Source organism: Jaculus jaculus, chromosome 16 (genome assembly GCF_020740685.1).
Source record: "Jaculus jaculus isolate mJacJac1 chromosome 16, mJacJac1.mat.Y.cur, whole genome shotgun sequence".
Taxonomy (NCBI): Eukaryota; Metazoa; Chordata; class Mammalia; order Rodentia; family Dipodidae; genus Jaculus; species Jaculus jaculus.
Window position 1 is genome coordinate 23,954,835 of NC_059117.1, and position 72,089 is coordinate 24,026,923.

The window sequence follows — 72,089 nt, forward strand, 5'->3', positions numbered from 1 at the left end:
AATATACTAATATATTTGGCAGTATAGCTGCCAAACATAAGACTCCCCCCCCCTTGGTAATAGTAGTTACATACTAGTGTTGCTTACATAAAATTATTATACCCAAATTTTAGAGAAAACTTTTATGCTTACCTCTAGTCCTCTAACTCATCATTAAAAACAACTTGGCAGTGAGTTAGGATTCAGGAAAAACTATTGTGATATTTACACACAGAAACTTAAGACCTCCAGATTGGATCTATTAATGAAAATATAATATGTTTGCCAATAACTGTAAAAGTCAGAGAAATAGTCTGTGAAATTTGAATCATCACTGTTTCTTAAAACTATTATTTTATGTCAGTGGCAAAAATCTCTACTTTCTCATTACTTGGTTACTGTACCTGACCAGCTAAACCTGTTCCTATCTCATTTTGCATCCCCTTGAACTATTCCAAGGAAACAGGCATAATGAGCCTGAGGAAATGGGATTTCCTGTAAAAAGTAAGAGGCAAGCATTCTAGAATTACTGGCCGAGAAGAAAGTCAACCTTTAATCATATAACCTCTGTGTTTAAAATGTGCACAGGACAGCTCCATGTTCCTTCAATTCATATGGGTTGTCGAAATCAGTGGTCCTAACAATAAATATTTGGGAACATATTACCTGTACTTTTGCATTTCCAAATGTATTTATGGTCAAATAAATTCATATACTACAAATACAAATTACACCATCTCTCCCATTCTTTGTTTAGCATTAATAGAGGAACTGAGAAAATGAACTTTTTTCAACATTCACACTGATTTGATGAAATTTTTTTCTGTGTGTATACAAATGCATGCATATATATGTGTGTGTGTATATATATATATGTATCATGCATATATATAGTATGTGCATATATATATTCTATTAAAGGCATTAAGTTCATACCATTTATGCTACAGAGCACTACAGAGTATATGACTTAATCATTTCAAGTTGTGAGGGCAGACTGTGAATGAAGTAAAAGTTGAGTCTGGATTCAGTCCTACATGAATCAGAACTGTTTTCCACTGGGATAAATGATGGCCAGTTTGCATTCTAGACTGATTACTGCACATAGGTAGGCCATCTGTCACTATGGAATCTATTTTAAAAAACGCAGCTTACCTCTATTATAAGGACAAGTGAGGTTGAACATAACAACCAGAACAGGAAGTACTGCTCAGATCGTTGAGCGCTTAGGAAACAGCTCGTGTCACACAGCTCATGAGCATTTTGCTTGCATGTTTGATGGCTGATCTGCAGCCTCCAGCAAGGTACAGGAAGTGCATGGCTCAATGAGGCGCGGGAAAGAGCAGTGTCTCCCTTGTCCTTGTGCATCCTTTCTTCCCTTGGGTTTTGTTCCTCTTTACTTAGTATTCACCTCCAAATCCCTAGCATCAGCCTTCCTGACTGATTCAGCCACTGACTCCTAGCTCCGATTAAAACCCTTCCTGGGCCGTCTTGTTTATCTCTGGAACAAGAAAAGAAGCGCTTGCAGCTTTTGCTTCAACAGCCTCATAGTCACAACCGACCACCACACCCTCTTCATAGTTGAAGATGGCTCCCTGTGCTGAAATAAAAATAGAACTCAAAGAAGGAGCCCCTAGAGACAATTTGGCCGGCAGAATTAAAGCCAGCTATACTGTGTGATTGATTGCAAAGGCTATATCTGACCCATGGAGAGTGAATAAAGGCCAGATCATTGGATTTCCAAAGTCTCTTGTGGATGAGAATTTTACTCAATGATATCAGTGCGACTGGGAATTAAGAAACTCTGTGCAATCATTAAAACCAGGAAGAGTGAAGATTGGAAGAGGCCCTGGTCCACCCACTAGGGACACAGAGAATAAGAAACTGAAGATTGTGCCAGATAGAGCAAAGAGGGGTATTTCTGAAATGCATGCACACCTACACACAAAGAATCTTAGAATGATGGATCTATTTGGAGTATTCAAAAACTTTATTTACACTGGTAATAGTCAGGCAATCATAACACACACTTTTATTGTAGGTCATCACAACAACAGAGCATAATTAAGGAATTCAGGATGTCCTATCTAAAGCAAATACAAATTAACTGGCTATGGCACTCTGATTTTGCAGTCAGCTCTATACTAAGCACATTTTGTGGGTAGCTAACTGTTCCTAGCTTCTCTTTGCTTTACAACCACACATAAGAGGTACAATATGCATATAAATGTTCTCTTAAAGTATAAAATCTAAATTTTGCTGACACATTTCTCCAAATTTAAATTGTGCATTAAAAAGGCCTGCTTAAAAAAAAATCATTGCTCCATAGGCCAGCTATGATGATTGCATAAAGAGAATGAGGGCTTAATTCAGATCAGCCTTGGATTTACTGAATTCATTTAAATATATAATCTATGAGAGAAGTAAACAAGAAATCATGTGAAAATGTAAAAATTGCTATAGGCTCAGTAGAAAAATCTTCCAAAGCCTAAATAGTTATCTGAAGACTAAGTAAAAATATAATAAGACAAAATAAAAAAAAAGATGTGATCAGTCACAAGAATTCACTACAACACTAAAGTATAAGATCGTCACAAAGAACTGTATGATTCTACATGCTCAGAAATCATTACGTTGCATTAAAACACAGCACATTTGAACTTTGTGGGTGTTTTGGTTTGCTTGTGTTTTTGCATTGACAATGTTAAGAACATTCTCCAAGTTTATATGAATGTGTACATCCTATTTTATATAAACTACAAAATAGTGTACAAAACCAAATATGTGATGATTTTCTTTCCTCTTCCAAACAAAATAATATGTTGTTAGAAGAAATTACAATGAGGAAATCAGTTTTTCCCTAGCGAGAATGCATACAGAGATATATACAAAGTTATACTTAATGTTTTTCTTCCGTGAACATAAAAATTCACCTCATCAGTAAGTTCTAGCTTGAAAATGTTCCCCAAATCAAGCACTCTCAGGAGGTCCATCATGTTCACACTGGACTCACGCACTAACATTTCCCATGTAGACTCCTGCTGGCATGTCCTAATGGTTCTTGTTTCCTTCTGTAGCTAGCACCCCATAGAGAGAGCAGAGTAATTTTGATGAAATAACCCTATGATCACAGGAGGCCTCTCTCCAGAGTGCTCCAAAGACATCCACAAGGAAAACCTAAATTCAATTTTATTGGCTACTGTAAGACCCTCTCTCTGTACCCTGGACACTGTCTACTTCTCTGACCACACCCCCATAATGACACTGTCATCACTCCACTACCAAAGCCAGACAGAGCTGCTTTTTTTTTTTTTTTTTTTCCCCTTGGTTTTTCGAGGTAGGGTCTCACTCTAGCCCAGGCTGACCTGGAATTCACTATGGATTCTCAGGGTGGCCTCAAAATCATGGCAATTCTCCTACCTCTGCCTCCCGAGTGCTGGGATTAAAGGCATGTGCCACCACGCCTGGCCAGACAGTTTTTTATTGCTTCTCAGTCATACCAAGCTTGTTCCTATCTCAACTGCTTTGTGTTGATTATCCTTTCTACACAAAGTTCTCTTCTAAAGATCTTTACTGACATATAATTCCTCTTTAAACATTTTGATTTATTTAATTGTGCATGTGCATATTGCCCCAGAACCTCTTGTCCTGCAAATGAATACCAGATGCCTGCACCACATTTATTTTTTTTAATGTGTGGCTTACATGAGGGGCTTGGGAAGCGACCCAGGTCAAAAAGTTTTGAAAACGAGCACCCTTAACCACTTAGCCATTTTCCCAATCCCCAAGATACTATTCTTATATCATATGATTTATCCACATACACTGTATAACTTCATGTTTTATAGTAAATAACAGAATGGTGAAATTGTCACCACTAACAATTTAGAATATTTTTTTCCTCTACAAAGTAGCTGTTAGTCACTACCCATTTTACCTTCTCCTCTCCCTAAGACCTAGACTACCATAAATCTACTTGCTATCTTTATAAACTTCCCATGGACATTTTATATAAAATAATCACATAATACACAGTTGTAGTTACTGGCTTCTATTACTTAACATAATTTTGCAGTCAGACCTATGTTGCCAGGACGAACATCCACCCAGACATGGTTTATGGGGGGAAGGGATTTATTCCATATTTAACAAGTGTAGGGGAACATCATCAATGGCAGAAGAAGTGAGCTCCCTTCACAGATCCAAGCAGAGAGATTTCACCAACAGTCAGCATTCAAAGTTCTCTCTTTACACTTTGAACAACAATTCAGATCTGCTCTCAAGTATGTCTTAGGTCTAGGCTCTAAGATCTGTCTCCCCAGTGAAACCTCCTCCAACCAGAAGGCTGGAGACCCAAATTATGAGCTTTATTTTAAGAAAACACATGAGTCTATGGGGCCTTGCATTTATATTATATTATTCAAACTACCACACATAATTTTGCCAAGATTTAACCATATTGCAAAATATAATATTTCAGTTTTTTTTCTTTGTAAAAAAATATTCTGTCATAAGGATGTATTATAATTTATTAATTTACTGGTTAGTTGATGAGTATTTAGACTGTTTTCACTTTAGAGTAATTATAAATAATGCTGGTAAGAACATACTTGCATAAGTCTTTATATAGAAAAAAAATAGGCTTATACTGAGGAGTAGAATCATTAAATTATCTGGAAACTATGTTCAACATTTTGAGGTACCAGTGGGCTGTTATACAGAAAGGTTTGTTGTTGTTGTTTTTAGATTTAGGGTCTTGCTCTATCCAGGCTGACCTGGGATTCACTATGTACTTTCAGGGTGGCCTTCAACTCACAGCAATCCTCCCACCTCTATTTCCCAAGTGCTGGCATTAAAAGAGTGCACTACCAATTTTGGCCCAGAAAGCTTTGCTACTTAACATTTACAGCATAATAAAATTTTAAAATATTGGCAATACCAAATGTGGACACATGTTTGGAGGAATTAGAACTCTTTTGAATTGTTAATCAGACAATAACATTATACACTTTGTGAAGCAGCCTGATACTATCACATAAAGTCAAATATTTACTTACCTTTAGAACTCAGTAATTCTACTTATAGATATTTAACTAACATAAATGAACACATGTGCTCACACACAAGTATTTTGTACAGAAATGTACAAAATACCTTAATTCATTCTCATCAAAATCAGAAACAATAGCTATGACCATGAACAGGAAAATAGATTAAAAAATTCTTTTATATAGCATATATTATTAATATCAAAGAAAGATATACATCAGGTTACACACTATAAGAATATCAAGATGAACCTTAAAAACTGATAGCAGTTGTACAATACTAAAGTGCAGATTATATGAATTATTTACTGTGTAAAAATTTCTAACATAAAGTTAATCTATGCTAGAAAGTACATAATAGTGGTTTGATTATGAGGACACTTTCTGGGATAATGAAAATGTTCTTCATTTGCTAGAGAATAGCTACACACACATACACATTTAGGAAAAATCACCAAGCTATATATTTTAATGATATCTAATACATGTATGTATGTATGTGTATATATATATATATATAACATATATATAACATATATATATATATGTTAGAATAGAGAACACCAAAGCATATTAGTGATGGTGAGCTAATGTACACAGCATTCAACATCTTGAGGGACTGGGATCATGAGAAAACATGTAAAAATCACTAACTCAAACCTCCATGGAGAATATGAGTAAATGACATGGTTTTGGTCCTCTCAGAACTGACAAGCCTTGACTTTCATCTATCACTCTGCAACATCCTTAAAAGTAAGTAAAAATATGACTAAAGGTGACCCAAAAAGAAAGATGAAGAGGGCTGGAGAGATGAGAGATGGCTTAGCGGTTAAGCGCTTGCCTGTGAAGCCTAAGGACCCCAGTTTGAGGCTCGGTTCCCCAGGTCCCACGTTAGCCAGATGCACAAGGGGGCGCACACATCTGGAGTTCATTTGCAGAGGCTGGAAGCCCTGGCGCGACCATTCTCTCTCTCTCCCTCTATCTGTCTTTCTCTCTATGTCTGTCGCTCTCAAATAAAAAAAAAAAAAGAAAGATGAAGAAAATAGATGGTTCTTCTGAACACTTACCTATCAGTTTATAAATAAACATTTCCTATAAATATTTTGTGATGAGCTATCAATGGAAAAAAAATATTTAAGTAAAAGAATCAATGTATGAACCTGTAAATCCAAAACTTATTAGGGGAATGATCAGGATGAGTATAGTCCTATAAAGTTATGCCCATTTACTTTTTTAGCAGCACACCAAGATATAAAATGTTCGATCCATAAAATACTTTATTTCAAATATATATGTAAGCAATGTTCACTAAGAATACAGCTATGGAGGATTTCTCTTAAATATATACCTCAAACACTGACAATGAGTGAGCATTTGTGTAAGAGGAGTAAGTCCTGATCAAGTGCTACAAAGTGGTATGAAGTCCAGTGCTTTGTGATAGCCATTAAGGAAATGCATGAAGGGACAATCAGAATGTTTATTAAATTCACTGCTAATACTAAAGTTGGAAATGTTGAAAACATTCATAGAGACAGACTATTGTAACTCGTTAAGGAAGAATTACAAACTTATAAGAAAAATAATAGACTGTTATTCTGATATTTGCTCATTCTTTTTATTGTAGAATGATGACTGTTGAAGATTTAAGACAAGTGCACATAGTCTGTGACAGAGACCAAGGCATAATATTTCTGTAAACTTACACAGAATCCCCTCCAAGCTACTTACTTTGCCAGCTCTCCCAGGTTGAGTGGCCCCTGCATAGAAGGGAGAACTACTTGATTTATCCTCTGAAATGTGCTAAAGATGAACCCAATACCCTGCACTGGTGCTGAGCACCAAGTCTGCTATTGTATCTATTGGGAAAAATAAGAATAAATAAAAGATGTGCAACAGTAGGCACTGAAAGAAACTCATGATGACACAAAACTCTGTGAGTCACACATGCCAGACCAGCTCATTGCATTTGTGACCCAAGACTCAACCAAATACCAGTGACTTATAAAGTTGACTCTTCAGAGAAACTATACCAGGTGTATCTATGAGTAGGGGGCATTTGACAGAAGTTACATGGGTTAAAATGGTAAGATAAATTCATAGCATCTGTGGTAATGTATAGATTTTAAAGGGTCGCCTAGATCCACAGAAACCATGGAATCTTGACTCTGCAGCTGAAAAGGAGCTAAGAACTGGCCATCCCACTTCTTGAGTTTTATAAGGAAAATATAAAGACAGAGTCACAATTGGAACATAAGTAACCCTTAGTCCAGAGCTCCTCCCCAGTATTCCTTTCTGTCCTCCAATCAGAGACACTCCCCAGGGAGTTACAGCCTTATTTTCTATGATATCCTGGCCACTGCTTCTGCCTAATTCATACTAGCACTGACATTCCACTATAACCACAACAAATGTGTTTGTCTCCCAAGTGTAAGTTGAAAATAAAACCCAAAGCCCAAAATGAAGTGTTAATTTTTTTTCTTAAATATTGAAAAGAGCTTACTAATGGGTTAAGTACAAAGGATTAAATGCATGTGAAATAAAGAATTTCAAAGGTTAAATGCTTTCAAATGAAAAGAAGAATAAAATGCTGTAGAATAATAAAATGATGCATGTTATGTTAACTGATTATATCATCAATATATAATCAAGTTGTTCTTGAGAAAAAGCCAAGAGTACTCTCATTATTGAACATATGTTCAATATTCACAGAGAGAGAGAGTAAGACCATATAGTTAAAGATACCATACACTGTGTTGCAGAACTTAGAGAAGTCAAGCTAGAATTGAACTAGAAGCGTCCCTTCCTACTGGCTAAGCCTCAAGGTGCTAGAAAGTGTGAAACAGGTTGTTGAGAGAGAACTGTCCATCAACAGTCTAACTCAGCTACCAACCCTATGTGCTACAGTATCAGCTGCCCAGATAGCATGTCCACTGGTACAATGTTGGAAAGTTGTTGAGGGTAAACAACTAATTTCTGATTGAATTTAGGGCTTGCTCTATAAGAGGAAACTCACATCTGGTACTAGAAACCTGGTTGGTCAATAGTTCTTAGATCGGAAGGTCATAGGCTCTGATGGGGAAGCCATTGCTATCATTCTGCTAACACCACAATGCCCTTGTCAAATTCCCTTTAAACATCATTGTTGGGCTGCTGAGATGGCTCAGAGGTTAAAGGTGCTTGCTTGCAAAGCCCAACAGCCTTTCTCCAGTACCCACGTAAAGCCACAAAAATGGCACAGGCATCTGGAATTCTGCCATTTACACAGGCAGGAACTCCAGGCACACGTATTCACTCTCTCTCTTTCAAATAAACAAATAACATATTTTTTTAAAACCCAATAAATCCATACAATTGTTTGTGCTCACAGATTAGTGCAGCTATCAGCTTTGGTCAGAAAGGCTTCTTTGTCACTAGATGGTGGCAAGTGCAGAGGCTTATAAATGTTCAAAGTGCTGAGACTAACTGACATTTGAAAACAGAGCCCTCAAAGGGTCATCTATATCAGCCCCCTTCCAAAGCTCAGGGAACACTGTAGAAGAGAGGGCATAAACAATGTATGAGATGGAGGGAGGGGTATAATATTATAGAATACATTCTTCTGGAAATAAGATGGACATTGCACTCGTGAACTCACAGCATCTGGGATTATCAGCACATGACATGCCTCAGGCTGGGTTTGTCAACATGCGGTTGTGGAGGGAGGAGGGACTCATGAGGCCCCGCTCTTGTGCAAGATCTGTAGGCAGCTAATGGTTGGTAGGAGACAGACATTTACTTTAGTAGTAAATAACATCTGGCATGCATGCTCCTATAAGACACCTTTAAACTAATTGGGTCAAAAGAAGGAAAAGAAGAGGAGGAGGAAAAAATATGACAATTAGGCTAGGAAGAGGAAGGGCTTCAGTGGGAGGTGGAGGGGGTGAATGTGAGCAGAATACATTTTATATATATATATATATATATATATATATATGAAGATATAATAAAATTTGTTATTATGTAGAATGAATATATGCTAATAAAAATTCTTTTGAAAACTTACTATTCAAGTCATGGATATTTTCATAAGAATAGCAATGAAGGGCTGGAGAGATGGCTTAGTGGTTAAGCACTTGCCTGTGAAGCCTAAGGACCCCGGTTCAAGGCTCCATTCCCCAGGATCCACATTAGCCAGATGCACAAGGGGGCGCACGTGTCTACAGCTTGTTTGCAGTGGCTGGAGGTGCACCCATTCCCTCTCTCTCTCTCTCTCTCTCCTCTCTCTCTCTCTCTCTCTCTCTCTCTCTCTCTCTCTCTCTCTCTGCCTCTTTCTTCCTCTGCCTGCTGTAGCTCTCAAATAAATAATAAAAATAATAAACAATTTTTTTAAAAAAATAGAAATGAAGGCTATTGATTAAATTAGGAGACTAAATATTTGCATCCTTCAAAATCTGTAAGTTGAAATCCTAGTTGCCATTTTGATGGTATTAAAAGTGAGAAGTTAATGAGGTCTTGGGGGCAAAAAATTCATGAATGGATCTACTGTCCTTATAAAAGCAGCTCCGGTGAGCTTACCCACCCTCTTCCTGCCTGCCCTAGGAAGGTACAACAGGCAGTAAGTCATCTACTACACAGAAAACGGACAGAGGGGCCTTAATTCTCTCATATTGGCATCTTAATCTCAGACTTTCAGCTTCAGAAATGGTAAGCATTAAATTTCTATTGTTTACAAGCTCACTGGGATGGTATTTTGCTGCAGAAGCATGAACTCAGTTGATTTCTATGTAAGCAATATGCGAGAATGTTAAAATTGACTTGCACATAGCTGTATGTGCAGAACTACCAAATTCTCCTTTTTCTTTCCTGTTGTCAGATCTTTCTAAGGACGATGGTTAATATAGTAAGGGGGTGTGAAGACAACTTTTTTCACCTTCCTTCAATCTACCTTCAATCCTCAAATCTCATTCAAGTTATAAGGTGGAGGAAGGTAATACATACCATACTCACTATTGAGGTAAATTATTTGATATTCATTTTACAGGATGAATTATACAGGGTAAACACTCTTTCCAAAGTTATACAAAGAGAGATAAGATGTCTGATCTAATCCACAAACCCATGTTTTTTTTCTTTCACACAATTGTGACTGTATAATTCTGAGATGCATAGGAGAGCCTATGATGTAGAACAGATGGAAATTGTGATAGTCATGACTTTCTTCAGCTGATTTATTTGGAAACAGTATAAGAAATAAATGGCTTGATGAGCAAGATAATGGATTTTCAAGTAAAGAAAAAGAAGAGCCTGGGGCCTGGGAGATGTCTCAGTGGTTAAAGACACTTGTTTGCAAATCTGCCAATCTGAATTGGATTCATCAGCACCTACCTAAACCCAGACACCAACTAACATACACATTGTAATCCCAATGTGCCTGTGGCAATAAAGTGGAGCCAGGAGAACTGGGAAGTTTGCCAATCAGCTAAACATACCATTCAGTAGCCCCAGAAAAAAGGAAGACTGTTGCAAAAAGAGGGAATTAATAGCCTCCACATGTCTAACTACACACATACATATATACATATGAGCAAGTGCACACACACACATACACACGCAAAATTTAAAAGCTTTTTGGTAAAACAGAAAATATTAAAAATAGAAGACAAGATAGGAGAAAAGGCAGAGACTGGTTCTGCCACTTCCTAGCCATCTAAAATTTGGCAAGTAATCCAAAAAGTTCTACAGGCCAGCCTCTGCCACCCTATCAGTAGAAGTAACAATAGAGCATCCCCTAACATCAATGAAAAGATTAGATATAAAAGCACTCAATCATGGCTGGAGAGATGGCTTAGCAGTTAAGTGATTGCCTGTGAAGCCTAAGGACCCTGGTTCAAGGCTCGGTTACCCAGGTCCCACGTTAGCCAGATGCACAAGGGGGCGCACACGTCTGGAGTTCGTTTGCAGAGGCTGGAAGCCCTGGCGCGCCCACCCTCTCCCTCTCCCTCTATCTGTCTTTCTCTCTGTGTCTGTCGCTCTCAAATAAATAAATAAATAATTTTTTTTTTTTAAAAAAGCACTCAATCATAACACGTACAACCACTTCACTAACTGTGAACTGTTTCTCACCTTGCTTTTTGGCTAATTGTGTCTCAGTTAATATTGCTACAATTCTTAGCAAATTCTTCATGCTTCCAGGAAGCATTCTCCTTCTAAGCAGAAAGATGAAATAAAAGTTTTCTAGCCTTTTGGGACTAGGAGAAATCATTTCACATTTTTCCAGCATTTTCCTAAAGAAATTTGAGGTCCAGCCATCTGCTTGCACAACAATAATCCAAAGCCACCAATATGGTTTTAATTGACATTAAGAATAGTCAGATAACCTCTACTAAATGATCATCATTAGGTGAAAGAGTAAATTGGATGGTCTTCAAAGTTCTTTCTAACCATATTCTATTAGACTTCAGATAACCAGCAGTACGCATTTACAGGTTCTTAACTTTTGATCAGCTATACCTCACATTTCCCTCTTAAGTTCCTCAGTCCCACTGTTTCCCTTCTTATCATCTCTGCACATTTGCAGGGTTTTTGTTGTTGTTGTTGTTGTTGTTGTTGTTGTTAAGGAAGGGTCTTTAGCATCTAAAATGCATTTCATTTCGGGTACAGCATTCCTAGAGTCACATCATATCTCTAATATGCAACAATACACTAGCTGCAGATGGCAGTTACTAGTTTTTCTGAGTTTTCTCATTTTCAGACCATACAAACGCATCTTACAGATGTAAGCCCTCTAATCTAAGAAGAAAATGTCTTACCTGTGTCTCTTATCTACCCTACAGACATAAAACGCCTTGTTACATCATCAGAATTATGGCATGCAAAACAAAACACCTGCCCTTTGACAGGGACTGCAGAGTTGCCGTAACCTAAAAGAAACCATGAATCACTGCTGTCTACTGATCTATTACTAGTTCTGGATTAAGCAGAAGGTGATTAGATGCCTTCAGGTATAAACTCAACGGCTGTATGCTAAGCAAATCAATGTAAACCTGAAGTCAATTTAATAAGGACAATGAAGACTTGCAAAAGCATCAATAGAAAACCTTCCCCTGTGACTTTGACAGAATGGATTATAGAAAGTTTTATGGAAAGATTATATCACAGACTTAAGTTGTTTTTTAGTATTTTTATAGAGAATTAAGTCAACAACCTTTTTAATATCTAATACAAACATATTACCTGCTATTTCCATCTGCTTAAAATGGCATGTAGTAAATTTCCCTTAAGGATTTTAACATCAATGGAGACTCATGAAGTTACATAACAGCCTTGTGATCAGTGAACGTTTCCTACTGTCTTCTAATATGGAAACATGCACTTGGACATATGGGGCTATAAGGTTTTTCTTGGTAGGGGAGGGTAAGACCTCATTATGTCTAAGTACAAATTGCATCAGAATGAACTGCAAGAGCAGTTCAGTTTGTAAGATATAAAATTCAGTCTTTTGATTAGACTTCCACCTTGTCAATATGCTAGGCTCTCACAACAATGAATGATATCTTCCTTCTTTAACATCCCCCATTAAGGGGTATATTTATTTCTCAAAATATAATTAGTGGATCATCTGTAATAAAATCACCTGGATTGTGATTACTAAAAGTGCATATTTCTGAGTCCTACACAAGATAGGGTAAATGAATGTGGGAGATCAAGAGTATCCCAAAATGTTATTTGAAACCTCTAATGCTAATGGACAATGAAGGGAGAGTCATTGATATGGACACAGTAGTCATGGACCAAGTGGCAGCTGCTAGACAGAGTACAGAGTCAAGGAACAAAGCCAAAATTCCAGAAATGTATGAAAAGAAGTGAGTGAGAATAACACCTTATAAACCTTAGCACAATTCAGCCACCCCTTTGTCTAGCCTCTTATAAGTTACTTAATCTTCCCAAATCTTTATTTCCTCATACAATAATAATATCTACCTTGCCAAGGTATCATTTCTCTTCCTTTACTTTATATCTCTGCAATTGCATGGATCCAAGTAAAAAAGACAAATAGTGACACAGTTCTATCTTTTATATTTTGCAAATGAAAAAGGTGACATTTAAGAATTTTAAGTTGTCTAAGGTTTTTCAAGCAAAAATACCCCTCTATATTTAGTGTGATTCTATTATATAATTCAGACTTTATACTATAGCTTTTTTTTTTTTTACTAAATTGGTACAATTGTACTTTTAAAATTATAGTTATCACCTCTGTTAGATTTTTTTAAATACAGAAAACAAATTACAGCTTATACCATTATTGGCTTTAGTCACATTGCAGAAGGGAATTTGGGACAAAACAAGAAACAATGATGTTATTAGGTCTAACATTAGTCAATTTTTCTCAGCGATGTATAATCTTTTTCAGTGGACTATAAACTCATAAAAGAATACCTTCTCTGCTCTGTGGACAATACCAACAACACTTGGCCTACAGCCAGATTTTTAACACAGTTGGTTCCACATAGTAACTATTTCTGCACCCATTGATTCAAATAACAAGGAGAAAAAATATTCAAAAGAAGATTGTGTCTAAACTTACCATGTACATAATTCTTCCTTCCATTCCTGATAAAGCATAGCAACTATTTATATAGCTGTTGTGAGTAATCTAGAGATTATTTTAAAGCATACAGGAGGCTATGTATAGGATATATGCAAATACTATGGAATTTGATGTAAGGCACTATCTGTGAGGAGTCCTGGAACTAATCCCTCATGGATATCCAGGGAAGGCTGTAGTTTCACATGAATGAGTAGATTTTTACCATTTTATCTTTGTATGTTTTGCATCATTTCCATTCTAAATAGAGGTAAGATTTTGATTTCTTTCTGTGGTTACTGTGACTTTTTATTTACTTATTCCTGTTCCTTCTATATGACTCTCATGAATTGCTAAAGCTTTACAAGAAAGTTAGTGAAATGGTTACTCAAGAGCTTATTTATTAAGCAAATAGTAAGTATTCCATATTCAGAAGGCACTGAAACATACTGAACTATTTCAAGAAATGTGTACAAAGGTATACCGCCATGATGAGAATCACCACTGGGCGTATATATGTAATCAGTCTCAGCCAATAGCCTTGTCAGCAAGTCCCACTTTGCCTTGGCATCTAAAGAGAGTACATGATTTGCTAAAGGCATACGGTGTTCAATCTAGTTAATATTTTCTATCTAAATCTGGAATTTTTTGGAGGCTTTTAAAGGCACTTTGTTTGAGCCTACTGCAATAAGGCAGAGAAAATTTTAGAGATGAGTTTGCCTTTGGTAATTACAGCATTTTTTAAAAATGTGTATGGTATGGGGCCTGTGGTGGTTTGGTTCAGGTGTCCCCCATAAACTTAGGTGTTCTGAATGCTAGGTTCCCAGTTGATGGAGATTTGGGAATTAATGCCTCCTGGAGGAAGTGTATTGTTGGGGCCTGGCTTATGGGTATTAAAGCCAGTTTCCCCTTGCCAGTGTTTGGCACACTCTCCTGTTGCTGTGGTCCATCTTATGCTGGCCAGAGGGTGATGTCCACCTTCTGCTCATGCCATCGTTTTCCCCTGCCATTGTGGAGCTGCCCCTCGAGCCTTTAAGCCAAAATAAATCTCTTTTTCCCACAAGCTGTTCTTGGTTGGGTGATTTCTAACAGCAATGTGAACTGGACTGCAACAGGGCCTTAAACATAGGGCTGTTGTGTTTAGCAGGAAAGTATCCTTGAGGTAACCTCCAACTCTGGTCCTCTTCCTTTTAATTTGAGACTAGATCTTACGAGGTTACCCAGGCAGGCCTTGAACTTGAAATCCTCTTGGCTCAGCCTTCCAAAGTAACTGGGATTCAAGGCCTGAATGGCCAATTTAGGTGCTATTTTAGGCTCCTCTTCTTGAAACCTAGAATTGAATTGTGGGCTCTTTTCACCTTATCGTTCTCATACTGTAAAACATATAAGATCCAGGACACACAGTCTCATTGGCAATTCAGTGACCATGTAGAAAGGTTCCATAGTGGTGGCTTCACTCCTCCATGGCTGTGTCCTTTGCTTGTTGAACATGATTGGTTTTCAAACTAAGGGAATTTTCATACTGGTAAGATCCTTAGATACAGTGGCATCAATATTGCTTCTCCAGCTTTGCTCTCATAACAAGCTATTAATTTTTCAGTGACCTCTTGTATCACAGGCACCAAGAATCCAACCTATACATTAAACGTGTGGAAATTATACGCTTGGGGCAACATGGCAAAGTGAACTGGACTTACAGCATGGGGCTCCATGGAGGTTTTATCTCTTCTACCCAACTTCAAAAAATTTAATTCAACTTAACAATTTTAGTTTTTGAGACAAGATCTCACTCTATTCTACATGTGGTCTCAAATGACTCATTTTAATGAAATTCATTTTGGAAATAGCTGCTGATTGATTCTTTTACAACATCCCACACATAACCTATGGAGTCAATCCTGCATAAATTCCTGAAAGAGTCCTGGACATGAAAGTGCTTTCATTACTCTAATATCTCTTTGATGTTAGCAAAAAATATCATTTCTGTGTCCACTGTTGAGATGGAAGATTCCAGATCAAATGCTTCATCTTACTCCACTCTCTAAGATAGATACATGTACTATCAACCCTAGGATCATGAAAAATATTTATAAAAGTAAACAAAAAGTCTCTTTGGTCATGCTTGACTTAACATATCAACTAAAGCTATTGAGTATAAATTCATGTAGAAAGATATTCTCAAAATCTAAAAGCTATGTTTGTATTTCTCTGCAGATGTACCCCAAGAGATTTGTAAAAGACTTTAGAGACACTTTTTGAGGATTTACTGTTTGTGGTTAGGTTTGTTGCTTTATGAACACCTAACTCTCCTGGTATAAAATGTTCAGGCTGATATTTGCTCCTAAATGAAGTTTAGATGATTTCAAATCTATAGGCAATACATAGAACTCACTTACCTTAGTCAGTGTGGGAGAACTGTTCCAGTACTACCACCATAGATATTGGTGATGCCAACCCCCTCCAAATTACAGTAAAGTGACCTTTTCATTTTTAAGGAACAGAAAGTATTTAAAAATAGCAGAGATCATAAGAATTCTAGAAAGTTCAGTTATTATAAAAATTCTGCCTCACAAAAAGTATATTACCTTTTTTAAAGTTCCAAACAAAAGATTTAACATCTGATTCAATAGTTTATTAATTAAAAACTCTATGTGCATTTAAAATGTTTATTGAGTATCAAAATTCAGATACTGAGAATATTACATAAATATTGACTGGTCAATACACTATAAAGGTATGATGGTTATATTTATACCATAAACAGATGATAGGTTCAAAAGAGAAATTATGGAGAACAAATTAGGAAGAAAGACACTAGTAGAGATGGTGTCATTAATTTATTCAAAAATCATTTTAATATTGTCTGTTTTTACACACTGTACTAGGTAATATGAATGTAATATAAGAGATAAGTAATCAGATACACCCCCACAGTCCCTGCCTTCAGGTTTTCACTATAATGGAAGAAACAGAGAACAAATAGGCAGTTACTAGTTTGCAAGACACACAAGATGGAAAAGCATTCAGCCTATGCAGGTTCAAGCAAATACTCCTGGTGGTGATTACATGATTACAAATGAGCTGAGTTATAAAGGACAGCAGGAGTCAGAGAAGAAATGGTAGTAGGATGGCATCCCAGCAGAGCTTTGGCACTCTGAGTAGCCAGTAACTTCAGAGACATAGGACTAAGCACAGAGAAGGGAAAGGGGGAGGAAAAGGGAAGATCAAATGGTTCTTAATAAACCTGCTCAGGAATTGCATTTAATCTTAAAGATAACATGAATTCATCAAATGTACAAGAAAGTGTATTTTTATTTGCATTTCAGAAAGATTACTTTTGAGATATGATAGCTTAGATAAAATAAAGAAGAAAGCAAGAAAAGCAAGCGCAATACAGATAGAGTCAGAGAGAAGCACCCTAATGAGGAACACATTAAGTGGCACAAGGTTGGCCAAGAAAGGCTGTGGTGAAGACCTGGGTAAATAGTTAAAGTGGAATCGAGAAATACAGTGATAATGTTAAGAAATGACTGAGGGGCAAAGAATCAAAGCATACATTATTGCTCTCTCACACAGAAATATGTCTTCCTATCCAAAGAAAATAAAATAACATTAATATTTTTATCATTAATCTTTCCATTTGCTCATTTTTGAAATTTTCCTTCTTGTTGGATCAATCTAAGCTTAAAAAAAAAATTATCCAAAATGAGTTACTGTTCCTCCTTTAAAAATCACTGAACAAATTCCCACAGAGATACCCTACCACACTCTAAAAATAAAGTCATTCTACATCACCATAAAATGACTCAAAGTTAAGAAACTTGCACACATAAAGCATAAAGCATGCCTATCTAATCTTAAATCCCTATGCAACTTTTAGCAGATGTCCCAATAATGTCATCTAGGCAAGCATCCAGTCCAGCATCACATGTATTTAGTTGTTACTTCTTTTTTATCTTCTTCAATCTAAAACAATTTGTCTTTCTTTAACTTTGAAGGACCTGACACTTTCGAAGATTACAAGCTGGGTATTTGGTAGAATTCTCCCCAGTTTGAACTTATCTACTATTTCCTCGTGATTAGGTTCAGTTTATGCATCTTGAGCAGAAATATCACAGAGGTGACGATGTGTTCATCACATTGCATCTGCCAGGTGGTACACGATTTCAATTTTTCTCATCACTGGTGATGTTAGCTTCAGTCTCTTGATTAAGGTGGTGTCTGCCTGGCTCGGGCAATGTGAAGGGTTTTTTTTTCTTTTTCTCTTTCTATAATCATCCAGGGCTTGAGGGAGGGATATTTTAAGACTAAGTTAATCCTCTATTCATGATCAAAAGTTTAGTTTACTCACTCATGTACACTCATGGCACTAATAGGTTTGTATTTCATTCAATTGTCTGGGACCTCTACTATTATTTATTTTGACATTCAAATTATGTATTGTTTGGTCATAGAGAGCCCTTGAAGCTGGCCTCACTGGTCTTGATGAATGTTGATTAATTTTTAAGTAGTTCTTACTCCCTAATAAGACAAAACATCCAGTCTCATCTTATAATTTCTTTGTTCCAGTCTTGGGATCAGATTTTGGTCCAATGAGTCCCCAGGCTCATTGTATGCAGCAACTACATCACAACATCCTTTTTCATTCAGTCTCTGCTGCTCTGCTCTTTCGATCGTTATCTCCAGTGCCAGATCATGCCTCTTTTCTAGAGAATTGATGGAGAAACATTTACCACCTTCAGAGAAAATGTCCTGTCCATTCACAGGGGCATAACCTTTCCTCGTGGACAATTTATCCCACGCCAGTCCTTTCTGCATCAATCCAACTTAAATAATACTCAGTATTGAGCACGATCCTGTCAGTCTTGCCCTTTCCCTCAACACTCCCTCAGTGCCAAGTGCATCTGATAATGATTGCATGTATTTACCACAGGTATCTGATCATGTTATTTCCTGCCTTAACCTCTTGAATAAAAATGTCGGCAACTCTCCTAAGAACAAGCAACAGTTTGAAATACTTGGCATTCTAACTTCAGTCAGGGCCAAGAAAAAAAAAAAATCATCTCCTCCTACCACATAAACAAACTTGAAGAACATCTTAGAGATGTTAATCTTATCCAGTAATAAACAATAATTTTATTACCAAAAGAAAGCTTAACTTCTCTGTCTAAAAAAATAATCATTACATTTGGATCAATAGTATGCTCTCTTTACAACAACAATAGGTAAATTCTTATTTGATATTAAATGAAAGATCCAATTAAATATATTTTCCAGAAAAAAAAGGAGCATTTTTATTCTGCCATTAGAAAATGAAAACTGTTTGCATTTTTTAAAAAATGAGGTTTCTAGTCTTTCTTGGTGTTTAACACTCATGGGCCCAATTGTGCCTGAATAACCCACCATACTATAGATTTTAGATGTGAAATAAAGGCAAAATATTGACTAGTAATGTGCATGACAGATGACAGGGATCTTTTTCATGTGGGGAAAGTTGTGTGTGGGGGGGTGTATTGACAGGTTTGGAAGACAAAGGAGAATAAAGTACAAGGGCTGGTGGTACAGGGGGTCTGGCTGTGAAGCAGAGGTCTGAAGAGGAGAGAAGAGTGCTTGGTCTTGAGGGCAGAAAAGAGCCAATTTTTTTAAAAAATTTCTCAATTTTTATTAAATTTTCCATGATTGTAAAAAATATCCCATGGTAATACCCTCCCACCCCACCCACTTTCCCCTTTGAAATTCCATTCTCCATCATATCCCCTCCCCATCTCAATCAGTCTGTCTTTTATTTTGCTGTCATGGTCTTTTCCTCCTCTTACGATGGTCTTGTGTAGGTAGTGACAAGCACTATGAGGTCGTGGATATCCAGGCCATTTTGTGTCTGGAGGGAGGACGTTGTAAGGAGTCCTACCCTTCCTTTGGCTATTACATTCTTTCCGCCACCTCTTCCGCATTAGACCCTGAGCCTTGAAAGTTGTGATCGAGATGTTACTCAGTACTCCAGTCACTTCTTTCCAGCACTATGATACCTTCTGAGCCATCTCAAAGTCACTGCCATCTTCAAAGAGAAGATTTTCTACCCAAAGTGCAAGTAGCATTAATATAAGGGTATCAATATTAAGAGAAGTGCTTACTGGGCAGTTTGATAAGCATAGTATATACATTGTTCCAGACATCAGCAGATGTTACACCCCTAGGGCCCATGACTACCCCTGTTTAAAGTTTTCAGTATCGGGGATGTATTTCCCCTCATGGAGCGGGCATCATGGAGGGCAGTGGGTTTCCACCATGACAGATGTGCCACTATTGCACCTGTTGGTTTATTTGGGCTGGCTGGCCAATTATAAGGCTTGCAGTGTCCACTATTGAGTATCTTCACTGGTGGTATCTCTTTCTCCCATTGAACTGCATGCAGAATGGCTTCTTCCAGCTTTCTGTCAGCTGGTCTACATGAAGAAGGTTATTAGCTCAGTTCCAGCAGGATTTCTCACTGGCCTTGCAGCCCAAGTATGTGGAGTCTTCAGCAATAGGGTCTTACCATTGATTCCTGGTGGGAAACCAAGGGCCTCAGCAATGGCCTATAATTTTTTGGGGGCATCAGGGACCTCCCTGGCCAACAACTCACTGGAGGTATCCCATCCCTGAGAGCCAATTTTCTGAAAGCAGAAGAAACAGCATAAGAAAGATACTGGCACATGCAATGAAGCCTTCTACAATGGCAGAAGGAATTAAAGAGCTTCTTCTTGATGGTTTATATCTTATCCAAGTTAGAGATAGCAGTGAAGTATTAAAGAACCCTGGGGAAGGTTTTATGTTGTCAAGTGAATTAAGGAGAGGTAATCTTGGCCATATATAGGACATTCAAGGTGAAATCATATATAAGATCCATATGGTAAGAAACTGGTACAAAGGTTGTTCCAAAGACAACAGAAAATAGTGATGAGACTATAAAAAGGCTGGATGAGTTAAACAAACAAACAGCTGTTTTCTTAGTGGTCAGTAATGACAGCAAGGCAGGGGTGTAAAAGAAAATGAAGTCCCTCTGCCTTGACGCTTTAGCATGATTGGTACACCTTTGTCTCAATACTGATTCAAGCTGAGGCACAAGGAAGTGTCCATGAGCATGTGCTTTTCTGCTAGGATCATCTGAGCAACCCCTATAGGGTTTAGAAATGGAGAAAGCTCTGAGCCCCTCGATGGCACAAAGGGGCCTTCTAGAGGCACATGACTTGCCTGTCGCTAGCTAGTCACAGTTACGAAGGTTGAGGAACTCTACACTTGCTGGGAGAAACTGAGAGTTCAGTCTGATATGAATATGACTGCATGGCTAGAATTAATGCTGGTGGCAGCTGACATTGTGGCTTTAGTAGTAAGGTATTGGTCAAGGACATCTTCCTCTTGACACCCTTTTCTTCATTTTTCAAATTAACTTTCCCCACTTGCCCAGAAATGAAGTCATAATTTCATTATTTTTAAGATTCAATAAAAGACCAAACTAGATGACAACTTAGCCAATAAACAAGGTGGGAAACACATTATCCTAATTTTTCTTTGCATTATAGTACGTTTGATACATCACAGGAGCACAAGACACTTAAGAGTCACTGAGATGTATGAAGATTCTGCCTGCACAATTAAGGTGTTACATGCCTGCCACTGTCTCCAGCAATATATTTTCTTTCTAGAAGTATCCAAGTCCCTCACAATTCCAAATTCAAATATTACAAGATTGCTGTTGATGAGAAGACATTGGGTAACATCCTGGGGTTTGGCCTGGAGAGAGGCCTCACTTTCCAGCATCTGCAGTACAGAAAGCATGCTATTTCTATGATAATTCTCTACTCATATTCTCATGACAATGTTAGAGATTTGTCCCGACAGGGATATTGTGTCTTTGACCAGAATCTGAAATTACATTGGATTCATTTCTGATTCTTAATGGGTGATCTCCAGAGGTCTAACAGGCCTTTCGATTTGCAATGGAAAAGGAAGAACAGAAAGTTCATTCTTTGCTGTACTAGTTCAATGGGTTTCATGCATTTAAGTAAAGGTTATGAGAAAAAAAAAAAAAAAAACCTCACCATTTATCTCTGACTCTAGCCCACAAGTAACAGCAAATGGTTTCTGAAGGTTGATTCTTGAGATTAAAGCACTGGAAATGACATTTCTAGCCAATGAAAGTTAACACTTATGAGTCTGAGTTCAAAAGGACAAGGGAAGTTCATTTCTTAAAACAGGTTAACAAAAAAATAGAAGATAAGCAACAGGCATGGATGTTTTCATTCATTCTCCAAATATGTATTTTTCATAAAATACAAAGTTGTGTTTGAATCTGCTTAGTTAGTTTCAGGCACAAAATGAAATAGTGCAAATGATTGAATCTGCATCTAAAGTATAGAGGATTAGAGAAGTAATAACTTCAACACATGACTAAAGAGACTATCAATTATGTCTGTCAACTTTGAGATTCCATCTCACTCTAGTCAGGATGACGTTTTATCAAAACACTGAATGACAAAAAATGCTGGTAAGTATGTGGGAAAAGAGGAATTCTTATTCACTGTTGGCGGGGAGTGCAAACATGTACAACCACTATGGAAATCAGCATGGAGACTCCTAAAAAAAAAAAAGGACATAAATAGTCTCAACATTAGATCCCGCTATACCACTCCTGGGCACATCCCGTAAAGATGCCACTCTTTACTACCGAGATAGTTGTTCAGCCATGTTTGTTGCTGCTGTATTCACAATAGTTAGGAATTAGAATAAGCCCAGATGCCTATCAACTGATGAATGAAGAGTGAAGGTGTGGTATATATGCACAATCAGATTCTACTCAACAGTAAGAAAAATGAAATAATAAAATTTTCAGGAAAATGGATGGAGTTGGAAAAAAAAAAATCAGCCTAAGTGAGGTCAACCAGGTACAAAGGGACAAACTCTGCAGGTTCTCTCACATTTGTGGTTCCTAACTGGAACAAATTGGAAATAAGAGTAAATGGTAGTAATCATCAGGAAAATGGGCATAAAATAGAATGAGACCAGAAGAAAAAGGAAATATGGAAAGAAGAGAGGAGAAGATACTCAATGGGATAGGGGAGGAACAGAATATAGGGGGTGGGAAGTTTGGAGGGGAAGGAGTCAGGGAGGGTAAAGAGTGGAATTACACAAAACTTAAGACATAGATCAATTCCACGGAAACCCTCCTCTGGCAAGTGTACTACAAGATATAACCACCAATAAAGGGGGACTGGGGATGGTCCAGACAGAAGCACCCTGTAGAAGGTAGAAAATGTTTCAAACTATGCATTATGGCCAATAAATCCCAGGTGCATAACTGGGTTATTCTCCACAGGGACCTGTTTGCCAAGGAGATCCATGTGGTTCCCAAAACAATATTGCTGAAGACATCACAAGCTGTTACGATAGGACATTGGAATACCATGCTGAAACTGAAAGAGAAACTAGCTACCTTCTGGCTAGCCCTCGCAGTGCTGAAAAGCATTATAGGAGCTGCTGGGGAAAAATGGTCACCAAGAGCATGAATAAGCATAGTTCAGATTATAAAATAACTTAGCTAGTTAAGAAGTACACACCTGTGCAATAGTGGGACACAGCCTTTGAGAGTAACCAACTGGTCTCTGACTGGACATGGGAGAGTACTCATATCTTGTCCTGGTAACAAAGTCAGAATCCCATGGACAGAAAACTCAATAAACAGAGAGAAGCCCTCACTGCTCTCTGCATAAGAAGAATGTGATTATAACCCCCAAACTCTCCTAAATAACGAGGCATATCCCCTTTAATCTAAGCTGCTCTCACTCTTGGTTGGAGAATCCATTGTGTTTTACAGGTGGCAGAGAAAATGGAGGAGATCCAAGATCCACCAATACAATATGAAAAGATAGCCAACTGCGCAACACAAGATGTGCCACCTCTACCAGAGCTGCTGGGACCCAGAAAAAATTGCAGAAGGACTGGCAACATGAGTACTGCTTTTACTGCTAGCCTGACAACCGCTCCACAGTGGTGGCAACAGACACTGTGGTCAATCAAAACCAATCAAAGCAAATTTCTACAGGCTACGGAGAACTCAACACTAAATCAGACTGCTAGCAGACCTGCCTTGGCTCAGGAAACATTGCAGAAGAGGGGGAAGAAAGGTAGTAAGAGCCTCTGAATGGGTAAGAATACCCCGAGACATGGCTTTCCCCCATCCCACCCTCGCTACACCATAGGGACTGACATAGGCCTTGAAAACCCCACAGTGAATATCATAACCCCACTGAGGAGCCCCCCCCCCCGAGAAATGGGAGCAAGGATGAGTGGACAAAAGAGTATAAACTTTTACAAAATAAAAATTTTTTTAAATGTGTTTGTTGTCTTGAAGCAGAAATTTGGGGGAAAAAAATCCTACATAGAATTTCATATGGATATGCACATTTTAATCCCAGTATTCTGGAGGTGGAGGTAGGGGTAGGAAGATCAGAAGCTCAAGGTCATCCGCAGCTTCATTGCTAGTTTAAAGCCAACCTAGGAGGGCTGGAGAGATAGCTTAGCGGTTAAGCGCTTGCCTATGAAGCCTAAGGACCCCGGTTCAAGGCTCGGTTCCCCAGGTCCCACTTTAGCCAGATGCACAAGGGGGCGCACACGTCTGGAGTTCATTTGCAGAGGCTGGAAGCCCTGGCGCGCCCATTCTCTCTCTCTCCCTCTATCTGTCTTTCTCTCTGTGTCTGTCACTCTCAAATAAATAAATTAAAAAAAAAAAAAAAAGCCAACCTAGGATACCTGAAGATACCTAGGATACCCTGTCTCAAAAAGTTTCTCAGCTTGCAGCCTTGGTCTCATATTCTGAGATGCTGTGGTCTGCAGTTTGGGGGACACCCACAACTCCCTCAAGACTAGCTCATTTCACTTATCCAGATTTTCAGATGTGACCCTCCATGACTCTGTGTTGGGATCACTGTCTCAGAGAGTCAGAAATTGAAGGATCATTTTTCACTGGGCTCATTCTCTTGGACACACTGTCTAAACACTCCAGCTAAGTTGGGATGCTTACCTTGTGGACAGGGGTGGGCAGAAAGACGTACAGGAAAGGGTACAATCAGTATAAATGGCCTGATATTGTAAGTGTTCAGTAGATGCTAGTGAAAGGAAATAATAGACAAAGCAGAGATAAAGGAGAAAAAAAATAGACATTGAATTTGGTTCTCAATTATCTGAAAGAAGACTCATTTTTTCTATGAAAAGTCAAGATTCTATTTTTATTTTAAAAAAGTTTTCACTTGTTAATTGCACAGGCATTTATTTCCTATAATAAATAAATTATTGTGATAAGTATACTTAATTTAAATGTCACTTCTTCAAGAAGTTTAACAAAAACTTATCTATTAAGCCTCAAAAGTTATGCCCTTAAACTTTGCAGTAAATAATAATTAGAAATATTTCAACATAGTCCTATTTATATTACTTTTATTAAGACTCATTATGTTTTGGTTGTAAGTAATGTGTTTTATTTTATTAAAACTATTAGCAAGTTGATATAAATTAAAATGCTTTTAAACATTACAAATATGCTTAAATTTCACACTTACCCTCTTATGGTGGAATAACTAGCTAAATCTTACTTCGTGTGGGAAATGCAGGACGTCTCCCTTAATAAAAAAGGTAATAAAAGTAAAATATGCATTTTTAATAATCATTACCTTTATACTTGTATATTCTTTACATTAACATCAGTTTCATCACAAATAGCATAACAGTGGTTTTGTTATTGATTATGGAGTCAATCTGTCTAAGCAAATGATTTAGAGTGATTATGGACAGGTCACATAAAGTCTTAAAGCTTTAATATTTATATGTAATAAAATGTTTATATGTAATTTTTATGAAATTTATATGTAATATTTATATGTAGCAAAGGCAGGCCACCATACTTATGTCATTGAGAGAGTTAAATGCAATAGCAAGTAAACATTTTAACATACTATAAAGCCACATAATCACATAAAAGTTACAAACACTAATGAAAATATTATTATAAATATTTATAGATTATTGAATAAATCACTAAAATTAAGTGAAAGGTTACAAAATGACTAACTAGAATCTTCTAAAGTAAGTGGCTTTTGGTTTTCTCTCCATAGTTTGGAAAGTATAAAATTATTACTTTTATTTATTTACAAGGAGAGAGAAATTGGGCATGCCAGGCCCTCTTGCCACTACAAACCAACTCCAGATGCATTTGCCCCTTTGTACATCTGGCTTTACTTCTGGGTCATTGAATCCAGGCAAACTGGCTTTGCAAGCAAGCGCCATTAACTGCTGAGCTTTCGTGTGTGTGTTTATGAAAGTCAAAGGTCATGTGAAGTTTTCTTCATCAGTTATTCTCTACCTTATTGAGACCCAGTCTCTTGCTGAACCTAGAATTCAACAATTCAGCTAAACAAGCTAGCCAGCAGGACTCTGGGACCCTCAGGCATCCACTTACTGAGTACTAAGGTTATAGCTGTGCATCGCTATGCCTGGCTTTTACATGGGTGTGGGGGATCTGGACTCAGATCCTTGTGCTTGCATGGAAAGCACTTTATCCACTGAACCATCTTTTTCACTTAGCCTAATGCCCTCAAGGTTCATCTTTGTTGTAGTATGTATCACAATTTCCTCTTCTTAAAAAGCTGAATAGTAGCAGTCCAGTGTGTGTGTGTGTGTGTGTGTGTGTGTGTGTGTGTGTGTGTGTTTATATTTTGTTGCAAATTTATCCACCATGTCCACTTGGGTTGTTTACATCTTTTGACAATTGTAAATAATATTTCTATGAATATGAAATCTACATTTTTTTCTTAAGACAGGGACATACTATGTTCCCCAGAGTAGCCTCAGAGTTATAATCCTACCTCACATCCTCCTGAATATTGCAAATATATATATATATATTAATGCACTCAGCCTATAAACAACTGTCTCTGTTTTCAGCTCTTTGGGATATGTATTGAAAAGTAGAATTGCACACAGTAATTCTACTTTCCATTTTGTGGAGGAATTTTCATGTTGTGTGGTATAGTGACTATACCATTCTATATTCCACAAACAGCCCACAAAGATTTCGACTTCTCCACATTTTCACTAATACTTATTTTTATTTTGGTAATAGCGGACATCTTAATGCCCATGAGGTGATATCTCATTGCCATTCTGATTAGCATTTCTCTAATGATTAATGATGTTGAGTATCATCTCATTTTCCAGATACATATATATCCTCTTTGGAAAAAAACGACTGTTCAAATTCCTTGCTGATTTTTAATATTTTTCATGTTTCTGGGTTTTAGGGATTCTCTATGTTTTGATTATTAGTCTCTTGTAAAATATTTGACTTATAGTATGTTCTCTCATTCTCTTGGTTAGGTTTTTACTGAGCTGGTAGGTTTTAATGTAGAAGATTTTCATAATTTTCATGAAGCACAAAATGTTTACTGTTTGTTCCCTGTGCCTTTGCTCAAATCCAAGAAGTCATTGCCAAATCCAATGATCTTATGTTATAATTTTATCAGTTTTATAGGGTTAGGGGTTAGATTTGATGATCTTTCATTCATTTTAAGCCAATTTTCACCAATTTTCATGTAGGTTGTAACATATGGATCGACATTTATTCTTTGCTGCTGCACAGCCAACTTCTACAGCACAATTCTTTCACAACTGCCTTTCTAACTAAATAGCTTTGACATCCTCATCAAAAATTATTTAACCATGTGCAAGAAGACTTATTTCTGAGATTTCTATTCTATTTATCTATATGTCCATCTTGATTCCCTGTGATCAATACTTCTGATAATGCTAGTGGTACAGTAAGTTCTGAAGTCATACACTATGAGTCCTCCAGACTGCTTCTTTTTCAAGACTTACATTTGGCTATTTTAGGGTTCCTCAAGGCTCTACATGAAATTTACAAAAGAATTGTTTCTACTTGTGAAAAAGTCATTGGGATTTTGATATAGCTTGCATGCAATGAATCTCAGAATTATTTCGGTAATAATGACACTAACAATGTTGAGTTTTCTAATTCATGAACATGGCACGTGTTTTTAATTATTTATAGAATTATTTATTTCTTCCAGAAATGATTTAGTAGTTTTTAAAATCTTTTATTCTTATTTATTTGAGAGCGAGAATGAGGCAGAGAGAGAGAGAAAGAATGGGTGCACCAGTGCCTCAAGCCACTGCAAATGAACTTCAGATGCATGCACCACCTTATGCATATGGCTTTCATGGGTTTGGGGAAACAAACTGAGGTCCTTCGGCTTTTCAAGTAAGTGCCTTAACCACTAAATCATCTCTCCAATCCCTTTTAGTAGATTTTATTATACAATTTGATTCTTAAGTACTTGGTGCTTATTGATACTCAAAAAAAGTAAAGTCTTCAAATTTTCCTTGTCAAAATTGTTCACTGTTACTATTTGGAAGTGACAGCTGAGTTGGGGGTGGTGCATTTTGGTGTATGCATGTCTTGGTTTTGTATCTTTCTATTTTGCAAAATTAATTTATTATTTTTAACAGTATTCTTGCTGATATGGGTGTGACATGATATATATTCTGACCTGTGAACAGAATTAGTTTATTGTGTGCATTCAAATTTATATCTTCCTTGTCCTTTTATTGCCATATTTTCCCAGTAATAATTTATGTTTAGTAGAGGCTATATATGTGGGCATATTTGCCTTGTTTCTGAATTTATAAAAAGTGATTTCATTTTTACAATATTGAGTATCAGATATACTATGGGTTTTTCCCTATGTGTTTTTTTTGTTTTTTTAGTAGTTTTCTTAAATTTATTGTTTATTAAGTAGATTTATCATGAAAGCATGCTAAATTCTCTTGACTTTTTTCCTTATATAAATGAGGCCATCCTTTACCCTTCTGTATTAGCCATATTTTCATCACTCTGACAAACACCTGAGAGACATAATTTAAGGAGGAAAGATTTATTTCAGTTCATGGTTTCAGAGATTTCTGGGGTCATTTAGCTCCACTGTGGTGGACTTGAAGCAAGATAGAATGTCCTGGCCTGCATGTGATAAAATACATCTAGTTACCTAATGGGTGCTAGGCAACAGAGAGTGAGAGGGGACCAGGGACAAGATATACTTCCACAGGGGCATGCTTCCAGTAATCCTTACCCCAAGTAGACCTCATCTCCTGCTAGTTCATTCAGTACTTAGTGGACACTTCATATGCAAGCCATAAAACCTTTATTCTGTTTTTTTATATATTACAACAACTTATTATAGGAACAAATATCGCTTGGTAATGGTGCATAGTCATTTAAATTAGCTGGTGAGATCAGTTTGCTAATACTTCCTTGAATTTTTTTTAAGATCTCATATTTAGTTATTTATTTATTTAAGACAGAGAGAGGGAGAGAGAAAGAGGGGGAGAAAAAGAGAGAGAATGGGCATACCAGGGCCTCTAGCCACTGCAAAAGAAATCCAGATGCATGTGCCACCATGCACATCTGGCTTAAGTGGGACGTGGAGAATCAAACCAGGGTCCTTACGCTTCACAGGCATGTGCCTTAACCACTAAGCCATCTCTCCAGCCCTTGATTTTTTTTTAATCAGTAAGGGATATTAGTATGCAATGCTTAATCTCCATCTTATCTGTTTCATGATGCTATATAAAATAGAATCAAGTGATAACATAAAAACAAATTTATTTCTCAAGAGTTCTGGAAGTTAGGGGTCATAGATATGGTAACATTATATTTGGTGTCTATTGAGGGACTACTTTCTGGTCAAAAGATAATTCTTCCTATGTTTTCCTTTGGTAGAATTTTCTAACTGTCTCTCTATGGTTGCAAGCCTAAGAGTCATAATTGAATTTATCAAGGCTCCATCCTCAGAACATATCCACTTGCCAGAGGTACATCTCTTTAGACCATCACTTTGGATATTTGAATTTCAATGTTAAAATTTAAGATGAACACAAAAATTTGGCCCCATTCAGTGGCTTTCTCTGGCTTTGGTGTTAGAGTAATCCTGGCTCCATAGTAAGAAGTATTCTCCATTTTTTAATACAATGGGAAAAAGGAGGCAAGGTGGTAAAGTTTCGCTTTACATGTTTTATGGAACTAATGAGTAAAGCCAGGCATTGTCTTAGAAGACTTTTTTTTTTTTACTTACTAATTTAATGTTCCTATTGGTTAAGTCTATTTAGTTTTCTAGTTCATTGTGGTTGTTGTTGAGCTCTAGCCTCTGAGCATTACAGCCATCATCATCTTCAGCACAGCAACTGCCACTACTTGCAAAAGATCCTTAAGATTGCAACTACTGATATTCCTCTCATAGAATGGGGATTAGGGAAGGTGATCAGAACCTCATCTGAGATCTGAGCCACTCCTTCTGCATGTAATTTTGTCCCTGTCCTATAGCTCTTGGCCTCAGGAGATACTAGACACAAGAGTATAAAGCATGTGGAAGATTAATGAGTGGGGAGCTCCATCAGTGCAGCTGTGAGGAGATCATCAATCATTCTGAGGTGAGATGTTCCAGGGATGCAACTGCTGTGTGGTCTCCTAAGGTCCTCACCTCTGCTCCATAGGTAAATCCATTAAACTCACTGAACTGCACCATAAATGGACTTGTGTCTGCCATTTGTTACCCTACCTAGCCAAGGCAGGCTTTTGCTTGTGTCTCTCCAGGGAAATGTACACACAACAGTGATTTATGCATAATAAGTTTGAACTTTCTAGGAATCTATCCATTTTGTCATGGTTATACTAAGTGTTGGCATGCAATTGTTCATATAACTGTCATATTATGATTTTGTAGGATTTTTCATAAAATCCTCACTTTGATTTCTGATCTGTGTAATTTGAATTGCCTCTTTTTCTTCATAGACTGACCAGTTTTAAGTTCCTCAGTGGTTTGGTCTTTTCAAAGAAGCAACATTCACTTTTATTTTTCTATTTTGGCTCTTCTATTTCTTTTGCTATGTTTTAATTTTAGTTATTTTGTTAGTGGTTTCATTTGAGACTGCAATTAGCATGTTAATATAGTTGAAGCTGACAAGAATTTTAATTAAAAGGGAAATCAGCTCTCCATATTCACAGGTCCCACATTCAAATATTCAACCAACCATGAATTAAATTATTTTGGTAAGAGAAAATTATATATGGACTGAACATGTACATATTTTTACTCTTCACTATACTCTAAAAATATAATCATTTACACAGCACTTACATTGCATGATTCTTAATACTGTATAGGCTATTTAGTATATAAGAGGATATGGATAGGCTATATATACAGAATATGTTATGTAAGATTCTTAAGTATTCATAGATATTAGTAGTAACACAGTTTGATATCTGTGGAAGGTACAAGAGGAACTCTCCCATTGATACTTAGGGATAGTTGTATATAAAAAACTTTTGTTCCAATGTGCCTTTATTATCCATATCTTCCTTTTCCTATTATTACTATATGTATTAATTACATCAGAATACAAAAATCCATTAAAACAGTTTTGTTGAGCTGGAGAGGAGGCTTAGTGGTTAAGACACTGCCTAAAAAGCCAAAGGACCAAGGTTCAAGTCCCCAGTACCCACATAAAACTAGGTGTACAAGGTGATGCATGTTTCTGGAGTTCATTTGCAGTGGCTAAAGGCCCTGGTACACCCATTCCCTCTCTCTCTCTTCTTGCATCTTTCTCCCCCTCAAATAAATAAATAAGTACAAATAATAAAGAAAATATTTTAAAAAGCAGTTTTGTAACCTTTGCTTTCTTCAGTATCTTAATTCACATAGAAGAATGTGTTACAAAGGTCCCTTCATAGTGCCTCATAGTTATCTATGTAACTCCCATCATCTCTCCTTCTTCATGTGGAAGTGAGCTACCACTCAGTGCTCCACCAAGTCCTAGTGGTAACAAAGCCCCTTTCCTTTGACCTTCATTAATACTTTATCTAACAGCCTTAAAAGTATCTTTCGCCATGAGCATTGTCAAGTTCCTCCCATATTCCTCCCACCAACAGATCCCAGTGACACTGCCACATATTTTGTTTTGTTTTGCTTTATAATGTTACCCATCTCCCAAACACAGAAGTATTTTATCTCTTACTGCATAAAATATACTACAAGCTCATACTTGAAACCTTTCGTGTAATTGCAGACCATCAGTTGCTGTGTCTAGAGTCATCCAGAAGCTTTCCTCACTCAAATGCCCAGCAGTGACCATGGTTATCATCTGGACCCTCAGTATGGCCATTGCCTAGAATGTGGGCTTTCTATGTGGCTTGCAGTGCTTGAGTTTCAGTTATACAAAAGCTTGATCGCTGTTACTTTTCATGGCCCAGACTCTCAAATCCAAGTCTGCTCACAGGAATAATAACAAAGGTGAACACAGATGCTTCCTACTAACAGCAAAATAACAAGGCTCTGGAAGGTACACAGGCCTAGTTATGTGATATATATGATCACAACCAGTTTTGATAAATCCAATCCCACAATTTAGGAAAGGAGAAACAAGGCATTACCTTTAAAAAAAAAAACTGTGATGTGGAGCTTCAACTAGAAACAACAGTACTGAGTCTGGACTGTTTGTACCTCTATTCCACCCCAGCCCTGGCCAAGCTTCATGTCTTAAAAAATACACTAATTCTGTAAAAATCTGATATTCATAATAGTGTACACCATGATAAAGTCAGGACATCCCCTCTATTACCATAACCATCCAGGTAACTTTGCAATTGGTAGTGTCAAGTCTGCGGCTACTAATAGTAGTGCCAACAAGGAATCACTTTGTTTTGAAACTATATGTGAAATGTGGCATGCCATGTGCTCCTACCAACTGTGCATGTGAAATAGAGAAAAGACATTTGGCTAGAGATGTGAATGAAAAATAATGTGTCGGACAAAGGCAAGGCCCTGGGTTAAAGCAAGCCTAATCTGTCTGATGGGAAGGCCCCAGGCTATGGAGAGGTCACAGAACCACAGGTCCTATCCTCCAGGACCAGACCGGTAGGGGAGCTCCTTCCCCCATTCTTGGGTTTCACAGTGAGCCTGGACCACTGTACAAAATCTCAGACCCAAGGTTAGCAGGAAGTAGGGCCACGCCCTCTCCAAGCCCAGGACACCTGGGTGTAGGCTTTGCCCATTACCCTGTGACTTTTGGCCAGTTGCGGAAGAAACTCCTTACCAGCCAGCAGCCTTCACACAACCCCCCCCCCCCCCCGCAACCCTCCTCCCACCACGATGTAGATCAGCTGACTCTCCCTACTTGCTGCACCCGACTCTCTGCCTACGTGCTGGAATGAACGTCCTAGGCATCAGCTAGCAACCTTTGAACCCACCAATTAATTCCCTTAGGACCCTCTTCCTACTCTCAACTGCTTATAAACCCAATTCCCTATTGAATTCACAGAGACTGCCTCCAGAAAGTGGTGCTTTCATCACGTGCACCGCCTTGCACGCCACAGTTGCCGGACACCTTCAGGTAACCCTGGCCCTGAAGATCCAGGGACCCACCAAAAAGAACCTGGCCACTTAATGTCAGTATAAATGCACTCAATGAATGGCAAGAAATAGTGTACTTATATGCATTTGTATGTGTGTGTGTGAGAGAGAGAGAGAATTTTGAAGTGCTAGGGATCAAATCTTAGCTTTTTACATGGTAGGGAGGTACATTACCAATGAGGTATATCGCCAGCTCTATGATTGTATTTATTTATAAGAACATTAAATATACTTTGATTTATAAAGATTTATTTAAAAGATTTATTTTTATTTATTAAAGACAGAAAAGGAGAGAGACAGAGAGAACGGGCACACCAGAGCCTGTAGCCACTACAAATGAACTCCAGATGCATGTGCCACCATGTGCATCTAGTTTACATGGGACCTGGTGAATCAAACCTGGGTCCTTAGGCTTTGCAGGCATGTGCATTAACTGCTAAGCCATCTCTCCAGCCCAATTTATAAAGATTTTTCTTAGTTTAACTGGAATATTTTATTTATTTTATTTTCCATCATTCCTTCAAATCCTTATAATAACTATTAAGGGTGTTAGTCAAATAACTGAGAGACATTATAAAGGAATTAGATGGCAAAGGACAGAAAAAAATGAGAATAAGAGAAAGGAAAGAAAAGGGAAAAAAGACAAGCACTGAAAAGAGAGCAAATCAGACAGGTAACCTGGCATTCCTTTTTTTTTTATTTTTTGCTGAGCAAAATCAATTTCAGAGGCATTTCTTTTTTAAACTTTCTATTCATAACTGACAGAAAGTTGAATAAATAAAAGAAACCCCAGAAGTATGGAGAAAGAACAGTAATAGAAAAAAATACAGTTTAAAATGAGTTTTAGTTTCCATTTTCAAAAGAAAAATTTGAGCTTGGAAAAGATTCTGGTTCCAATGAGGCTTAAAGCACAAGTGTAAGCTAGGAGGCACCAATTACCAAGGAAAATGGGAACTTCTACCCAATTTCTGTATTTCACTGTGCATTTTTGTATTAACAAATCACAGAATGCTTCAATAATGTTAACAAGGAGAGCCTGCAAAATACCCAGAAGAGAATGCAAACAATACCTCCCTTTGGACAGTTCAGAGACATGGAAGAGAATTATTTCAATCCCAAAAGAAGTCTCAGGCGAGTGTTTCTGGCCTTTATTACTTTTTCTATCCAGTATTGAATTTAAGGGGAGAACTCCAATATAATCAAGTCAATCAACAAAAATTATTGAGCCGCTAAAATGTTAGAAGATCTAATTTCTATCCATGGCTCTCAGAGTTTATTTAAGTATGGAATTGAAATCCTCATAAAAGTACCATATCTTGGTGTAATATATAATATAGGAGCATGAAGTGTTAAGAAATCAGACAAAAATGGTAAACTGCTCTGCTAAGAGAAGTTTGGCAAAAACATAGATTCTTTTTGAGCTGAGAAATGGTAACAGAATTCAATTCAAGAAATGAAGTAGATCCATTTGTGACCAGCATTCTTTCTACGGCATATCAAAAAAGCATGAAGAGCAGTCACAGAACATGATCTCATTCACACAAAGAAAACTTTCTATCTTTTGTCTGCCTCCACACTGAAATAAACACATTAGTATGCCCAACAGACAAAAGTGATTGGTTCTGAAAGCGGTGGAAGGGAACATAGGAATAATAAAGTAAGGTATTTCTCAATTCTAATATTTGCATACAGTTTGAATTCACACCAAGTTTTGTGAGTCCAGGGATTGTCATTGATGTCTGTGAGGAGCTTCCATAAAGGACCGATACCCTAGCTTATTCAACTTTTGAGTCACAACCACATGAGTTCTGCAACTAAAAATAGGTTATATAACAAAAATGGTAAGAGTAAAGTGTTTCTGAATGTGTAATGACCAAAAATTAATACAAAATCACTAATGAAGGTGAGGTGTTTCCGACAGGACTTGCCTATGTCACCTTATAGGACCTCACTGCAGACGTGGTTCTGAGCATACCCATGCACTGTGCATGTGGACCCACCACAAAATCCAATAGATGTGGCCTAAAACACTTCATCTCTGATATGAGACTATTGTGTGTTATAAATTGAGGTGTTTTTTACTGGACATACAAAATTTTCCTTATAAAACATAACTGTCTAAATATGTAAAACAATGACTTTTTAATATTTTATTTATTTATTTATGACAGAGAGAGGGAGGGAGACAAAGGCAGATAGACAAAGAGAGAGAGAGAGACATAATGAGTGTGTCAGTGTCTCCAGCCATTGCAAATGAACTCCAGATGCATGCGCTACCTTATGCATCTGGCTTATGTGGGTCCTGGGGAATTGACACTGGGTGTATTATCTTTGCAGACAAATGCCTTAACTGCTAAGCCATCCCTCTAGCCCAACATTGACTTTTTAAAAACCATTTTCCTACCATCATTCCCCAGCATGTATCAAATTAACAAATTGTTGAATTGGATCATGTTAGAATGCTGGAATTTAAAAACCACTATGAAATTGCTGCCAAGAGTCTCATTAAGAAATTTTTTAATGAAGTTTTACTTGGAATTAAGACTGAACTTCTAACAACTTATAATATGGCCTACCATTTTCTAGTACATAATTATACAAGCAGTATTTGTAGCACTGATGACTATAAAATGAAAATATCATTCAAATCTGAAAAGCATTGAAGTTGCTGTGTCCTAAAATATCAAATATTCAGCCGAGACTTAATTATTTATGAAAAAATAAGCAAGTATGTCATTAGTAGGAAAACAACGTAATTTTATTATAATTCTTCTCCCAATACCTTCTTTTGTCCTCTACCATACTCACTCCCTTTCACTGAAATCCTCTCTAACAAGACTGTCTTCTATTTTGATGACTAATTTCTTTTTCCCTCTTCCGCCATCCATGTTGAAATGCTGATGGACTCATTGTTGAGGGGGACTTGTGGCACCAGGCACAGCTGCTATGAGATTAGAATGTAACAGTCACTTATTTATGGGAGACAATATTTAGAAGGGCTCCTCCCTTTCTTTCCACTAGCTCTTTCCCAAGGTTCCCTGGGCCTTGGAGAGGACGTTACAAATGTTTCCATAAGCACTGATCACTCAACCATTACCTATTTCAGCACTTGAGTCAGTTTTGAATCTCCCCAGTAGTCACCACCATCTTCAAAATGAGCTTATCTGACCAAAGATGTGATACACTAATTTATGAGGATAACTATAATGTAAATATTTAGAGGGCAATTTCATGGCACAGCACATTGCCAGTAGTGGCATCCCCCATAGGACCTGCCCAATCATAGAGTTTTGGTATAAGTATCTAGATATAAAAATAGGCATTTTTTTCATTTACCAAAAACAATTTGTAAAAAAAATATTCTAATATAATTATTTGGCAGTTAGGTAATAAAAAAGGAGAAGTCATGAGTGCAAAAGTTTAAAAAGTCTTGTTATAAGCAATATGACTTTCAGACAAACTAGAATGGAGGTGATAACTCTCGTTCTGAAGCTTTAAGTTTAATAACTCTTTTTATTAAAAAAACTTTCAGTGACCTTATAAAAGGAAGTGTCATCAGACAGTGAGTTAGAAGTGACTAGTTGATCTAATAGGCAAACTAGATTTTAGCAAGATGCCTGAGGAAATTAAATAGTTGCTAAGATGAATATTATGCCACTGAGTTCTGGCCTAAGTCTGACCTGATACAGAACTCATCTCAGAGCTTCAGGTAGGGATTGCCTAATTGGTTCTGTAGTAGATGCCCTGAGTCAAGAAGACCATGGTATCATGTCAAGAGCAAATTACAACTTTACATTATATTCCTAAAGATCACAGAACTTCATAAAATTCCTTACTAGTGTATGTCTATAGAAGCCTCTAGATGTGGCAGTCATATAATACACCCTCAAAAAAAAAATATATATATACACCTCCCTGGTCTAGGTTCCCTGCCAGGACATTGTGCAGTACTGTGGAGGGAGTAAGCCAGAACCTTCCTTCTGGGACCCTCCCAGTTCCCTGGTCTAAGTTCCCTGAGCAGGTCTATGTGCTGGAGATCACAGCTTGGAGAACTAGGCCAGACCCCTATTCCCTGGCTCCTCCCAGTTCCCTGGTCCTAGTAGGTCCCATTGTGCCTTGTTTGGGGAGGTCTGGTGCCTCTGTGAGCTGTGGAATCAGGCCTTTGGCTCTGGTATCCTGAATGGCCACTGGGTACCAACATCCTTGTTCACCTGAATCAGAGGGTGCACAGGTCAAAGGACAAAAAAGTACTTCCTCCTCAATAAAATAGTCTTCCTAAAATGAGTTGACAACAATGCAAAAAAAGCCAATGAAAGTCAGAAAACCCAGAGCTCTCCACCAAGGACGACTAGTCCTGTAATGGAAGCCTCCAATGACATCATAAAGAAATCAACAGAAATTCATTCTCAAAGTGAAAAGACAACAGTCAATGAGACCCTGATCTAAAAAAATCACAGAACGGAAACCACACCATCAAAGAACCAATAGTCATAGGAATGCAAGTGAACAAAATCATCTCCTAGAGCATTCAGCTTTGGACAGTAGTCTTAGCTTGGTTGAAGAAAATGTTAACCCTCCCAAGAGATATGAATAAATTGAAGGTAAGTCAAGGAATGGAACATCTCAAAAATCAGTTGATTAAGCTTAATGAAGACATGATCCAATGCAAGAAGGAACTGTAGGAAGCATCAAGAAAATCACAACTCAAATTGAAATCGTACCTAAAAAAGAGATGGACACAATGCAAAATAACACAACAGAAAACAAAAATCAAATGGAAATTATAAAAAAAATTTTTAGAACCCCTCACCAACAGAGTTACTCAGGCGGAAGACAGAACCTCTGACCTGGAAGACAAGACAGAAGAAATTGATTGGGAGGTCAAAAACTTTGCTAAGTTCAAAAAATCAAGTGAGCAGAATATGAAGGAACTGTGAGACTACCTAAAATGACCAAAAAGCCAGATCATGGGTATACCAGAAGAAGAAGATATCCAAGCCAGACGCATAGAGACCACATTCAACAAAATTATCAAGGAAAATTTTCTGAATCTCTCAAAAGAGATGACCATCCATATACAAGAAGCCCACAGAACACCAGACAGACCCAAAGAAGAAATTCTCCAAGACACATCATAGTTAAAACTCTTAACAACAGGGCTGGAGGGATGTCTTAGCAGTTAAGGCATTTGTCTGCAAAGCCAAAGGATCCAGATTCAATTCCCCAGGACCCAGATTAGCCAGTTGCACAAGAGGGTACATGGGTCTGGAGTTTGTTTGTAGTGGCTGGAAGCCCTAGCATGCCCATTCACTCACTGTCTCTCTCCCTCTCCCTCTTTCTCCCTCCCTCTCTCTCTCTCTCTCTCTCTCTCTCTCTCTCTCTCTCTCTCTCTCTCTCTCTCTCTATCTCTCAATATATATATATAAAGATAGATGCCTACTCAGGGTGAAGTATTGGAAAATGATGTTCTAAGAAGATGGAAATTAGAAAAGTAAGTGGGTGTTGCTATATTAATATCTGATAAAACAGACTTCGAACCAAAAATAAAAGGTGGGCAAAGAAGTCCACTTCTTACTCATCAAAGCAATGACCTAACATAAGCACATCATAATCATAAGTATATGTATATACCAAACACAGGTACACCACAGTTTATAAAACAAAATCCACTCAACAACAACAACAAAAACCAGAAATAAACACCATCACCATCACAGTCAGAGACTTCAATATTCCACTATCATCAATAAACAGCCCATGCTAGCAGAAAATTAACAGGAAAATAATAGAGCTCAACAATATCATAGATCAACTATACTTAAGGGATATCTACAGAACTTTCCCCACCCCAACTCTACAGAATATACATTCTTCTCAGCAGCCCATGGAACCTTTTTCAAAGTTGATCACATGTTAGGCCATGGAGCATGCCTTCATAAAGTCAGAAAAACTGAAATAACTTCATGCATCATGTCAGATCACAATGCATTAAAGCTAGAAATTAACAAGAGACATATCAAGAACTCCACCAGATCCTGGAGACTAAACAACACACTTTAAAACAATGAATGGGTCATGGAAAAATTAAAAAAGAAATTGTAAAATTACTAGAATTGAATGATAATGAAAACACAGCCTACCAAAACTTATGGGACAAAATGAAGGCAGTCATAAGGGGAAAACTCATAGCCCTAAATGCCTTCTTTACAAAGACAGAGAGATCCCAGATTAATAATCTGACTGTCTATCTAAAGACACTGGAAAATCAAGAAGAAACCCAACCCAAAGAGCTCCAGATGAAAAGATATAATCAAGATTAGAGCATAAAATAATAAATTGGAAACAAAGAAACCAATTTTAAAAATTGATGAAACAAAGAGCTGGTTCTTTGAAAAAATAAACAAGATTAATAAACCATTGGCCAAATTGATCAAGCAAAAAAAAGAGAGAAGTCTCAAATTAACATAATCAGAAATTAAAAAAGAGAGATCACAACAGACTTCAATGAAATTGGAAGGATCATCAGGGCATACTTCCAAAACCTGTACTCCACAAAATTAAATAATCTGGAAGAAATGGAATTCCTTGACACATACTGCCTACCAAAACTAAACTTACAGCAGATTACTCTCCTAAATAAACCTATCACATCCATGGAGATTGAAAAGGTAACCAAAATCCTCCCCCCCAAAAAATAGCCCAGGACCAGATGGCTTCTCAGCTGAATCCTATCAAATCTTCATAGAAGAACTGAAATCATTTTTCTCAAACTATTCCATATAATTGGAGACCAGGGAATCCTTCCTGACTCCTTTTATGAAGCTAGCATCACCCTCATACCAAACAAGACAGAGATGCAACAATGAAAGAAAGCTATAGGCCTATCACTGTAATGAACTTAGATGCAAAAATTCTGAACAAAATCCTTGCAAACTGAATGCAACCACACATCAGAAGCATTATCCACCTTGATCAAGTAGGCTTCATCCCAGGGATGCAGGGATGGTTTAAGATATGGGAATCAGTCAACATAATACACCACATAAATAAACTGAACCATAAGAACCACATGATCATCTCAATTTATACAGAGAAGACAAAATTTGACAAAATATAACACCACTTCATGATCATAACACTGGAATGAATAGGCACGGAGGGTTTATATCTGAACACAGGCTACATACAAAGCTCTTAGAGCCCAAATAATACTTAATAGGGAAAAACTCAAGGAGTTCCCATGAGATCAGGAACAAGACAAGGGTGCCCACTCTCACCACTGTTCTTCAACATAGTACTAGAAGTAGTAGCCCAAGCAATATGACAGAAGGAAGAAGTAAAAGGGATTCAAATTGGAAAGGAAGAAGTTATCCTTATTTGCAGAAAACATAATTTTATATATGTGACCCAAAAGTCTCCATTTAAAACTTCTAAGGTGATAAATTCCTTCAGCAAAGTGGCAGGATACAAAATCAATACACAAAAATCAGTAGCTTGTCTATATGCAAAGGACAAATATACAGAGAAAGAAATCAGTAAGGCTGTCTCATTTTCAACTGCAACAACCACATAAAAATTAAATACCCTGGAATAAAACTGACCAAAGATATGAAAGTCCTACATAGTGAAAGCATAAAAACACTCAAGAAAAAAATAGAGGAGGACTTGAGAAGATGTGCAGTCCTCCCATGTTGTGAAAATGGTAATTTTATCAAAAGAAATATACAGATTTAATGCAATACCAATAAAAAACACCAGCATCATTCTACACAGAGATTTACAAAATGATCTCAAAATTCATATGGAATGGTTAAAGGCCTTGGATATCCAAACATATTCTCATCAAAAAATAAAAAAAAATTAAAAATACCTCTGGTGGTATCACCATACCTGATCTAAAGATATGTTACATATATTACAAAGCTATAGTGACAAAAGCATCATGGTACTAGAATAAAAACAGAAACATAGACCAATAGAACAGAATTGAAGACCCAGGTCAAGGAACTACAGCTGCTTGAGCTTTGACAGAGGTGCCAACTGGAGAAAAGACAGCATCTTCAACAAATGGTAGTATGCAAATTGGATGACCATATGCACAAAAATGAAATTAGACCCATTCATTTCACCATATACAAAAATCAAGTCCAAATGGATTAAAGACCTCAATATAAGACCTGAAACTCTTCAGTTACTGGAAGAACGATATAGAACAGGGAAAAGACTTCCTGAACAAAACCCCAGTAGCCCTAAAAATTAAACAAGCACTCAACCAATGGGATCTCATGAAGCTAAAAAGCTTTTAGACAAACATACCATAAGCATAGCCAATATGTTACTTACAGATAGGAGAAAATCTTTTCCAGCTATACCACTGGCAGAAGCCTGATATCTACAATTGACACAGAACTCAAAAAACTAAACAATAAAAAAAAAAAAAATCAGGGCTTGAGAGATGGCTTAAAAGTTAAGCTGTTTGCCTACAAAGCCAAAGGACCTTGGTTCAATTCCCCAGGATGCATGTAAGCCAGATGCACAAGGTGGCACATGCATCTGGAGTTCCTTTGCAGTGGCTGGAAGCCCTGGCATGCCCTTTCTGTCTCTCCCTCATCCCCCTTCTGCCTCTTTCTTTATTTCAAATAAATAAATAATAAAAATATTTTTAAAAAATCAAACAACTCACTCCAAAAGTGTAGCAGAGAACTAAATATGGAGTTCTGAGAGGAAGAATTACAAATGGCTAATACACAAGAAAATGTTCAACACCCCTAACCATAAGGGAAATGCAAATCAAAACAACTATGAGATTCCATCTTACCCCAGTAAGTATAGAAAATATTTTAAAAAATCAAATGAAAACAAATATTGGCAAGGATTTGGTGAAATAGAAACACTCATTCACTGTTGGTGGGAATGTAAGCTGGCACAACCCCAGTGGAAATCAATATGGAGACTACTGAAAAGGATGAATATAGAGTTATCAACAGACCCTTTTATTCCCTTACTGGGCATTTACCCTAAAAGCTCCACATCTCAGTTCAGAGAGATTTGGTCAAGCATGTTTATAACTGCTCAATTCATAATAACTAAAAACTGGAATCAACCCAGGCACCCATCATTGGATGAATGGATAACCGAGATGTGGTATATCTACACTATGGAATTCTATTCAGCAGTTAATAATAATAATAATAATAAGACACAATGAAATTTCTAGAAAAATGGTTGAACTTGGAACAGATCACTGTAAGTGAACTCACACAATCACAGAAAGACAACTGTCATATGGTCTCACTCATCTTTAGTTCCTAACTTGGATCAGCTCAAGTGACTGAGATACCTCAATAGCATCTCGAGGCTTGGGCAATAGGGAGGGTAGGGCTTGGAGGTAAGGAAAGTGTGAGGGAGGGACACAAAACTAAACCCAAATTGAACTGGTATCATCACATCCTATATCCTGGAAGTCAGACTAAAAGGTGGAACCCTCAAGAGGACCTTAGGGGGAGCACCTGGAGAGGGTGAAATAAAATCTAACCTTAAATTTCTCCTGTTTCTCTTTCTTCTCTATCTTTTTCTTTTTTCCTTTCCCTTGGTGCTGACCTATAATTCCCTGTACCAGGATCTGGCTTATACTCACAGTGAACTGTTGACAAAGGAGAACTACTAGATCTCTCAAAACAAATAAGACAAACTTCTGCACAGCACTTGATTACCCACCAGAGGTTAATGGTAAGACCCTACTGCTGAAGACACCATACACTGTCAGGATGGGCCATGGAGAGACTTGGTTGGAATCTGGAAGAGAGCCAGTCCCCAGACAATTAGTTCCTCTGGTGCTGGAAGGCACTACATGAGCTACCAGGGGAAAGTGGCCAACATCTGTCTGCAACAACTCAAAATTTAACCTACTCAGAAGCAAACAATATGACGTGATGCTCACATAAGTGCAATAGTGGCACACAGCCATGGTGAGTAACCAACTGCTTTTGAATTGGCTAACGGATCTGCTCAGTGGAAAGGAAACCATATGTGGAACTGGGAAACAAGTCAGAATCACATCAAGATAATGATTCTGCTTTCCATTGTCAAGTTCCCAGTAATCTTGGGCTGTAAGAGGATCTATACCCTTTAAATTCTGTCTAAATTAATAATTATTATCCCATAATAATGGTAACTGGTTCTGACTTCACTCTCTATTAGAAAATCTACTTTCCTTTTTCAGACAGGAGCTGGACCTGAGGAGATAAATGACCCAGAGCACTTCACCCCAGCCACAGCTGAAACCACAGAGGAATTGGGGAAATGAGAAAGAGTGTTGCTTTCTTAGTGAATCTGATATCAGCACAAGGGTGAAGGAGAGAGATGCTCAGAACACTCAATACCTACCAAACCAGAGATCTAGAGGCTCCTAAATGCCCATCACTGAGGTAGACTTAAAATGCTTCCAGCATGACTCAGGGAATTTTCTGGAGGAGGAGTGAAAAGATTGTTAGAGCTACAAGTTGGGACATTTTGCACAGAGACATTGCCTTCTCCCCGCTTAATGCATGACCCACAATCCCTATTGGATTGACCTGCATCCCCAGTGAGGAGGTCTTCTTCAGAAAACAGGCAGGGAGGAGGGAAAGGATGGTACCAACATGTGTCGTAAAAATACTAAATATGTCCATGTCTACTAAAACTTAAAAATAACCAAAAAAAGAGAACAGTATAGTTTGCTTGGTTGGGTTTATTTTCTATAAACTAGTACTGCCTCTTATTAAAATATTCTTCCTGGCCACTCCAAGCCCATTTAAAGTATTTATTAAATAGCATCGGTAGATGATTCTATTAGGATTTTTATTACACATTTTTCCCAATGTAATTTTGTCCCTTTCATTTTTAGAATTAGAATAGCATTTCCCTATCTTCCACCTTCTGGAACATTTCTCATCCTTATGATTTACCAAGCACCAACAATCATGTCAGCAGTATTCCAGAGGATTATTGGATGTAAGGCATCTACATCTTGAATTTATTTAGAATGCAAGTGAAGTCCCTGAGAGTCTTAATATTCTGCACTCACTCCCTGAGGCAGATAGAAATTTGACATATTTTAAACAGACCATTAGAGGGTTAGTTTGTGTGGAGTCCAATCAGCAAGCTGGAAGGCAGTCAATGATGGGATTAAGAGGTAAAGAAAAGCCAGACCATGTACACAAATTAGCATAAACTGAAAATCCAGGCATATCTAGGAATCCATCATATAATTACATGATTACAATTCTCTCTAAATGAGCAAATTAAGACAACTCTCTACTTTATATGTCTACCCTGTTTTGTTCACTATGTATGTACCTAGCATGATATAATCATAATAACAATTATGACAAATTGTGAATTTTTTATTAAGTTTCAGGTGCTAACTTCTTTACATATCTTTATATCTTTCTTATCCAATGCCTACAAGACAGTATATAAGCACCCATTCATAAAATTAATTCTATTCTTAATAATTTAATTGAAGAATTTGTTTTTATTACAGGATAGTAGATAGATAATAGATGGTGATAGACATAGACATATAGGTATAAATGGCATAGACACAGATGATCTAGAGATAGATATAGGCATGTCTACAGATATAGTAAATGGTATAAATAGAGATCTACATAGAAATGTCAGAGCTGAAGAAATAAATTCTAGGCTGAGTTTAAAACAAAAAGGAAAAGTGTTCCAAAGCTGCATCACAAAACCAGTGCTTATAAAAAAAGAGAAAGAAAAAAAAAACTGGTCCCCAAACTCACACTGGGAAGTCACACAACAATGACTGCCACAAATACACAACTTCCATAAATCAGAGGCTTCTCCAGCAGCTGGCTTCGGAACCATTCCATGCTAGCTGCAATCTGCCCTAGCAGAATGAATGTTCCATGTCTGCCTCTTGGCACTCCCAGAGCAAATGGCTGGGCACAGAAAGCTTCGCTTATTGTTGTCACTGAATGCTTCTACTGCTGTTTTGCCAAAACAAAAAAGTTCATGATCAGTGAGCATATCATCTGTCTAGCTTCAGCTCTTCATACCTACAGATCATCTCGAAGTACCCCAAACCAGACCCACAAGGCTGAAAGGTATATTTTCCATTGGATTTATTGATATGCAACGTACAGAAAACAAAAATCTTCAATCATAAGTGTTGAGTTCAAACTGTTGTGTAAGTAAGCGCTACTAAAATCAAGCTATAGAACCTTTTCTCCACCCCAAAATGTTCTCTGGTATCCCTTCACTGTCACCATTTCCTGTCACTGAAGGCCACAGACAACCAGCCTTTTTGAGAAATCCATATAAAAAGAATGATGGCTTATATAGACTTCTATGTCTAGCTTTTTTGAATTACCATACGGTTTTTGATTTTAAATGCTGCTGCAGACATTGAAAGTTGCTTGTTTCTTTGATTGCTGAACAAATTCAATCATTTGGGTCTAACACAGTCTGTTTAACTATCAATCTACATTAGCATTAAGGTTGTATCTAGTTTGAGCTTCTATGAATGTTATGAACATTCACTTACAAGTCTGTGAACATGTACATATTCATTTCTCATGAATCAAATCCTAAAATGGAAATGATCAGGTTACAAAAAATATATGTTGCATGTTTAACTTTATGAGATTATGTCAAAGCATTTCAAATTGGCATGTCATTTTTCATGCCAACCAGCTATATTTGAAAGTTATAAAATGTCTACATCCTTACTTGAACTTCTCTACAAACTCATCATGATAAACATTTTTCAAGGCAGTTGCATACCTTTCTGTTCAAATGTTATTTTAAATTCCATTTTATATAATTTTGAGTTAGATAAAAATATAATTACTTTACATTTTATATAATTTAAATTCATCTTATTATGCTGAGACAGGGTTTAACTTTCCAGCCTAGGATGACCTATAACTTATTATGTGGCCCATGCTGACTTTAAACTCTACAACCTGCATTAGCTTCTCAAGCATAAGACTATAGGCATGACCTACAACATCTGGCTCTATGCTCATTCTTTTTTGAAATTTTATAGTTATTTACTTATTTGAGAAAGAGGAAGGTAGAGAGATAGAGAGACTGAAGGTGGCATGGCCTCCAGCCACTGCAAACGAACTGCAGATGCTACCTTGAGTATCTGGTTTACGTGAGTCCTGGTGAATCAAACCTGGGTCCTTTGGCTTTGCAGACAAACACCTTAACTGCTAAGCCATCTCTCCAGCCCTAAATGCTCATTCTTTAAATCACATGATTTGTCTTCATTGTTGGTCATATATATATATATTCAGAGTTGGTTATATATTGTGGATGAGAGTCTTTTAGAATACAAATAACTGATAAAAATTTTCCAGCAGTTGGCTGGTTGTCTTTTTACTTTCAACTAATAAAAAGGGAAGGTTTTTATTTGTTGTTTGGAATTCTATTTTGTTTCTTATGAGTTTTGTGCTTGGTTTGTTTGAAATAAGGTCTCTCTGTGCAATGCTGGCCTAGAACTCACTAGTAACGCAGAGTGACCTCAAACTCATGTTAATACTCTTGCCTCAGCCTCACCAACCAAGTACTGAGATCATGTATGTTAGATACTATGCTGGATAAAAACTGATTTTTTTTAACATTAATCTTTTTTGTGTGGTTTTTCGAGTTACGGCCTCACTTTGGTACAGGTTGACCTGGAATTCATTATGTAGTTTCAGGGTGGCCTCAAACTCATAGCTCTACCTACTCCTCCTTACCTCTGCCTCCTGAGTGCTGGCATTAAAGTTGTGTGCCACCATACTCGGCTGTTTCTTGCTTATTTGTTTGTTTGTTTGTTTGTTTGGTTGGTTGGTTGGTTGGTTGGTTGGTTGGTTGGTTGGTTTGAGACAGCAAGAGAGGGATAGAGAATGGGTCGGCCAGGACTTCAACCTGCTTCAAATGAATTCCGTAAGCATGTGCTCTCTTGTAGCACAGGCGCAACTTTGTATGCTTGCATACTTGTGCATCTGGCTACATGGGACCTGGAGATCTGAACATGAGTTCTGAGGCTTCGCAGGCAATTGCCTTAAACACTAAGCCATCTCTCCAGCCCCTGACTGTTTACATTTTATGGTTCATGCTTCATGCTTTTCCCAACTCCTGTCTAAAAGATCTTACTCTAACCCAAAGTCACAAAGAAATGTTTTTTTTTCTAAGGTTTTTATCTAAAAGCTTTACAGGTTTATCACCTATGTTTGTGTCCACAATCCATTTTGAGCAGGTTTCAAGTGCAACAATAAAGGGCAGACTGAGGTTCACTTTTCTAAATATGCTTCTACTTCCACATTGTTGAAACAATGATTAACTTTTTTTTTCATTGAGTAGGCTCTGTACTTCTATTCAAAAATCAGCTGAATATATATTAATGGATTCATTTTTAGACTACATTCTGTTCCACTGATCTGTAGCAGCACAGAGTAGGCTGATTTCCAGAGATGCACTCAGAGGCCTCTGAGGTCAAAAGTATTTTCATTATTATACTAAAACATCATCTAAATTTTTCTTTTTAGCTGATTTGAGGCCAGGTCACTCTCTAGCCCAGGTTGGCCATGGTATTATGGCAATTCTATTTCAGCCTCCCAAGTGGTTGTGGGGGTAGAAGGCATAAGATACCACACCCAGTTTCACTTAACTTTCTAATTGGTTGTCTCTCACGAAGTGTCAGTGGAGTTTCCTAGAGGATGATCATGATAGTGTAACAAATTACAACTGAAATTAGAATCCAGATGCTAGTAAACCAAAAATTAAAATATTTGAAAAGAAGGTACATTACCACTCACTCTTCCCACTAGTTTTTGGGGCAAGAAGGGGTAAGAGAACATGCTTATTTTTCATTAAAAAGGTATTGTCCAGTAGTGAAATAATTATTATAACTATTTGATAGAAAGTGCTTAAATAGTTTAAATACTATTTATTAAATGTCTTAATTTAAAGAAATAATCCACTTATTTCATACAGAAGTAGCACTTTGGGACTCCCAATTAGTTATTATGAGCATAAAGGAATCCTGTGATTTATACTGTTTTATATAGATTAATATAGTTTTACAGTAAATCTTAGTCTTACAAGTAAGGTCTTCTCATTACATTAGTCAGTCTTCCTTTGAATAACAGGTTAAAGCAGCACAAATTCATTGCCTTTCAGTCCTGCTGGCCCAAGTCTCACATGAGTTTATTAAGCTAAAATTCAGCTGCTCTCATGGCTGCATTCATTTATGGGAGCTTTAGGGGAGAAATCACTTTCTGTGGGCAAGTTGTTGGATGAATTCAATTCCTTATGTTGGGGAAGCTGGACACTCATTTTTTAACAACTTCTTTTCTTAATATTTTTATGTTTATTTGTATTTATTTATTTATAAGCAGAGAGCGAGAGAGAGAGAGAAGAGAGGCAAACAGAGAGAGAATGGGTGTGCCCGGTCCTGTAGCCACTGCAAACGAAATCCAGATGCATGTGCCCCTTGTGCATCTAGCTTATGTGGGTCCTAGGAAATCTAACCTGGGTCCTTTGGCTAATCAGGCAAATGCCTTAACTGCTAAGCCATCTCTCCAGTTCTGGAAACTCATTTTCTGGAGAGTTTTTAGCTTCAGCTATTCTCAGCTACTAGAAGTTTTTCTTATCTGTATCTTCTCTATCTTCAAAACCAGAAACAAGTCTAGTGTTCTGACTCTCCCCTACTCTTTATTCTGTGTGATCCTTCTGATCTACTGTGAAAAGGTGTTCTGTCTTTGAGGACTCATGGATTAGACTGGACCCAACCAGACCACCAAGGATACTCTTAACAAAAATCAAATTATAACTGAAATGTTATAATGAAACCTAATACTTTGTATGTAAATTTGAAAAAAAAATATTGAAAATGGGATATTCTCACCATTTCAAAGCAAAGCCTGCACCTTTAATATTTTTTTAAAAACCTTTTTAGCTACAAGTTTGAGATAGTTTAATAAGTATATCCAAAAATTGTATTTGAAGGAATGTATCTATTTCAATCAAGTCATCAAGTTTATTGACATTAATTTGTTGATACATAACCCTAAAGGTACTTTTAGTGTTTATAGGGTCTTCACTTATGTGCCTTCTTATTATTATATTAATAATGTCTGCATTCATTTAAAATACTCTAGCTAAATGTTTATTAATTTTATTGATTTTCCCCCATAACCAACTTTTAGTTTTATTACAATTAATCTCTTGCTTTTTTGTTTTCTATTTCACTGGCACTTGCCTTTTATTATTTTTATTCCTTTTGTTTATTTTATATGTTTCTTTTATTTGAGTGTTAACTTATACTTTCTCTAGACAAGAGAGTCTAAATAATTAAGACATTAGTTCAGGCCTTTCTTCTTATCATGTAAGCATGTAATCGTATACATTCTCTATTAGATATATTTTGTTTAATTTTTTCTATTATTTTCATTTATTTATTTGAAATAGGCAGGTAGAGAAAAAGGGAGAGAATGAATGTGCCATGGCTACCAGCTACTATAAACGAACTCCAGACGCATGCACCCTCTTGTGCATCTGGCTTACTTGGGTTCTGGGGAATTGAACCTGAGTCCTTTGGCTTTGCAGACAAGCACCTTAATTGCTAAACCATCCCTCCAGCCTTCTATTAGATACTGATTAACTATTCACTACAAATTTTGAAATATTTTCAAACTTTTATTCATTCGGTGTCAAATTTTCATGTTCCCTTCCTTTAATTTTTTTTTATAAATAGAAACTTTGTATGGATACATCATGTGTTGGTATCATCATTTCCCTCCTCCCTGCACCCACACCACTGAGGGCCCTCCTTAGTGGGATTGCTGGTATTTACAATGGAGTTGTGGGTTATGAGTTGTGAGTGTAGCAGTCTGTCATTGTAGGGGCTGGGCAATGCCTCTGAGCATTCCCTCTCACCCTGTAGCTCTTACATTCTTTCTGTCCCCTCTTCAGCAAAAGCCCATGAGACTTGTTGGGTGTGCTTTATGTCTATTTTAGAGTTGAGCTATCAGCAGCTTCTGGATTTCTGCTTTGGTGCATTTTGAGTATCCTAAGTGTCTGTCTCCATCACACTGACACAGGTTTTCAGGCTCACCACAGAAGCAGCATGGTTGTCCATCTCACCAATTACTCTGTGGTTTCTCATGAGCACTGGCTGTTGTGCTAGGGTTGGTTCATCTGCTGACAGAATCATCTATCTATTCTTGTCTTGTTGATTTTTGGTTATCCTATGTTCTTGCTGCTTTCTGAAAATGGCTTTGTCATATAGCTTAAAGTCAGGTATGGTGATACCACCAGCATTATTTTTGTTGCTCAAAATTTTGCCCCCAACACCTCAGCACTGAAGCAGACCAAAAATGAACCCAACATGGCTCAGGGAAATTTTGCGGAAGAGGGGGCGGAAAGAATGTCAGAGTCACATGTTGGGTCATGATTTGCAGAGACATTTAGCATACCAATAACTGGGGACTAACCCCACAGTGCACGACCCATTTACATCAACAAGGCGGGTCTAATGGGAGGGGGTAGATCATAGATGAGCCTAAACAATGGTACCAAACTGCCTGTATTTGATGAAAAGAAAACGAATCAATCAAATTTTTTTAAAAAATTGTTTTGGCTATTTGAGGGTTTTGTGCTTCCAAATGAAATTTAGGATTTTTTTTTCTATTTCTGTGAAGAATGCCATTGGAATTTTAATGGTGATTGCATTAAATGTGTAGATTGCTTTTGGTAAGATTGACATTTTCACAATATTGATTCTTCCAATCCAAGAACATGGGATATCTTTCCATTTCCTTGTGTCTTCTGCAATTTCTCACTTGAGTGTTTTAAAATTCTCATTGTAGAGATCCTTTGCATCCTTGGTTAAGTTTATTCCAAGATACTTTTTTTTTTTTTTGAGGCAATTGTGAATGGGAGAGAATCCTTGATTTCATCCTCCAAATGTTTGTTGTTAGTATGTAAGAAAACTACTGATTTCTGTGTGTATCCTGCTATGTTGGTAAAAGTGTTCATCAGCTCTGTCAGTTTGCTGGTAGAGTTTTTAGGGTATTTTATGTACAGAATCATCATTTAAAAAGAATGATAATTTGATGTCTTCCTTTTCAATTTGTATGCCTTTTATGAGTGTCTCTTGCCTTATTACTATAGCTAAAACTTACAGTATTATATTAAATAAAAGTGGGGACAGTGGACACCCTAGTCTTATTCCTGAATTTAGTGGAAAAGCTTCAAGTTTTTCCCTATTTAGTATTATGTGGGCTGTAGGTTTGTCATAAATAGCTTTTATTATGTTGAGATATGTTCTTTCTATTCCCAGTCTCTGTAGGACTTTTAACATGAAGGGATGATGGATTTTGTTGAATGCCTTTTCTGCATCTACTGAGATGATCATGTGTTTTTTGTCCTATAGTCATAGTGTATCACATTTATCGATTTGTGTATGTTGAACCATCCCTCCATCTCTGGGATAAAGCCTACTTGGTCGGGGTGAATAATCATTCTGATATACTCTTGTATTCTGTTTGCTAATATTTTGTTGAGAATTTTTGCATCTATGTTCATGAGGGCGATTGGTCTGTAATTTTCTTTTTTTGTTCTGTCTTTGTCTGGTTTTCGTATCAGGGTGATGCTGGCTTCATAGAAGGAGTTTGGTACAATTCCCTCTTTTTCTATTTTATGGAAAAGTTTGAGAAGCAAAGTTGTTAGTTCTTCCATGAAGGTCTGATAAAGTTCACCAGTGAATCCATCTGCAGCCCTGATCTTTTTATTGCTAACACTTTTGAGTTCTTTGTAGATTCTAGATATTAGGCGTCTACCAGCTGATGAAAATTTTCTCCTGTTCTGTAGGTAGTCTCTAAGCTCTGTTTATGTTCTAAACCTCACAATGCAAATTTTTGCTTTTGAAAGTTATTTTAAGAAATTTTAAATAAGATTGTAAAATGTAATTTTTACCCATACGTTTAGTATTATTGGAAATGTTCAATATTTACATGAACCCACTTGTTTCCTATACTATTTTTAATCAGTGCCAGTTTACTTCTGTCTGAAAAACTGTAATATTCACTGCAGTAAGTGTCTGTTGGCATATAGTTCTTTGAGCTTTCAGTGGTCAAAAGAACACCCTTTCTCCACTTTTATTTAAAAATGGTATTTTGTGTCTTTTATTTGCTTACTTTTAGGATTTTCTTACCATATTTCCCAACAATTTGGTACATTGTAAATTTGTATAGGTTTTATGATTTTATTTGACTTGTTTTCATCTATTCAGCAAATTTCTAGCCTATTAAAAATATTTATATACTTATTTAGTTATTTACTTGAGAGACAGAGAGGGCTGGCTATGGTCTTCTGGCACTGTAAATAAACTAGAGACACATGGGCCACCTTGTGAACCTCTCTTCATGTGGGCACTGGGATATTAAACCAGAACAGGAGGCTTTGCAAGCAAGCATCTCTAGCTGTTGAGCCATGTCTCTAGCCCCATAGTCAACTGTCTTTTTTTTTTTTTTTAATGTACCTTCTGTCTAAATTTGACCAACACCACCTTTTCTTTCTTTTTGGACTCAAATGTACATTCAATATACTGTTAGTGTCCAGAGGGTGTCCATATCCTTTTACATTTTATTCAACTGTTTTCTGTCCATGCTTTATTTCCAATACACCTGTAGTTATATCTTCAAGATCACTGTTCATTTCTTCTTCCCTGGGTAATCTAATGTGTTGTTAAAAACCCTCCCAGGCATTTTTATTTTAAAATTGTGTTTCCATTGCATTAGGTTTGATTTGGAGTCTTTCTCATATTTTCCATTTCTCTCTTCATAATTTAGTTTTTTTTTTTTTTCTTAAACTCCCTGAATAAAAGTGCAGGATTCATAGCAGCTTTTCCAAGGGCCCTTTCTATTTTGTGATCTCTCTTCCTCTGGATCTGCTCCTGTTGAGCCTTCTGTCATGAGTAATGTTCCCCTACCTCAGGGGTATTTTCCACTGGATGCCTGGCATCATTAACTTATAAATGGTCATTGCTGGACTTCACAGTATTCTCTTCGTGAATGTTTAAGTTTATTGTGGCCTTCAGTAAGAGGATTTTAAGTTTACTGTGGTCCTTTTGTGAACTTAGGTTACTTGTGTCATGGTTTCTGGTGTTTTTGCTGTCTCATCTGCTGCTAACTGCACCACAGTACACAGTCTTCCCTCTGGGATAATAATCTGTCTCCACTAGGAGAGCACGACCTTTCTGAAGATTCTGTCCAGTGGCTCCTGTATTATGAAACTCAGCTGTCTGGCTGGAAGGAATGTGGCATGTTCCCTTCCTTAGGTGTTCTTAGGAGTTACTTGTCGGCTGACTTCCAGTATTTTGTTCTTGGAGCCGTATAAAATTTCTCCTCATCTTTATACAAACCAGTATCTGGTCAATGACTAGATGTGGCTATCTGCTGAATGCTGAAAGCTCAATGGCTTCTTCCTAGACTTGACATGCAAATTACAGCCATCTTGACCTCCCTCCAAATACATGAAAACTTAAATTAATGAATTAATAAAGCCAATCTCCTCAATTCATTTAGGCCACCACACTCTCATTGGTTTACTTAGAGTGTGGTCCTTAAACATTATGCTGGGTAAATTGTAGGGTTTATATTTTGTGTTTTCTTTCTTTTAGGTATCATATTCTTTTGGTCCCTGTTGTCCATTTCACAAAAGGGTTTTATAAATGTAGTCTATTTTCTAGTGGATTTTATGCCAAAAGAAAAATACCTGTAAAAGTTCATGATTCATGGGATAGAAATAAATGGACTTGAAAGTATGAATTTTAGTTTTCAATTTTACCTAAAAGAAAGCAGATTAGAAGGATAAGACTAACTTTTGGGTATTAATCCTACTATATCCATCAATACTACTTCTTGCTACAGAGGAGAATTCTTGGGTACAATTAATTCAAAGAGACAGTAAATAGCAGAATCAAGAGTAGAAATGCAATCTGATTGTGGAGCCTCTGACTTCAGCCACTCATCTCTACTTCCTCCTAATTCTCAACTATCTATATCCACCCATGTCTGACTCTGACTCTTCTACTTTGGGTTTACTGTTGATATGGCCAAAGTCAATCTGACCAGTAGAGAAGGCTCTGAGACAGTAGATAACTCATAAAAGGAATCACTAGTTTTACAGACTAGCAAGAGAGAGATTTAACCCATGATCTGTTAGTTCCAAGTTAGTTTGACACTTGTAATAATTTCCCTCTTCATTATTGCTCTAGATACATCCCTTATCCACAAGTTCTCAGCACCTCACCTTCTTTCCACTTAACAACTTTGCCTCATATTTGTGATTCTTCTTGACTTAAAATAAGCAAGTAGTAAGGTCTCTATTTTTAGTGTTAGAATTAATGAGAAATCAAGGACAATAAAAACATGTAATCCAATGTCTGAGCCAAAGGAATTCTACCCTAGGAAGGCTTTTTTTAGTGGCATGTAAAAGTGGCATTCAGCTATTTTTCATGACAGTTCACTCTCAAACAACAAATACTGCCCTACTCTGGAATCATAGCTTTATAAATCATGTAAAGCAACACAGGTTCTATTTATAAACAACTCTCAAAGGCCATATTGTGTCCCCAATTCACATGCCAAACTCCCCACAGAGATGGAGTCATGTGCAGATCAAGGTCACACCATGGATAATATTCTCACTTTCATCTCCATGTGAGAAACTAGGGTGAAGGCACAAGTCTTTTACATCAGTAAAGTTCAAGCTCCAATGCAACTGATTAGGGTCCAAGGCCAAATACAAAGGCTGATTTTAACAGAACTGTTGCCATGACCAGGTCACCTCACAGATGTGCATGCATATTAAAGCAATAGGCACCAGCTGATTGAGACTTCTCAGATCAAAAGTAACCCAAAGACTCTCACTCATAAGCCAGGAAAGTCTCCGCCTTGAAGCTGTCAAACAATGAACTATTGATCACCGAGAACCAGCAACACTGCTCCTGCCTCCCTTTCACTTCCCCATTCAGCTTCAAGCTGAGCTGATGCAGGCGAAATAATACGGTTTAAGAAAAATAGGAGTCCTTAAAATTGCTAGTCTTAAACCTGCCTCCTGCAAAGGTAATTCTACACAGTAACTCTTATCTTTCAGTGTCCTGAATAATTACATGATTTAGAAACTTTATCCCAATTTGTCCCTTGTTTAGATCAAGCAGTATATTATTTTCTTCTCAAGGTACAGGGCTCATAATTTCTATGCCACTGCTGTTTTGAAGATGAAATATGTTCTTTATTACCTCAAGCAGCACTTAGGGCATCACATTTAGTGAGTGTCCATACAAGTCAAGTGGAGGAGATCCTGTAAGAACGTGGACATTTCTGTACATTGCTCACTCAGGTGGAAAAGGTGAAGTCAAGTGTACAGTGGCTGAGAATTTATGAAAACATTCAAACTCCTCCACTCGAGAAAATACCACCTACTCAGTCACCTGTCTTTTAGAACCAATATCAGAGGTGATGGTGCACTGTATGTCTTAATAATAACAAAACCATTCACTGATTTTGAGCAGGTTTGCTAAAGATTGGAAGTCAATGTTGTATTGCCCTCATTTTTTTTTCTTTTTGATTTCAATAGACTTTTTTTTTTTTCTCTGCTTCTGCTGTTTAATGCAGGCTTTATGCCAAAACCATCTTTGAAAGTCTGGTATGCCAGATGTCACCCTTTTGCCCTTTTGCTCTATCTGCAGATTTTCTTTAACAACAGCTGAAGCCCAAGTTAGCAAGCATGCATTTTCCACATAAAAGAGGCATTATGAATAACACCTTTTGTATTTTGAATAACACCCTCACGGAGAATAACACTTTATCCATGAGCTACATCTTAAAAAAAAAAAAAAAAGGATTATTCATGCTCCTTTAGATTTAAAAGGAGAACTTTAAGATTTTAGTAGTTTGACACCCATGTCATCACCCACCACCGAAGCTGATGGCTAAGGATTACTACAGATAGGTTTCATTTTGCCCATAACTGATCATTTCAACAAAAAAAAAGAAGAAAAAAGACATTTCTGCCAGTAAGCAATTTATGACTGCTTTAAATTGCCAAAAACAACCAGTAGAGACTAAAGCAGCCATCACAGGCTCCAAGTCCATGGAGAGAAGGTCTCGATGAAGTTTGTCATTCAAAGTGCTAGGTGCAGCCTGTGGTTCTGCAGAAAGAAGAGTTTGGGGTCAAGGTGAAGGTCAGCAGAGCTTCCACAGAAGGTAACAGCTGACTTTTGCCTCCTTGTCACCCATGTCCATTGTCACATCAGCTTTGGAGGCTTTGCTCTAGAGACTGCTCAGAATTCCAAGAGTCAAATAAAACCAGTCATAAGATAAGGCATTCAGTATTCAAGATTTGGGAGAACAGAAGAGACAGTGGGGGGTAAAAGAATTTCATCCCACAGGAAAAATCTATTTTAAATAAATCACTTCTGAATTTCACATAAATTGATTTCTACACATCAACAAGTTTATTTTACACCAGAGAGGCCTAAGCTATCAAATCACAGTAACATTCAATATATGAGATCATAGATTTTCTCCTTTAAAATTAAACAGATCTGAGAGACAATTTATTATTAAGTCAAGCAAATAAAAACACATATGAAAAAAGTTGGCTTGTGATTTTAAGAAGTACTAATGGCCCTCATTACCAGGACAAAAGCCACATATACCTTAGCATATACCTTAGCATGAGAAAAGAAGCCAGCCTTTTCCCAGTGTGTGAGAAACACGACTAGAACAGTTAACTGTCCAACACCAGAAAACTGGCCTTTCCCTTTCTTCTCCCACACTTCTCACCACCTCACAACCACAAACTGTTTGTAAGACACTTTCGGACAATTGGCAGTGCTGCCAAGAATCACTCTGGAGAAGTCGAGTGATGACATCAAAGCTGGTGTGAACATACTGATATTGATATGTCCTGTTTGCTATCAGCTTGGGGGGGGTGATAATATGAAGGTCACATGAATGCCATCTCTAGGCAACCTAGCAAAAATAAAGTCTATGGCTAAAGCCAGGAGGTCAGGAATAGAATAGGTCATTGCTCATTCACCATCAAGGAGCTCCAAAAAAACATTCTTGAGCTAATTGTGCAGTCCTCTATCCAATTCAGTGTGCTCAGTAAACCCCAGACATGAGAGAGCTTAAAAGTGGATGCTATTCTTTCTTTCACTCTGTAGCTTAGAACTTGGCTTTGAACTGGCTACATATCCCAGGTTGGCTTGAATTCAAGATTCTCCTGCCTCAGGCTCCCAGGAACTGAAACGGAAGCCATATGCTTCTGCTGCTTCTGTGATTTTGTCTTGTTTTGCCTTTTTGGCATGTGTATATGTACTCAGTGTGCATGCATGTTCATGTGTGCCTGAGGAGAACGTGTGTTTGCTGAGACATGTGCACACATGTGTGAATGAGTATGCAGGCCAGAGGTTGACATTTGGCATGTTGCCTAAACACCTTCCATTTTATTTTCTAGGACACAGTCTCTTGCTAAACCTGGACTTACTCATTGGGATGAACTGTCTAGCCTTAAGGATCTTCCTCTGCCTCCCAACTGCCGGGGTGACTGGTGCATGTCACCCCAACCAGCTTTTATGTAAGTGCTAGGGATCGGAAGCCTGGACAGCAAGCACCTTACCCAGTGAACCATTTCCCTAGCTCCTACTGTTGAGGTTTTGTAATAAGGTATTGGTGCGTAGCCCATGTACACCTTGAACTCCTAATCCTCTTGTCTCCGCCTCCCAGTGCTGATAACATAACATAATGCCATGCCCTGCTTCTGCTGAACGTTTAGTCTATGCAGGGACATTGCCTTTTCCTTGCAATTATGCATAGATCTTATGTTCTGTTTTGAGTGTGAAATGTCCCCCACTGGCTCCTGTGTTTGAACATTTCCATCCCCAGGTGCTGATGCAATTTTTGAGAGGTTGTAGAACCTTTTCCAAGAGGGGCCTAGTGATAGCAAGTGGGAAATTGAGGACCAGGTATTGAGAGTTATAGTCCAGTTTTAATTCCATCCTATGTTGTATACTTCTGATTCATCAAGATGTAAAGACATACCCATGGGTTTCTGCTGCCTTAGACAAGAGCTGGTTTCATGGCCATGCTTTTCCCTGTGAGCCAAACAAGAGAATTAACTATTAAGCCTCAGAAAAAAAAAAAAAAAAAAGGCCGCCAGTAGACCACCTACAACTTTTCTCAAGGAAAAAAAAATAGTGAAGACAACAAGGAAGTTAATTGAACTTAAGTGAAGAAATTGCCATTATTTAGGCATTTAAAGCACTTGCTAATCCTGAACCAGTATTTGGCTTCCAAAATCTCAATCGCCCATTAAAGTTAACTGCTGCAAAATACAGTCTGACAAGCAAACCCCAACCTGGAGCATCTGTGCTTCTTCAACCAGATGTCTAGAGAAAGAAAATGTCTCATCTGCTGCTAACTGTACCACAGTACACAGTCTCTGCCCAGGCTGAGGGGTTTGATAATGAAGGTGGGTTGTTGACACACTAAAAGCCTTGGTTCCTCTCAGATGCTTTTGCATAGTCTCTGGTTCCCTGCCCTGGGTGGATTTTAGAATCATTTTGGGAAATGGATTAAAACACACAGATTCTTAGCTTCCAACTTGGAGATGCTGATTCAGTCAGTGTGAGCCCAAGGAACCTTTCTGATTATTTTTAGTCAAGTTATCCAGGTGATTCTTTGACAACCAGTCTCTGGAAAACAGAACTATTACTCTCTATGAGCAGGAATGGTGTTGAATCTGTGGACTGAAGGCTTTTATCCATCCATTCCTCACCTATTTCTGGTAATTATGCCCATCATAGAAATCACTATACCTCAGAGAAGAGAAATGAAAATTCCCCAAAACCAATAAGTATAGATATAAAGGAAGGAATTTCAAAGGTGTTGTATGTAAATTCCTATATTTTTCCATTTTGATTGACATGTCTCCATCTTGGACAGGGTGGGGGCTATGATACCATCCTGCATATTCCAGCCCTTTAAACACAGTTTTATACATGCATGGTTCTCCTACAAACAGGACTGCCAAAATGTATACTTCTAGATGGCACTAGTAAATGGCTATGTTTCTGTTTTCCTTTTATATTAGACTACAGCGAGAATATCACCCCCTGGATTTAGTTGTGCAGATCCTGTGGCTCTGACTATCAACATTTGAGTTCGTGATCACTGGTCTTGTATAAACCTATCATGTTTCATATCTAGAAACCAAAATTATAGACAAGGTAGATAACTCAACTAAGACTATGGGCAAGGCAGGGACAGTTAGGTAAATACCCATCTTAGAGCCTGTGGCATGTGCAGACATCACACTCAGCTCCACAGAAAATATGGACGTTGAAATTAGAGATAACCCATGAATACAGGGATTATATTAGTCCTGCCCCTGAGTCTACCTCTGAGATTTGAATAAATGACCTCTGAAGTCATCCAAAGCCATGAACATTACTCCAAAAGATTTTGGGGTAAAAGTGCAGCAGACATGGCGTTTAATTAGAGAGGAAAAAAAGATGATACTAACTTATTACATTAGGTCAAAAAAAAAAAAAAAGAGAGATCAATGTTTCTAGGACTTCCTCTTAGACACTATACTCTTTATTATCTTTAAAAAAAATACCCATATTGTAAAGCTAGAAATATCTGTGATGATTGTAAAGGATAAAAAAGAGATTGAAGATAAGTGAAAGAAAGGCACACTTATAATGATGGATTTGTACAGGATGGATGGAGTGACTGACTCTTTTTTAGTTTTCTTGACTGTTTTCATACATGTATATAACCGTTTTTGATTCAAATCTCATCCCACTACCATCTGTTATTCCTTCTTCTCCACCCCTACCCCTGGACCTCTTCTTTCCAAATAGTCTCTATCTTGATGTCCTTCTCTGTTTCACACTCCTCCATGATATGACACAGATTGGTGAAAATTAAATATTTCACAAGTCTTGTGCAGGTAACAACAGCTGCCATGAGGTCATGAATGCAATGACCACGTCACATCAGGAGAACAGCATTCCATCGTTATCCTCCCTATATTCTTGCCCTTATATTCTTCCTGCTCCTTCATCCACAATGTTCCCTGAGCCTCGGAGTGGCTAATATAGATGTCTCTTTTTCTCAGCACTCTGTCAAGTTTTGAGTCTCCCCCGTTGTCACTGCCATCTGAAAGAAAGATGCTTCTCGGACCAAAGGTGAGATCAGAACTAATCTATGCACATGAATATTTTAGGGATAATTTGAAGGGCACAAGATACCTAATTAGTTAACCAAACAACCGTAGCAGCTTCCATTCAAGGACTTAAGACCTTCTCAGGCATAGGCTTTTGACTAGGTTTTCAGTACCAGGCATGAGTTTTCTCCTATAGAACAAGCCTCAAATCTAGTCACAGGGCAGCACAACAATGACCACAACAGTCATTCCAGTACTGCACCAGTATTAGGTAACTGATAACACCTTGCTAAACTGTGCTCCATACAGAAGTACATGATTTTAATAGACAATTCTCTACTTACGTCTGGAATTATAAGAACCACTGACTATCTTTGTATCATTTCAAGGATTTTTTTAGAAGCTTATTTTATTTATTTATTTATTTGACAGATAGAGGGAGAGAGAAAGAGAGAAGGAGAGAGAGAGAGAGAATGGGCACGCCAGGGCCTCCAGACACTTCTAATGAACTCTAGACACATTCACCCCCTTGTGCATCTGGCTGATGTGGTTCCTGGGGAATCAAACCTGGGTCCTTTGGCTTTGCAGGCAAACCCCTTAACTGCCAAGCCATCCTTACAGTCCTCATTTCAAGAATGTTTATAGAAAAGAGAGACTTCGGAGATAGTGATTGACTTCTCAGATTTCCCTCCAGAAAGATGGGAATGATACTTTCAGAAGATAAAATTTTCTTAAGATAAAAGGAACAGTAGATAATTGCCCATTGTAAGAGATTCAGATCCCTTTGTTCTGGAATGGTCAGATACAGTGCAGGCCTCCTCTGTACACAGCATTAATCTAGGTCTCTCCACATCACCTATGTGGGACCTGGAAGCAGGAGAGGAGAGGAACCTGTGTGCACATGTTGTGTAATTCACTTGCCTGGTTTTAAGTAACAGAGTCTCTGTCCAGGAACTCTAATCTCTGCAAGTGGAAATGTAGCAGCAACCTTGTTGTCTGGCATGCTCAGAACCTTCATAGGGCTTGGCCGGAGAAAATGATCACATTTTTGTGAGAAAGCTGAATATTCTTTTACTATAAATGAAAATTAAAAGGGTATCTCTTTAGTCATGTTAATACCAAAGCACTAAGTTAACATAGAAAAACAATGAGTTTTTTTTCTGGAATTTTTGTGGGGTGTTGTTTTGAGGCAGGTCCCACTCCAGCCCAGGTTGACAACTCACTTTGTAGCCCAGGGTGGACTCGAACTCAAGCTGATCCTCCTTCAGCCTCCTGACTGCTGGAATTAAAGGCATATGCCAAAATGCCTGGTTGGCTTTTGTTTTTCCAGGTCACAAAAATTTTTCCTTATTGCATAAGACATGCCTAGAACCAAGTGCAAATGCAAATAGAAGGACTAATGACCAGACTGAAATCCAGACACACCCACTGGTAAATAAAACCATAGCATCTTGACACTGAAGGAACAAGCAAGTGAGTGCTATTTGGTGCAGAGTCAAAATGATTGGTGCAACCCAAGTTATTAGAAGAGTAAAAGACCAGATAGATGTCTCCTGGTCAAGGCAATGGAAACTGTTACTGTAAGGCACAGGCTTGGGTTTCAGAAACATGATCAACTCTCTCAGCTCCAAGATTGATGGAGGGTGGACATCTGCCAGCAAGAATTAAGACTGTGTTAGTAGAACAAATTCAAGTCAGACTTTGGCACACAGCCTGGCACACTCTAGCATCTAGTCTAGCACACAAAGAGGGTAGAAACCTGATAAGGATGATTAGGTGATGGAGTAAGAATTGAACTTTAGTTATGAGACTGGAAAAAAACACACACACACACAAGAAACCATAAGACATCGACTTACAGAGCTTCAGAGACATTAGTTCCATCCACATCCTGTTACATATTGGCATGAGATTGAGGCTTCCTACATCTTTCTTCACCCTTCTGAAACTCCCTAGCAAATAACTGGGGAGGAACCTGCATCTGGGTCCCTCTTTGGAGTCGGCATGAAGGGAAAGGCACAGAAAAATCAGAAGCACAGCCGGGAATGGTGGCTCATGCCTTTAACCCTAGCACTTAGGAGGCAGAGGTAGGAGGATCACTGTGAGTTCAAGGCCACCCAGAGACTACATATTGAATTCTAGGTCAGCCTGAGCTAGAGAATGAGACCCTACCTCGGAAAACCAAAAACAAAAGAATAAAAAGAAAAGAAAGAAAAAGAAAAAATCAGCAGCATCTAACAGGAAAAGCTGCCACTGGGGAGAAAGAATTGTATCTGGTTTATCAACAATGGCATGCTGAAAATGGCTCTAGTTTTCAAAGGAGCAGAGAACTGAGTCACAAGGCAGTCCATTTAATCAGATGACCCAGGATATTTCTGTCACAGAGACAACTGATCTGACACCAAAATGGAAAAGTATGTACAAGGTTTAGGTTTCACTGATGTTGGGCATATGGCTTTATAAAAAATGCTGGGGGCAGAGGAAGGAGAATTGTCATGAGTTCAAGGCCACCCTTAGACTACACAGTGAATTCCAGGTCAACCTGGACTATTAAGAAACCCTATCTCAAAAAACTACACACACATACACACACACAAACACACAGAATTTGGTGAATGAATAAAAGTATCTCTATGCCTACTTTCCAAAAACAATAATAATAATTTGGGGGGCTGTAGACATGACTTAGCAGTTAAAGTGCTTGCCTGTGAAGGTTAAAAACTCATGTTCAAATCTCCAGGTCCCACATAAGCCAGACAGTGATGCAAGCACACAATGTTGCACATGTGCACAAAGGGGCACACACATCTGGAGTTTGTTTAAAGTAGCTGAAGAGCTGAAGAGCCTGGCATGCCCATTCTCATCCTTTCTCTCTCTCTCTCTCTCTCTCTCCCTCTTTCTCTCAAATATATATATATTAATACAGGGAGTTTAGTTAGATTTTTTTTTCAGCTCCAGTACAGATTCATTCTTTAGAACCAGAGCTCAGTAGTCCATCAGATTTTGGAGGGTAAAAAAATTGAGAATCCTTATAGCACTGTGAAGTGGCAAGTTCCTTCTTTCTACTGACCCAACTACCACTTCATTTAGTGAATTCTAGGTCAGAAAAAAGTGATTCAGGGATGGGAACTGGATACAGATATTAAATATTTTGGGGGGATTGTTTTTCCTCTCAGTTTCCAGCCCATATATTCTTACTCCCTGCCCATATAATTTCTTACTTTTAAAAAAAATATTTATTTATGTGAGAACAATAGACAGAGAAAGAAGCAGAGAGAGAGAGAGAGAGAGAGAGAGGGGGAGAATGGGCATGCCACGGCCTCCAGCCACTGCACACGAACTCCAGACGTATGCACCCCCTTGTGCATCTGGATAATGTGGGTCCTGGGGAATCGAGCCTCAAATTGGGGCCCTTAGGCTTCACAGGCAAGTGCATAACCACCAAGCCATCTCTCCAGCCCTAGTTTCTTACTATTATCTACAATCATCAGTCACCTTTTTTGGCTGTCCTCTTTAACTGTGAGAATATCATTTCTACTAACCATCCCTGTAACTCTCTGCAGGCCACTTGCTTGCCCCTTAACGACATCTGGACATTAAACGCCACCACCTGGCCTCTATTACTCTGAGGCCCTATCCACCCCATTGCTATGAACAAGCCAACCTTTTTAATCTCTTGCCATTGGCACGGCTCTCCAGAGGAGAGCCACCACTGAGTTTGTTGTTAATGCTGGTTTCCTTCTCAACATCATATTCCTGAAGACCTTCGTGGGTGGGCGGGGGGGGGGGTATGCCCTCTAGGACTGTCTAGCACTCGGTATTATAACTACTTCAGTACACCCACATCCATGAACATTATAAACCACTTACTCCCCCTGTTACCGCAAGCCATTGAGACATTTCAATTTGTCTCTACACAGACAACTACTTCATCAGGGTTGTGTGGCACCACACAAGAAGTGACTTTGCATCATCTCCTGAGGCCTTGGTCAGGATGCTTCATTGAGCACCCCAAGTTGCTAAAGTCTCCCTTGTAGACTCTTATGTCACAATCCCCTTGATTGAGCTCCCTCAAAGTCGGGTCCCACAGGTGCTCTGCAGCTTCCTTCAGCGCAGCTAGCTGACTCTTCAGCTCCGGCCTTCCCATATCTCATAGGGCATGCCTTGTGCGAGGCTCTGCAGCAGCTAGATCTCAGCTGATGAGTTCAGGGGTCACAGAGGAAGTAGGAGCAGAACCTGAGAGGAATGTTGGGGGGGGGCAGGTCACACCCTGAGGGCGTCGTTTGGTACGTAGTTCATTTTCTGCTTTCCTACTGCAAAAGACACCGGCCTTGTTTTTCTAAGTTTTGCCAAAGAAGCTTTCTAGACTCTCTGCTGCCTTGCCCCATCTTCCCAACAGTCCTGTGTAGTCCATCAGTGAAATTTCATAAGAAGCATCCAAGTCCCTTGTGTTGGTGTTCATTGCCTTCATTATGTGTCCAGAAGCTTGAAGCCCTGCCCCGGAAAGCTTATCCAACTAAAGCTTAATCCCCACCACGTCCAGCGATGGCTTGGCAGGTGGACCGTGTGAAAAATTATCTCGCAGAACACTTCACTTCCCTTCCTGTTTTCCCACAGTAACCACGGCCTCTCTGGTCAGTAGAGTGGGCCTGACAGCAGGCGCCAAGACGAAGACACAGGGAGTTGGAACGCTCAGAAAGGAGACAAGAGGAAGCTGCACTCGTCATTGCAATCTTACTCCATCATGGGCTGTGGTCCCTTTAGGAAGGGTGTAACTTCTAAAAGTTATGGGAAGCTGCACCAAGTTAGTAGCTCCGCTAACCAGATTCCTCCAGCCAAGCAAGAAGTCGTCTTCCTGCCAACGCTCCGAGGAGCAGCCATCCTTATCTGCCCACGTTGTTTTTGGCCACTTTCCACTGCACAAATACACAAATTCACACCATTTTGTGGGTCCTGGTGGTGAGTGCCCACTCTTCTGCAATTGAGTGGGGTTTGGGAATTGCAGTGGAGCACAGAGGTAGATACCAAACATGCCTTTGTTTCTTTGCTTTCTAATCTCTTTTTCTCGCTCTCTCTCTCTCTCTTTTTTTTTTTTTTTTTTTAGTTTTCTCATTCACTTTCTAAGCGCTCTGATTTTATTATGGTATCAGGAAGATCCAAAAAAAGCATCCTGACATTGATCCCTTCTTCCATAAGTTGTGTGAGTTTTTTTATATATTATCTATAGTTTCAAAGAAAAATGTAAAACGTTCAATTAAAAAAAAAAATGTGATGCCTTCTTTAGCATTTACTCAGAATCAAGGAACTGAGAGAATGTCATCAAGAAAGAAGACATTTAAAACAGAAGATTCAATTGTAAGACATAGATTTCTTTTTTAAAAAACCAAGAAAGCAATGTGCCTGAGATTGTTTCAAGGAATAATGAAATGACCTTGTGCCTTCTTTATACCTGTCACATTCTACAGCTAATAATGTAAAGTCTGAAAGACAAGGAATTACACAGAATAGGAGACTAGAGTGAAGGATATATGCAGCAGGAAAAAGAGCATATTCTAAATTTGCACAAATGTTCAATTTTGAAAATAGAAGAGAGTTTATGCTTGTTATTTCACACAAATGGATCCACCTAACCATAATTAAAGGCTCTAGCCAATTAAAGTTGTAATAAAGCCACAGACAGCTAGCTGTAAAATGAGTAGAAGAAGAAGAACAGCTCTCCTGAGAAAGCCAGAAGCTGAAGGTTGCTTATGGCTCTCCGTGTTAGATCTTACACTTTTGGAAAATAATGAATCCTGGGACTTCCATGATTTTGTGCAAAGTTCTTCCATTTTAGAATACAGCTGACCCTCTGTATCTGTGGGTTCCACATCTATGTATTCAGGCAAGTACAGATGAATAATATTCAACAAAATAAAAAGATAGTTTCTAGAGTACCAGGGAGATTGCTCAATTGTTAGGGGCTTTACTGCAGAAGTGTGAGGGTATAAGAAGGTCTCAGACCATCAGCGTTCAATTCTCTAGCATCAACATTAACAGCTGGACATGGACACACACATCTGTCATCCTGATCCTGTAGAAAGCTCAGGCCAGAGAATCACTGGGGCTTTCTGAGTGGAGAAAAAAAGAGTGAAAACAGCAGCTGTGGTTGAGTGAGAGACTCCATCTCAAAGAAACAAGTAGATAGATGAAAAGAGGAAGACACCTGGCATTCTCCTCTGGCTTGTGCCATGTGTACACAGGGTGTGTACATCAGTATACACACATGTATACGGTATATCCACTTCACATCACACACAACAAGTAGGCTACACACACACAGTGTCTGAGTATTTACAGACTTTTTTGTCACTGCTCCCCAAACACTGTGCTATAGGAGTTATGTACATCAAATTTATATCCTATTAAGTGTTATAATCATCTAGATATGAGTTAAAGTATAGAAGAGGCTATATTTGGATTTTTCAAAGTATTTTATTTTTATTTATTTGAGAAAGAGGCAGATAGAGAGACATACCAGTGCCTCCAGCCACTGCAAAAGAACTCCATACATGTGTGCCACCTTGTGCATCTGGCTCCTGTGGGTCCTGGGGAACTGAACGTGCATACTATGGCTTTTTAGGCAAGCACCTTAGCTGCTAAACCATCTCTCAATACCCTTGACTTTATTTTTTTTTTTTTTTATTTAAGGGACCTGAGTACCCATGGATTTTGCTATGCACTGGTAATTCCTGGAAAAATTTCCCCAGAGACATGGAGGCACAATGGTATTTTCTTCCTTTAAAACAATTGTTTTTAATTAGTGTATGTGACACATGCAATCAGATGTGAGTAGGTGCATTTCCCACATAAAATGAGCTTTAAGCACCCAGTAACCCTTTCTTCTTTCAGATCCACACTTCCCATCAACAGTCTTTCACACGTGAGTAGTAAACGAGGTACTATACAGAGTATGAGAGGGTTGGGCCACACTGCACAGGCCTGTACTTAAATCCCACTTCCACTCTTAATACAGAGTGAACACAAAGTGATTTAAACTTCCCCAGCCTTGGTTTCCTTTTCTGTAAAATAGTATAGAAGTCACCTTATAGGAGTAATGAAACAATGAGAAATATTTAATTGTCCAGCATATAAGGATTGAATAAATGTTTATTACTCTCAGTCATTTAACTTGTTTCTTTAAGTTAGTTATGATATTTCTGCAATATCTCAAACCTGTTACTGTTATGTGAGTAAAAAAAAAATTTGTATTGAAAAGGTCAAATCTTCAAGTACTTTTATTATGTATACACAGTTCTCCTGTGGAGTAATCAAAGGAGAAATACAACTAGACTTGGGCTCTGAATGTTACGAACTATTGTATACCAGGCATGAGAGCTTACAAAAATATAACAAAACAGGAGGGAAAAAGTATTTCATGCATATTCTCTTTTCAAAACATTCCAAGATCAGATCTAGAGATCTAGTGAGCACAAAGGATAAAAAAGTAATAATAAAAAAGGTCTGGTTGTATTTTTGTTTTTAATCTTCTTAAATATTAATAATTTTATACAAATGAAATAGATAATTCTGAATGAAAATAGTAGTTCTTAAATTTCCAAACAAAATATATAGACTTGTCTGTCATCACTGAAGTTTTAGTTTTCAATTTCTCTTTTTTGATTTAACTGCATTTCATAATTAAATTAGAAATTCACATATATACCTATAAAAATCCACTGATTCAGTAATATTTCACAGAAAGTTCAGGTCATTCCTTTGTGTAGTATTGCTATTTTTGCATATGTGTGCCATATTACAAAAACAAAACAAAACAGGAAAACAGTATTTATTTCCCAAGAAAAAATATGTCACATATCTCTAAGAGTACCATTGAACTTTTTATTGAAGGCGACTGCTTAATGTAAATTAACATCTAAAAAGAAATAACTGACAATTTCATTGAGCCTAAGGATTAACTGACTTTAGATATCTTCTTACATAAGTATTTGCATTTATGATAATATAATAAAAGCAAATATTATAATTTGGTTCTTTAGAAAATTGTGGACTTTAAAATTTTTATTCACTAGGTCAACAAGCAGATATTAATTGCACATCAAAGCTATGTAATATTTCAGGCTAGCTAACAAAAATATTGATGACTTCTGAACAGGAAGCACACTGATAATGAAAATTTTACAATAGGGGTATGTTTATCTGAGATGGGGCTGAGAGTAGACTTTGTGCACTAGGTTGGTACAGCAGTAGTGTATTGGTTCCCAACCTTACGTAAGTGATCATACCTGCCTGGAGCACTCTATAGAAAATTAATTCCAAAGTTGCATTTGGGTTTACTGGTAAAGCATTCCATGCACTCTTGACACTAGTCACACCAGGACTAGTGAGTGGAATATGTCATTTTATTTTTCATCATTCCTGTTTAGTAGCCGATCCAGGCAACAGTAATTAACAGTAACAAATGTCAGTGACAAATGATACAAAGAAATTAGTACATAGTACTGACTGTGTTCTAAGCACTTTAAGTATATTATCTTGTTTAATTTTCTTAAGGGCCTTCTGCAATATGTTCCTTCTATGCCCAGAGAACCGAAAAACAGAGATGCTTAATAAGTCGGCAAGTGGGTACTAAACAGGATAGGATCTGGATGCCACAGCAGCGCTCAAAGAACATCCTGTCTAGCTTCCAGACTCAAGATGGAAGCTGACAGGAAGCTTAAGCCCACCATCTACTTATCCCATTTTATTGAAAAATCAATGGCGATAACCTCGGGGAACAAACTGTCTTCTCAGTGATGAGCCACATCCACTGTTTTCCAGCCTTTGATTTCCCTTCTGTGGTGGGGAAGGGACCCGGCGGCTCATGGATGCTGGTGAGGCAAGTGCTCTATACGGAGTTACTTCCCCAGTCCTCTTGGTCTGCATTATTCTTGACCACACCTCTGCCTTTCCAAAATCTCTAGGCTCATTTTTATTCTAGAATGAGTACGCATGTCCCTGTCCTTTCCCCAGTACCGGGGTCCTTTGTTAAATGATATAGTATCTTAGGCCCTGATTCTGGCTTCACCTTTCTCCCTCTCTCTCTCTCTCTCTCTCTCTCTCTCTCTCTCTCTCTCTCTCTCTCTCTCTCTCTCTCTCAGGTTTTCCCATGACTGAACACATGACCGCAACCCAAGTCTCTGAACATTGCTGTGACTCTATGTTCTTGTTGCCTGCGCCTCCCTAGAGGGTGGGGCTACCACAGCCTCCTCTGTCTCCAAATGGCCCAGCATTTGCCAGAGCATGCTGGTCTCCTAGCATAGTGCAGTGGAGCAATCTCTCAAGAAACTTCCAACTCTTAAGATTCCACTCTGTAATCCTGAGTATTCCTAAGCTCAGAAAACCTTCCTATGGAAAGGAAGCAGATTAGTAAAAAATAATATTTTGGTCATTACAGGTTTTACTAGTCAATGCCCAAGTATTATAAAAGACAGAGTGTGCTGGCAGTCACATGAGCTCCTAGGATATCAAGGGAAGACCTTCAACACTCTCTCTTCGTGCCTTTCAGCAGGACCAGAGAAGGGGCAAGTCAGCTGAGGCAGAAGTTTGTCAGATGCAAAAGGACAACATGCAATGGGAATTGACCTGGTTACTTGCCGGGTAACAAACACCTGTACCTCTCACCAGGAAGCACAATATTTAGATACAGCCCCAAACAACCCTGAGACACAAATAGAGATCTTCTATGTCAAAGAATTCCTCCTTTTCTGTTTCTTTGTTCTATTTCTTCCAAAATTCCCATGATAGAGTGAAAACATATTAGGTAAGGAGTTAAACAGATGTTTAAAGGGGTTTAAATCTAAGCTCTGTCAGCTTTGCAATCTGTAAAATGAGTTTACATCTATTTCAGAGCAATTCTCTGAAAACTAAATGATACTGGCATGTTTGGCACCCTGCAGGATTTCAAGAAATGTTGTTATAAAGCTTTCCTTGCTCCACATGTCTGCCCAGCCCTCAGATACAAAGAACTTACTACTGTCCTTTGGTGCCCAAGGTTTCTGTTGAAAACTTCTTCCTCTGTCACTTTTCTGTTTGTCATGTAGACCTGCAGATTCCCAAACTACCTCTTCTTCCTCCCTGTTCACTACCTGTCAAAGCAATGGTTGCTTCAATGCCTGTGGGTGATCTTCTAACAGTGAAAGAAACATGAGGGAAAACTGCATGGTCTACTGGCTTCCCAAACACAACTTCAGACAGCTTAAAGTCCAGAAGGCAAAACAACATGCGCCTCAGCAGAGCACTACCATGTTAATCAGATCTATACCCTACTTTTCTGGGTTAGGCTTTCATTTAGAGTATAGATTCTTCCCATTTAAAAACTTAAATGAGAAAAAAAAAACACTTTGTGATATTAAAAGGATCTTCAAATCTCATAAAAATCCTTTTTAATTCACCTTAAGTCCATTTTCTCTAAACCTGGCCTTAACAGAAGAGCTTGTTACACTCACCACGGTATACTTTGCTGAATCCTTGAATGAGTCAAAGATCAAGAGGCAATAGAGAATCCTAGAGATATCAGAAAGTAAAATCCATTTTCATCGCTTGCCATGGCTGTCCACCAACTATGTCTAGAGCATTCCAGATGCCCTCATTCTTAGAAATTTATTATTTTTAGATCTTACCTAATTTTGATCCTTTTATAAAATTATGACCCAGTTTACTATGGGAGAATTTTACTTAGAATTCTGTTTTTCTAGCTTCAATTACAAAGGGGAAAAGGATAGACACTTATGTTGTGGATATTTAAAATATGCTCTTGCATGTCTTTTATTAATTCATGATGAAAGAAGATTTGCCAAACAAAGTAGTCCTATGTGCTACATAAGATCATTAACTGAATGAATATAATGACTCCTGAAACCCCTCACAAGAGAATGCAGGACAGAGGAAGACAATCACTCATCAGGCTCACGTGAGGAACACCTGGCCTCTGTTAGGTTATTGTTAGTGCACACGTGTAAATTAACATTACAGAATATGACATAAATGTGACTTCACCAATGAAAGGCAGAATGTTTTCCCTTTGTAGTTAACATGTTTTATTTCATTGCACATCATACCTAACAGAAAGATACTCAGTTAATATCTTAGATCGATTCCTGATTATAGCAAGTAACACAATTCATCAGCTATCTTTCGAATAAACTTTTTTTTTCTGAGTTCACTTGGAAACATTTATTAAATAATTATTTCAGTGAATGATAGCATAGCTGAATGGTCAGGAAAATTAGGATGATTAATATTAACAGTAAAATTGGAATATTAGTTAAAATGTAAACATCATGTATAATGATATTAATCATAACTCACACTAAAATGAACTTCTCTGTGCCCAAACACACATAGAAAGAGCCGTAAAAAAAAAAAAAAAAAAATCTTTTATAGATGAGGAAGTGGAAATCTCCAAAGACAAAACAAAAGTTCTTGACAGTCAACAAGCTAGTGAGCAGGAGAGACAGTGCTTCAGGCCAGCTACCTCCACTGCTATGTGACGGGAAGTACAGAACATCCGTGCTCTGCTCTCCGACTGCCCACTGCAGCTGTGGAACTGCTCTCACTTAGCCAGAATAGTATTTGGGTTCTGTACGTAGAAATAAGGCTCTGAACAAAAACATGTTTCAAAAGAAATAAGATGACATTTAAGACCAAATATAAGATCGCATAGCTCTATGTGAGCTCTTAATTCCATTTCAAGAGTCCCTGCAAATG